Source organism: Salmo salar, chromosome ssa22 (genome assembly GCF_905237065.1).
Source record: "Salmo salar chromosome ssa22, Ssal_v3.1, whole genome shotgun sequence".
In the NCBI taxonomy this organism is placed as follows: Eukaryota; Metazoa; Chordata; class Actinopteri; order Salmoniformes; family Salmonidae; genus Salmo; species Salmo salar.
In genome coordinates this window covers 48,906,755-48,969,083 of record NC_059463.1, presented here as the reverse complement: position 1 = coordinate 48,969,083, position 62,329 = coordinate 48,906,755, and the positions used below count along the sequence as shown (strand labels likewise).

The following is a 62,329-nucleotide window of genomic DNA, read 5'->3' as shown; positions in this document are numbered from 1 at the left end:
TCCTGGTGTAATCACATGGCCTAAATACTTAACAGTTTGTTGGACACATTGAAATTCGTTTTTTTTTTTTCAGGTCTTGTGGCCATTATCAGCTAGGAATTTTAGCAGTGCAACAGTATCAATTTCACATGATGATTCTTTGTCAGGAGAGCAAAGAAGGAGGTCGTCAATGTACTGAACAAGAGTGCTCCCTTTAGGGGGCACAAATGACAGCAAGTTGGCCCTCATTGTGGGGGGGCTTGCAACGTAACCTTGATAGCGCTGTCTTTGAAAAGAAAACGCAAACTAGTACTGAGAATCTGGGTGCACAGGAATGCTAAAAAATGTATTAGCCAAATCAACAACTTTAAACCAATTTGAATCTGGCGGGACAGAGGAAAGGATAGTGGCTGGGTTTGACACAACTGGGGCCCTGGCATACACTGCATCGTTAACAGCTCTAAGATCTTGTACCATTCTCCATTCACCAGATGCTTTTCTAACAGGTCAAATTGGTGTGTTGCAAGGTGATGACGTACAGGTGACAACAGCCCTCCTGCTCAGAAGAGAGGTCAGGATTTTGCCAATGCCTGCCTCTGCCTACTTATGCACGGGGTACTACGCTTTGTGGGGTTGATATGTGCCTTTAGGAGAGACGGTCACAGGCATTGCTCCTCTCATCTTCCCTATGTCATATTAATCCTTTGCCCATAAACAGTCCGGAACCTGAGACAACAGTGCGCTGTCAGGGGCGGGCTGATTAGGTGCAAGGGGAACAGTCCCATCTGTCCCATCTGTGCACTGCGTGCGTGCCCCAACCACAGAGGACAATTCTCTCCCGTCTGGCGAGCCTCCCAATCCATTGCCAACCTCACGCCCCTCACCCATGTACCAAATTCTTCCCATTTGGTATCCTTTATCTTGGAGATAGAGATACGGGAAACTGATTGGAGCACAGAGAAACATTGTTGCTGTTCAATGGTTACATCAGCTACCACACCCAAAGTTCCTTCATACAAATAACATATTTTCAACTCTTCCTGCTCTTTCTCATAATGCCACAGTGATTCAAACAAATGGCCCTTCGACCATGACTAAATTTGGCAGTGCAGTGTAAGTGGTCGGACTTAGTTTGGCCTGGTTGAGCAAATGCATTCAGTGTGTCAAAGGGGTCAGAAAAGTCCCATGAATAATACCAATCATGGCCTGGTACTTCCAGCGTGGTATAGACACTGATGCTTGGAGCAGTTACTACCAGGTCCTCCTCACTGCAAGAAATGTTAACTCCTAATTTACACAATTGGTCTCTACCCATTAAATTTACAGGGGAGGTAGGACAATAAACAAAAGTTTTATAACCAAGTTTGACCAAGAGAGGTTTAGTAAGGTTCTCTACCATTGGATTACCAGATGCCCCAATGGTCTTTATTAAATATTTTGACAACAGAACTTTTACATTTTTACATTTAGATAAAATAGTAATGGTTGGCCCTGAATCGACCAGGAAGGAAATATTCACACCGCCCACACACACATTCATATTAGGTGAATCTGCACTGTTAGAAGATAAAATGGGATACTCCCCAAAGTGGCATTGTTGGCTGTCTTTTCCTTCTACTTCCTCCTCATCCTACCTCGAGTTTCCCCCTCTACCCTGTGGGTTAGATGCTGTCACATGTGGTGGTGATGGATAGCAGGTATCATTGACCTCAGCTTCATCATAACCACCCATAGCACCCCTGTTCTGGGGGCAATTTCTTGAAATGTGGCTAGGCTGTTGACAGTTATGACACCTCCATGGTTCCCCTCTTCCTCCTTCACCTCTTCCTCCTCCGCGGCCCCTTTCTTTTTTTGCTCTTCCAGCCCCCCTTCCTCTTCCTTCGTCTCCAAGTTCCCTATGTTCCCTTCCTCATAAAACATCAGCTGGGCACTTGCCAGTTTCTTCTATTGTTCCTCCCTTCCTGCAGCTTGTGTACAGCATGTGGCCAGACTGTAGTCTGGGGATGAGATTCTGGTGGAAAACTGGTTCCACCATTGTGCCCCTCTATGAGGGGGAGGGGGAAGATCCTTCATGATGTCCATCCTTTCTCCCATTTCCCAATTCCGCTGGACTAGGATGGTTGGAGCGGCGTTCGCGTCATGACCCTCCACTGGATGTGGTATTGAGGGGAAACAGTGCGGCAGAGGGTGGTGTGAAAACAGGAGAGGGAGGGGTTGTAAATCTGGATAAAGTTCACAAGTCATTTCGGTGACTAGTCGCTGGGGAGGCTTAGGGTCTTGGCGGGAGCGGTCCTGAGGTGTCGGAATTCTACTCTGGAACTCAGTGTGTATGGTGGTTAGAGGCATGTCTTTTTCTTCTTCGTCTTCCTCAGATTCTCCGCCGTCTGCCCCCACAGCCCCCACTCCTGCTGCTGGGGGTCCTTGTTGTGGAGGTGGTAGGTGTTGTTGAGGTGGGGGAGCGTAGGGTGGTGGACGATGTTGATACAGTTCTTCTTTACGTATGTTCCTACTTGCTTTGCCTTTCTTCAGCTTTCATCATTACCTCTGCACCCTTCTATGCACGTTTCCTCTCTCTCTCTCTGTCCTTGTCTCTGCTTCAACTTCCCACTTTCTAAAATTATCCAATCCTATATTATTTTTCTTGCCTTTCCCTAGTTTCTCCAACTGTTCTCTGACTAATTTCAACTTAACGACACTGAGGGTGCCTTCTTCTGGAAAGTCTCCATTTGTTAAGCAGGGCCATTGCGACACATCCTCGGCAACACTCGAACCCCACTCGAACCCCGTTGAACCACTGGAGAGCTAGTCCAAATTGGTATCGTACCTACATAAAAAGTAAACACCGTTTTTCTATGATACTTAGTTTCAACTGTCCCTAATCTGATATTCTATTCTAACATTTTCAGTGTATTAAACTAAGCATATACAATATAGCCGTATAGATTTGATGATGTTTAAATGTTTAAGTTAAAATGGGTCTGGAATAGAGGAGGCAGTGCTCCTGATGTCTTTGTGCTGACTCTGTGGTTCTAAATCAGTAGTTTAGTAAACTGTCAAACATTAACTTGCTAGACCATGATGCAGGTCTGTTACATGCAATATTTGCTTTGTGGACTTCACCAGACAAATGTTCTTCTCCGGTTTTGTGATGAAACAAACATATGTGCAGTTGAATTTATTCCACCACTGTGTGACTGTTGTCTTTTTGTTTCACAGCCTTATTGTCTATCACGTGGGCGTGTGAACGAATGGGTTATTGAGCAAACAACGCAAATACCACAATATGGCTTTTTTACTGGCTTGCCTTCCCCAATGATTTTACCCAGGCATCACTACTACATACATGACCGAAGACATCAGAAGGGTCTTAATACGGTACGCAAGATGAGATATTCATTTGACAGACATAAATTATGAATATTCCTATGGGAATTGAAATAGGTTGTGCCTTCAATTCAATACAACTGTGTCAAACCAGTCATGGCAATTATGGTGATATTGTCAGAGCATACAATCTTATACTGTACACAATGACATTAATATATTCAACTCAAACCTCTCATACAACTCAAGCTGTGTCTACACTTGACACTCACATGCGACTTCTGCTATCAGAATACAAAGACCGCATTGAAATGACAGGTCTAGACGCACAAAGTTGCATTGTGGCTGGATTGTGTTCAGATTTGGCTGACCACTTCAGAAGGTGATCAGGAATGCATTGTGTGCAGATTCATCGTCAATCTGGAAGCAATCAGGCTACCGAAAGCTCATACAGTGGGAAACCTGGTCTCAGAGCATTTTGTATTATTCTTTATGTAAATCTGGAGACACTCCATTTAGTATGATACACTCTTAGAAAAAAAGGTGCTATCTAGAACCTAAATGTTTGTGCGCTGCTGTCGTCGTACCTGGAGGAGAGCCCGGTCGGCACTCATCAAGACCACCTCCAGGTATCGACGACAAACGGATCGCCATTGGACGCTGGCTCCTCGGTGTCGTCTCGAGTAGAAGGAATGGCTATCCACCCGGGATCTACCCCTCCGGGTGGAATCTTGCAAGCTCTCCCCCCGGTTTATCGGCCCGTTCCCCATCTCCAAGATCATTAGCCCCTCTGCTGTTCATCTTCTGTTGCCCCGTATCCTTCATATACATCCCACCTTTCATGTGTCCAGAGTCAAACCCATATCTCACAGCCCTTTGTCTCCCATTTCCAGCTCCTGCTTTTTCCAGTCTCTCTTTCCTCGCCCTCCTGGTTGTGACCCTTGCCCTTCCTGACTCCGAGCCCGTCTGCCTGACCACTCTGCCTGCCCCTGAGCCTGCTGACCTGTACCTTTGCCCCCCTCTGGATTACCGACCTCTACCTTACCCTGACCCTACCTGCCGCCCGGTACCCCACCACTGGTTACGGACCCCTGCTATTGTTTATTCGACGTGATCTGCATCTGGGTCTTACCTTCATACCTGATAAATACAACTTATTATGTGACTTGTTAAGCACATTTTTACACCTGAACTTAGTTAGGTTCGCTATAACAAAGTGGTTGAATTCTTATTGACTCAAGACATTTCATATTTACATTTTTTATTGATTTGTAAAATTCTCGAAAAACATAATTCCACTTTGGCCTCCCGAGTGGCGCTGCTGTCTAAGGCACTGCATCACTAGAGACCCGGGTTCGACCCCAAGCCGTGACCGGGAGACCCATGAGGTGGCGCACAATGGGCCAGTGTTGTCTGGGTTAGGGGAGGGTTTGGCTGGCCAGGATTTCCTTGTCCCATCGCACTCTAGCAACTCCTTGTGCCGGGCCGGGCACCTGCAAGCTGACTTTGGTCACCAGCTGGACGGTGTTTACTCCGACACATTGGTGCGGCTGGCTTCCGGGTTAAGCGAGCAGTGTGTCAAGAAGCAGTGCGGCTTGGTGGGGTCATGTTTCGGAGGACGCAAGGCTCTAGACCTTCCCCTCTCCCGAGTCTGTAGGGGAGTTGCAGCGATGAGACAAGACTAACTATCAATTGGATACCATGAAATTCTGGAGAAAAAAAAAATAAAAAAAATCCACTTTGGCATTATGGGGGTATTGTGTTTAGGCTAGTGACAAAAAACCTTTTTTTAATCAAAATGCGTTTTTTGGAGAGATGAGTTGGGATTGGTCTGCCATATAGCACGCTTCTGTCTATTTGGGCTGGTAATCCTGTCTAACACAGCTTTTTGATATATATTGATAAGTGTTGCTTTCCACTTTCTGAAGGACCGAGTTTTGAAATCAGTGAAATTAGAGTATGATAGCTAAGGAGATTGTCTTGACTTCCGCCGAAGTTGGTCCCTCTCCTTGTTCGGGCGGAGTTCGGCGGTCGACGTCACCGGCCTTCTAGCCATCTCCGATCCACTTTTCATTTTCCATTTGTTTTGTCTTTGTCTTACACACCTGGTTTCAATCCCCCAATTACTTGTTCATTATTAAACCCTCTGTTCCCCCATGTTTGTTTGTGAGTAATTGTGTGTATGTAAGATGGTCCGTTATGTGGGCTCGCTTTATTGTATTATATTTGTCTGTTTTGAGTAAATTACATTTATTTATTCATATCTGCTGTCCTGCGCCTGACTCCTCTACACAAACTACACACAGACCACATTACAGAGATGGAGAAAAAAAACACCTGTCTCCAGATTATATCTTCAAACTAAGGGCAACCATGGAATCCATGACAGGGAGAAGCATCCATCCATGATGTAAGATAGTCCAGCTCGCTACATTTTCAGATATTACACGTTTCTAATTTTGACAGAATGTAATTTTCATTTAAAGTTAAAGTGTACTGTTAGCTAGCTAACGTTAGCTGGCTGGCTCGCTAGCTAACGTAACGTGTATGATCAAAAACAGTCAAGGCCGTTTTCTAAAAAGTGAGTTTAACAAGTTTATCAGCTTCCAAAGCAGAATTACTTCCCCATTATTCCTCAAATGCAGTGTATTATATACCATTTTGTAGCTCTGTGTCACTGCTTTTATCCAATGTAAAAAACACAATTTCAAACATTGCTACATAAGACCGAATCAAGGCGGTCGGTCACCAAATGTGGAAAAGGTCAAGGGGTGTGAATACTTTCTGAAGGCACCTGATACCACAATGTTATCATGCTGACTTTATGGTTTAATAACTGTGCCTATTTTGCATGTCAGCAAAGTATGACCTCACAATGCGTCACTGTTAGACCTTGGTGTGTGCATTCCTTCCTGATAAATGAAACCTGATTTCCCTGCAAAGCCATCCTCCAGCTGTGGTGGTCAGTTATCTCAACAGTTCATCAGTGTCCTATGGTTCTACACCCACCTCATAGTGAAACCTACAGTATGTTTTAGGTTTCATTTCAGCATAAAACGAAACTGTAATGTTGTTGCTGTTACTAGGGAGGGACCTAGTGGTTGTTGACATAAATACTGCAGCACTTCCTGAAGTGTTTCTAATCCAATACAAGACAATATTATATTCAGCCAAGAAGTGTGTCGGAACTGTAGCGTAACATGAGCTTATGAATAACTTCACAGACTTTATTTCAAGAGGACAACACATCATAGCCATGGTACATTTCACATTTTCCTAAAGAGGCAAGTATATTTTTATATTCCTGTTGTTGTTCATTATGTTGATAGTGGAAAGGTAAGTGGTTCATACGCATGAAGTAATATAGACAGATGGCCTTAATGATGTCTCTAACATGTTTTTTAATACTTCATTGAGATTGCGCTGCATTCTTGTGTCATACCACATCCAGCTGTAGATGCTGTCAGACAGTATACAAATGAATCAATTGGCAGTTAATGTTACTATTTTCTTGCTCTCTTAGTGCGACTTACAGTATACCTACAGAGATTTGAATTGGATACCTCAGGAGTCACAGAATGTTTTTTAATGAGATAGGGGGATACCTAGTCAGTTGTACAACTGAATGCATTCAACTGAAATGTGTCTTCTGCATTTAACCCAACCCCTCTGAATCAGAGAGGTGCAGATGGCTGCCTTAATCAACATCCACAGTGCCAGAACAACAGATTTTACCTTGTCAGCTCGGGGATTCGATCCAGCAACCGCCCAATGCACTAACCACACACCTGCAGTTCATAGCTATATTTGTATTGCTTAATGTTAATGTTGTCTGTACCATGCAATTGGTTAATTGAGACCAGTTAGTCTGTTGAATTGAGAATTGCTTTATAGGTATATTAATTAATAAAAAATGTATATATATATATACATATATATATATTTCTTAATGCTATATTTCTTAATGCTATATTTTGCTATTTAGAGGATATTGTTTTGAAGAAACTTTTATTGAGATCATTTGATCATTTTGGTGACAGGTGCAAAGCAAGGTCCAAGTTAAGCAGAGTAAACTTACATATATTGCTGGTTACAGCCAGTCTTATTTTACAGATACTATAACAATTAAAGGTGCAATATGCAGAAATCGCACCGCCATTTCTGGTTGCTAAAATTCTAATAGTTAGCCTAATTTCAGTTTATGTGACAAAACAGGCAATGTATAGTGTAGAGAATCATTCTACCATCTTAACCGCTGTGAAAAGTATTTTCAATAACCAAAAATATTGTATTTTCAGCTGTTTGAAGCTGGTGTACAAAACCGAAAGTAAAAGACACAAAACTAAAGAAAGGGATGCATAGAAATAGTGCACAATAGAACAGATCTGCCACTTTTTAGACTTGCTTTCAATGAGAATTACTTATCTATAAATAGCGCACATAGAACAGATCTACCACTTCTTAGACTTGCACTTTGGCAAAGGTTCAAGGCTACAAAACATAGTTTTCTGTTTCCAAAACAAAAATTGGTTATGAACAGTGTGTACTAAGGTCAAAAGTTTAATCTATGAGAAAATTAGCAGAATGTCGGCCGAGTTTCAGCTTGCTCCATTTTATCCTACTTCCGGCCACTGGTGGTGAGTGGAAGCCCCCACCGTATGCTTCAGATCTTTACCCCTTGTGACACATTTGAGTTTCCCCTTTTATCTGTTGGGAAACAGCTATGGAAACTCCTCCAACTTTATTTGCTATAATGTGCCTCTATGAAGGTAATATAAAGCTAAAGGCACTATTACCTTCTGTTTGCATGATAATTAAATGTACAGCTGGTGTTAGCCAAGTTAACTGGACCAGTATAAGGAATGTTGCTGGTTCACACTTCAAAGCAATTTTCTTAGAATTTTCACTATTTTTTGTATCACAATACTCAAATTGCTGTGATTAATTATTAATGTACTTATTACAAGAAAGGTTAAGACATAACTAAACTATCTCTTTAGTAAAAGATTAGATATGCATGATATCAAGGACGGAAGTGTCACACAACCATTTGCCTCTATCAATAATTCATTAATGGACTAAATTAATATTGATCTATGTGCAAAAACCTGTCATGCTTTGTCTTTTAATTTCAGACAAAACCTGGGATCACGCTATGACGACTAAAGAGAGAATTCAGCGCCAGTTCCCTGGCAAGTTCATGGAGCTCTGCAAAACTTGCTTCCATCACAGTCCACGGCGGATCTCCAATAAGGGCAACGACTCGAAGTGCAATTCCACACACAGGCACGTTTGGAAGGCAACTCTAGTTCTTCGTGACAACAAAAATACACTGTTGTATGAGGAAGTCAGGCCGCTGCCCCACTTGAACAGCCGCTCATGGCTGTACTGTAAATATGTTATGAATGGTGACCAATGCTCTCATGGCGCCCATCGATGCTGGTTTGCACACAGTAAGGTAGAGATGACCGTGTGGAATGCTGAGAGCCAGGAGGGGTTTGTTCGGGCTGAGCTGCTTCCGGCTGTACAGCCGGTGGTGGCAGCAGCTTCTCTGTCTCAGACCCAGCACTATTGCAAAGCCTGCAATCTATGGTTGTCATCATGGGGAGGTTTCCAGAACCACCTCAACACGTTCAATCACATCAAAAGGACCAACGAGTATAACAATGAGACAACGACTGAGTGGAAGTATCGAGACCCACCTCAAACCAACCAAACCTACAAATTGTGTGAAAGGTACAGTACATTACATCCAGTCAGTATCACACAACACATACACTGAGTATACCAAACATTAGGAACACCTCCCCACCTGCCCCCTTTTGCCCTCAGAACAGCCTCAATTCGTCGGGGAATGGACTCTACAAGGTGTCAAAAGCGTTCCACAGGGATGCTGGCCCATGTTGACTCCAGTGCTTCCCACAGTTTTGTAACCCTTATTTCTTGCTGTAGGTATTTAACCCTATCTCCACCGGAGGACTTGTGGGTTCAGCAGAACTTTTTTTAACATGGGTTATAACGGAAAAATATTGCTTGTGGTTTAATTTCTCCTGGACCAAGAGATACAGGCAAGCAGTCTCCTTCCCCCTCTCTCGACACTCGCAGGTGCTCCTATGAATACTATTGCTTTCAAAATAAAAATCTCCAGGGTACAAAATAACAGTGCCTCAATACATTTAGGCAAAATAAAAGTCATAACAAAAGTAAGGCTGGAGTTACATCAACATGGCTGGATGTCCTTTGGATGGTGGACCATTCTTGATACAGACAGGAAACTGTTAAGCGTGAAAAACCCAGCAGGGTTGCAGTTCTTGACACAAACCGGTGCACCTGGCACCTACTACCATACCCCGTTCAAAGGCGCTTAAATATTTATCTTGCCCATTCACCGTCTGAATGGCACACATACACAATCCATCTCTCAATTGTTTCAAGGCTTAAACATTCTTCTTTAACCCCTTCATCTACACTGTTTGAAGCTGATTTAACAATAAGGGATCATAACTTTGACCTGGATTCACCTGGTCAGTCTAAGTCATGGAAAGAGCAGGTATTCCTAATGTTTTGTATACTCAGTGCATATTCCACAGTAGGCCTATATAGCAAACAAATTAGTAAATAGATAGCACACTGAAAATCAGACAATGCTGTTTTTCAACACAATATAGAGTATGTCTCCTCTGACTAGATCACAGCCCAGCATAACTGTGCCAGTGATAAAATAAGTCTGATCCTATTCTTCAGACACTTATAGTTGGATATCTAATGTGATTCATATTTCTAAAACATTAAATGTAATGTAATTTATCCATAGGAGGGCCTCTACATGTGAGCTTGGGAGCAACTGTGTTGATGCTCACTCAGCGGAAGAACTACAGGAGTGGCGCACAAGAGACAAGACTGATCGGAAGACAGTTATTGCTGCTGAAGAGCAGGGTTTACTTTCATACCAGGACAATCTACTGAGAGAGAACAGGGATAGATTTAACAAAGCTATTATTGTAAGGCCATTTCTATTAAATATATATATTTACACTACCGTTTAAAAGTTTGGGTCACTTAGAAATGTCCTTGTTTTTCAAAGAAAATCAAAATAAATTGTCCATTAAAATAACATCAAATTGATGAGAAATACAGTGTACACATTCTTAATGTTGTAAAAGACTATTGTAGCTGGACTATTGTAGCTGATTTTTAATGGAATATCTACATAGGCGTACAGAGGCCCATTATCAGCAACCATCACTCCTGTGTTCCGATGGCACGTTGTGTTAGCTAATCCAAGTTTATAATTTTAAAAGGCTAATTGATCATTAGAAAACCCTTTTGCAATTATGTTAGCACAGCTGAAAACCTGTGTGCTGATTAAAGAGGCAATAAAACTGGCCTTCTTTAGACTAGTTGAGTATCTGGAGCATCAGCATTTGTGAGTTCGATTACAGGCTCAAAATGGCCAGAAACAAATAACTTTCTTCTGAAACTCATTAGTCTATTCTCGTTCTGAGAAATGAAGACTATTCCATGCGATAAATTGCCAAGAAATTGAAGATCTCATACAACGCTATGTACTACACCCTTCACAGAACAGCGCAAACTGCCTCTAACCAGAATAGAAAGAGGAGTGGGAGGCCCCGGTGCACAACTGAGCAAGCGGACAAGTACATTAGAGTGTCTAGTTTGAGAAACAGATGCCTCACAAGTCCTCAACTGGCAGCTTCATTAAATTTTACCCGCAAAACACCAATCTCAACGTCAACAGTGAAGAGGCGACTCATGACATGCCATTGGAACACAGGAGTGATGGTTGCTGATAATGGACCTCTGTACGCCTATGTAGAAATTCCATTCAAAATCAGCCGTTTCCAGCTACAATAGTCATTTATAACATTAACAATGTCTACACTGTATTACTGATCAATTTTACGTTATTTTAATGGACAAAAAAGGTGCTTTTCTTTTAAAAACAAGGACATTTCAAATTGACTCCAAACCTTTAAACGGGTAGTGTACATTGTTCCGATTATGATTTATGTGTATTTTATTTCTTTTTTTTAATCGTTTTTTGTTCATCCGACACTGTGATTGGTTGATACAATGGGGTGACAACACATTCAAGTGGGGAAGGACACAGCTTTGGATTGAAGTCATGATTTTTTCCTTGCACAACTGAACAGCTGTGACACAAATCATAGGAAAGTTATTAGAATCTTATCAACCTACCACATTCAATAAATGATCTAGCTAATGTTGTCAATAGCTAACACAAAGATAGGCCTACTATTGGTTAGCCAGTTTTTTATATTAGTAAAATAATCATTAGCTATCTCAACAAGTTAGCCTACAAGTTGTCAAATCAGATCTAGCCTACTCACCAGCCAGCTAGCTAGATTCAGTTGTTGAGAGATGTGCATTTGCAAGCACTAATTAGCGTTAGCCACATTAGGTACTTTTTTTTGTGAAACATAGCTACTATGAACTAACTTTCTAGACTAGGTATAAAAATGGGCCAACCAAGGGTACACATAGTCTCTGTCGGAAGAAAACCTTGTATCTCCAAACTTGAAATTGTTTTTGAAATTGGATAAAAATGAGCATACAAATTCGAAACTTCAGACACTTTTTTGAATACATTTTCTTTGTCCTAGAATCATGAAATGTGCAGGGTACATTGAGGGGAGGTACTGCTTTGTATCAACCAATCACAGTGTAGAACAGTCAAATAAAATACTGGGGGAGAGAAGGGTGTGTTTCATAGTTCTCATCCAATGTCTGTTCACTTGGGCATGGCCATTGAGTGAGCATAAGTTTACTTATTAAAATAATTCTCTCATTTAGAAGCTGAAATCACATTTCGTCTTCTCACAAATAGTTTCATATTTAAACATTTAAATTGCACAACAATTCCATGTGAATCTGATAACTAGAATGTGGAGACTTTCCAAGATACAATTTATGTCATCCTATCATCAGATATAATGTCCCAGACAACTGATCTGACATCATGTTCTTTAAGTACCAACGGACACTTTCTGGTTGAGAAAGTTGAGAAAGGGAAATATTGAGAGAGAAAGGGAAAGGTAAATATTGGTTGAGAACGGGAAATATTGTTCCATTCCCCAACCTTTTGATGTTACCATATTTTCTCCATGTTAACAAAGGGCTTTCCAAGAGTCCATTCTGTAGAATGGAGAGAAAAGGGGGAAAGGTATATATGGGGGGTCATAAACCTCATCCAACAGGGCAAAGTCATGACATACCATACCATGTTTTTTTTAAACTCATACAAAGGAAACAAGCACTCTTTACGCCCTGAACACACTTAAGAAGATAGAGGATAGAGATAGTTTTGTCGATGCTGAGAATGGAATGTATATATTTTTAAATAACATTCTTAGAACGTTCTTTGAACATTGCTAATGATTTCTTGTGGTTTTTATGGAAAGTTTTCTTAATGTTCTGAGAACATGACTAAATAGAACAATGAGGAAACCTGTAGAAAATATTGTGCTGAAGTATTGAAATTCCCACAGAAGAGCGTTGTTTCTTAACATTCTCTGAATAATTTGAGAACATGACTTTTAATACAACCATGAGGAAACGTTTTACGCAACAACAACAACAAAATGTTCTACATATACTCACAATCAACTTTACAATTGACATGCTATAAGACATGCATCTTGTGTGCCTGTAAAATACAAATTGATGTCCTATCAGAATTTTTTTGTTAAAGTGGAACAACCGAGCCTCTAATGGCTGTGGATATGTAACCCAATACCCCGGAGTCATTCCAGGTCAACTGATTTGAAGCATGGAAGGGATTTGGCCTAACAGAAGTTGATTTTTAAGCAAATTATCTTGATACAATAATTACATCAACACTGTATAAAATATTACAAGCTTTTTAACACAAAACTGAAACATTCTGTGCCATTGTGATTATACCTTCCATTTTCAGATGTCCGAGGCAGTGTCTGGTGTGAATATCAGCTGTGACAAGGACATGATGATTTCAGGTCAAAGAGAAAATGTGCCGCTGACATGGAAGTTCAGAATACAGTCGGAGGTAAGGCTAACATATCATTATTAACTTGTTGCACGTCAAAGAGTACTCCAAGCAAAGTGGCCACTTAGTGCTACAGTACAACAACAGTACACTGCAGTTATTCTGCAATTAGTGCGTCCAAAATACCACACTCGACTGCAGTTACTGCACTTTTACTGCATCTGGGTTTCTCAGTGTTGTCGTCCTCGTAGTTGCATTGCAACGCAAGAGATAGAAATCCATCCTATTTCACAGAAATGACTGTATGCAATGTCCAGTCAGCAGAAAAAGGTTTACATGATTCGTCATATCGTTCTGTTCGGAACTCTGACCCAGTTGTCATGTCAACACAACTGTCAGTGCTGTTGTAAACCATGACAAAAGATACATGGCTAAAGAATTATAGACACCATGGCTAGTCATGGTTCATGTACATAGTCAGTCAATAGATTTAATTTGAAAAGTGAACCCAGACCTTTCTCTGTCCAGTTTTAACTGACATTGTCCAACATCAACTGCACTAGCTAGCGAGCTTAGCTTGTCGCTAGCTTGATTAGCTAGCTAGCTTGATAAAACATGATTGGCAAACAGGCAACATTTTGGCTATCTAACTCAATTGTACAGCCAGCATTTTGTCTATATTGGTGCTGTTACAATTATCAAATGTTTGGATAAACAAATCATTTATGATACCATGATGTGATGTATGACAAGATTGGATGTTGCATGTAATTTCCATTGCGTTTGAATTGCTTCGTGTAGCAGCAAAGTTGCTTGAGCTGATGTCACTTGCAACTTCCATCTGCAACAGAAATTGTGTCCACATTGCTTAACCTGTTGGGTCTAGGGGGCAGCATTTGCACGTCTGGATAAAAAAAATGTACCCGATTTAATCTGGTTACTAATCCTACCCAGTAACTAGAATATGCATATACTTATTATATATGGATAGAAAACACTCTAAAGTTTCCAAAACTGTTTGAATGGTGTCTGTGAGTATAACAGAACTCATTTGGCAGGCAAAACCCTGAGACATTTTCTGACAGGAAGTGGATACCTGATGTGTTGTATTGACTTTAAACCTATCCCATTGAAAAACACAGGGGTTTAGGAATATTTTGGCACTTCCTATTGCTTCCACTAGATGTCACCAGCCTTTACAAAGTGTTTTGAGTCTTCTGGAGGGAGATCTGACCGAACAAGAGCCATGGAACGTTGATGTCCCATTAGACACCTGGCGCGCTAGTTCATGTTGGGTACCCTCGTTCCAATACGTTATAAAAGAGTATGCATTCGTCCACCTTGAATATTATTCATGTTCTGGTTAAAAAGGCCCTAATGATTTATGCTATACAACGTTTGACATGTTTGAACGAACGGAAATATATTTTTTCCCCTCGTTCATGACGAGAAGTCCGGCTGGCTTACATCATGTGCTAACGAGACGGAGATTTTTGGACATAAATGATGAGCTTTTTTGAACAAAACTACATTCGTTATGGACCTGTGATACCTGGAAGTGACATCTGATGAAGAGAATCAAAGGTAATGGATTATTTACATAGTATTTTCGATTTTAGATCTCCCCAACATGACGTCTAGTCTGTATCGCAACGCGTATTTTTCTGGGCGCAGTGCTCAGATTATTGCAAAGTGTGATTTCCCAGTAAGGTTATTTTTAAATCTGGCAAGTTGATTGCGTTCAAAAGATGTAAATCTATAATTCTTTAAATGACAATATAATATTTTACCAATGTTTTCTAATTTTAATTATTTAATTTGTGACGCTGACTTGACTGCCGGTTATTGGAGGGAAACGATTTCCTCAACATCAATGCCATAGTAAAACGCTGTTTTTGGATATAAATATGAACTTGATAGAACTAAAAATGCATGCATTGTCTAACATAATGTCCTAGGAGTGTCATCTGATGGAGATTGTAAAAGGTTAGTGCATCATTTTAGCTGGTTTTATGGTTTTGGTGACCCTGTCTTTGACTTGACAAAACATTACACACAACTCTTGTAAATGTACTGTCCTAACATACTCTAAATTTATGCTTTCGCCGTAAAACCTTTTTGAAATCGTAAAACGTGGTTAGATTAAGGAGATGTTTATCTTTCAAATGGTGTAACATAGTTGTATTTTTGAAAAATTTGAATTTTGACATTTATTTGGATTCAAATTTGCCGCTCTTGAAATGCACCTGCTGTTGATGGAGTGCACCACGGGTGGCACGCTAGCGTCCCACCTAGCCCCAAGAGGTTAACTCACAATATTGTAGTAGTGGCACCTAATGAATTGTGTCCAATGCTTTTTTACAGAGAACCCTTGCACATGTAGCATTACTGAAACAGGAACCTGGAGCCTCTTTCTCCCTGGATGAAAACAGTTCTGAGCCCCGCACTTACTCCACGGGTGAACCGTTCTGTAACTCAGACATGACCTATGACATCACCGTGTCCTTCAAGTCCAACAACCCGGGTCTTTACGAACAGTGGTTGGTGTTCGACTTTGACACAAGGCCAGTGCTCTTGCAGAAACTGAAGGTTAATGTTGGAAAAGAGCCTTCCATTCAGCTAGTGGCGCCACCAGAGGACGACATCCATCCATCTTTAAATCAAGAACGCTGGCATCAGGGGAACAGGGACATCATCCCATACATGGAGAAGACAGAGGCACAGGAAAAGCTGCTTAAGGAATACGAGCCTCAGATTTGTATGCCATATAAACCACTTGATGACCGCAATATGCCCATAAATCACCAGAACTACAAAGAGAGAATGCACAGCTTCCTGTACACAGAGGAGCAGGCAGAAGATCAGGTGGTTTCAAGGTAATGAGAGCAATTTTAGTATTTATTGAGTACTATATAGTGAAACAGCTACAATGGTAAATATACATGAGTTAAAATGGCAATCAACCTACCTACAGTAAATCTCTCCACATTCTATTACATTTTTAGACTCAACGTTCAAACAACCATCACTTTGTCGGTCACCCTAGAGGCCACTGTAGACGACCCTCTGTTTGGGATGAAGATAGCTCCTCTAGGGGAACTATTCTGTGCTGTCTCAGTTCCTTATAATCTCACCCCAGACATCCCAGAGGGTTTGATGCTGAGACGAAGCATCCAATCAGCTCTCATAGCACCAGTATCTTCAGATAATCAAAGTCACAAGGTCTACGAAGCCATCATCCTCAAAGACGCCACAAGTAAGAATAAAATGCACTTGAAGCTGTCTGAAAGATGCTGCTCTGACCTGAAGCTCCAAAAAACTGAAACATGTGAAATGGAAGTCCAGTTCCAGCTGAATCGTCTGAAGTTTTGTGAGATGCACCAAGCCATAGATCTCCTTCCAGACACAGAGAGAGTGCTACCAGACTTCAGTAACTGCATTGTCCCTGTGAGCAAAACACAGCAAAATTACAACCTCAATGCAAAGCAGCAAGCAGCTATGGAATTTATCATTGGAGACACTGATGGAGGAGGAAGTGTCTCACCACTCCTCATTTATGGACCGTTTGGAACTGGGAAAACCCTTACTCTCGCTACGGCAGCTAAAGAGCTGGTACGGCAGCCTCACACCAGAGTACTGATCTGCACACTTACAAACAGGTAGGAGACAGATGATTTTATGTAAATCGCTCTGGATAAGACCGAGTGCTAAATTACTCAAATATAAATGTAATGTAATTATAATATTGGTTATTCAATGGGTTGAATATGCACTATGTGGCCTCCGAATGTTCAATATATTTATAATCATAACAAGTATATGTAACTAGAGCCTGTAATAGTACAGTAGAAGTTATGAAAAGTAATAGAATTTTGTATAGTTGGAACATGCTATCCTTATTAAAACCTGGTGAATTATTATTGTTGGTACAAAAGTGTATTGTAAGTGAAGCCATAGAAGAGATTACACTCATTATTTTCTTCAGTTCTGCAGATTTGTATGTGAAGGGTCATTTCCATGAGTCTGTCAACTCTGGAGATCTTGAAATCAAACCTCTTAGAATAAAGGCAGAGGAATCATCGGTACAATCTACTGATGAGATCACCTTACAGTACTGTCATCGTTCCAAAAACGGACAATTCTTCTCCCTACCTGACAAAGATACAGTCGACTCCTGTAGGGTGGTCATAACAACTACTGCAATGGCAAGGCACTTACATGACCTGAAGCTTCCTGATGGCTACTTCACCCACATCCTGATTGACGAAGCGTCCCAGATGCTTGAATGTGAAGCTCTGATGGCCCTTGGTCTGGCTGGGCCAGTAACTCGAGTGGTTCTAGCTGGAGATCACATGCAGATGGGACCAAAGCTCTTTTCAGTGGACGATGACCAACGCTCCAATCATACCTTGCTGAACCGTCTGTTCCACTACTATCAAGCCCAGGAGAGTAGTGCAGCTTTGAAAAGCAGAATCATTTTCAAAGAGAACTATCGCTCCACCAAAGAGATAGTAGAATTTGTGTCCACTAACTTCTACGTTGGCAAGTCTGATGCCATCAAGGCTGTAGGTAATGTTCCAGCTCACCCGAACTGCCACCCCCTGAGGTTCCACCATGTCAGAGGAGAATCTCACTTGGACACCACATCCATGTCGTGGTTTAATCGTGAAGAGGTTGCATCCGTGGTTGAAGTAGTGCAAAATCTGCTCAGAGATTGGCCACCCACATGGGGAAATCAGGATCAAAGCTCAATTTGTGTCCTGTCTGAAGGATGCCAGGTAAATTGTCCTTTGAACATACCACCATTTTTATAATGTATTTCTTGAGCAAATGAACAATATTGTATTTTAAGCTTTACATGTCATAATTTTATTGGTTGATAGGTTTCACTGATTAGGAAAGAGCTTCGGAAAAAAAGACATGGCCAAGTAACTGTGGAAAATATAGCCAATGTTCAAGGTATATTTTTGACTGTAATTTTGACTTTCATATAACCTTTTCCTTGAACATAATAATGGGTTGTATACTTTAAAAACATTGACATATTTTCATTTCTTAACAGGAAAACAGTTCAGGGCAATTGTATTGACAGCCGTTCAAACCCGTGACAGCCTCCTTTCCTCTGACTCACTTTGTCATGAGTTTTTCAACGATGCTCGCGTACTGAACACGGTCATGACTAGGGCTCAATCCCAGGTTGTTGTAGTTGGAGATGCTGCTGCTCTCTGCTACTTTGGGAAAAGCTCAAGGATATGGAAAGCCTACATAGACCACTGCATCAGCAAAAACAGTGCAGATCCACAAACCCTTACTGAAGATTACTTGAAACAAGAAGTAAGAGAGATTTCAAAATTTGTCAAAGGGGATGAGGAGGACAACAGTGATAGTGACTCATCCATATCTGAGATACCCGACATAGATGACCCAATACTGAGGGAGCTTCTTGACGAGGGTAAAGATGTACGAGTCACTGTAACAGCTGACGGCCTGTTGGGTATCACCCAGGGGGAGCCAATTGTCAACCCAATAAATGGACTTGAGATGAACACAAGCCAAGACAGCTCCCCTTTGTACCTTCAGGCATTGATAAAGAGAGACCCGAGTATCTACAAACACTGTCACTTGAGTTTGGAGAGGTTTGACTCAGGCTATGCCATACCTCTTGAAGAGCCCTCCCTCCGCATTTCTATCAAAGGTAGAAAGAATATTGGTCGTTCTTTTCCTGGAGATCAGGTTGTTGTGGAGATCTTGGACAATGAGTGTCATCCCCCAAATGGGAAAGTGCTAGATGTGGTGAAGGTTGAAAATGCCTCCATGGTGTTTGTCTGTACCATTGATAACTTTGACAACCAGGTGATGACACCCATCAACAACTGCATCTCCAAAATATACACCCCATTTTGGAGGGACAAGCCAAACTACATTGCCGTGCGAAAACTGGAGGATCTGAGAGTTGAAGAGTTTGTGAAGATAAATGAGGAATCCAAAAGAAACAATCTCTTTGTTGTCAAAGTCTTGAAGTGGCGAGAGCAATTTCGATACCCTTTAGGAGTTGTCGTAAAAGTCCTTCCCAAAGTGGCATCTTTAGATAGTGGACTAGAAGTATTGGACATAGAGTATCAACTGACAAGGGCCACTTCTGTTGAGAAAGACCATGAAATTCTCAAGGAACTGAACACAGATACGCAAAATCGAAAGCATTATCAAGAATTCATAACATTTACAATTGACCCAGCACATTCCAAGGATCTTGATGATGCCATCAGTGTAAGAGATTTAGGTCAACACTACGAGATTGGAGTTCACATTGCTGATGTTGCAAGCCTTGTGACCAAGGACAGCCTATTGGACAAAAATGCACAACACAATGGAACTGCTTTTTATCCCCCTGGAAAGGAGCCTGTTTATATGTTCCCACTTTGTCTGAGCACCAAGTATTTCAGTCTACTCCCTGGATGTGAACGAAATGCCATATCATTGATGGTGAAAATTGACAAGAAAACAGACCGCATCAAGACAAGTAAGTTTAGCCTATCTAAAATAAAGTCTGATAGAAAGTTGTCATATGAGGAAGCTGAAAACATCATCCAAAACTCTGATGTTATTGACCAACGATATGACACTTTAGAGGGCTGCCTCGCCAAAGCATGTCACTTTTCTGAGGTTCACAGAAAGGACAGGAAACAGGAAGACTGGCACTATAAGTCCCCTGATGATGATGTAATCGTTGGTAGAAGACGGTCTCATAAGATGGTGGAAGAGCTCATGGTTATGTTTAACCACGCTGTCACTGAACTGTTGCTCAAAGATGCAAAGACAGTCAGCTGCACCCCAGTCAGATGCCAAGACAAGCCAAACCCAGAGAAGCTTTGTCAACTAAAAGATAAATACAGTTCTCTGATTCCCCTGTCCATTCATTTCTGTCACTGCATTGATCAGATTGGTAACGTTGATGATAACCAGAGGGATGCGGTTTCTAAACCTTACCCAGGTGTGTCCAATCAGATGCTTGCAACGAGAACAGAGAATAAAGACCATCATGGTCAAGTTGTCCAGCCATCTGAGACATTCTCTCTATTAACATCCATTGTGAGGAGTCTTGAGTCAGCATTTCAAGACAAGGATATCCCTAGAATTGTGGACCTGATAGCAACTGATGACATTCATCCCCAGCTACTGCCTTTGATCATTGAACTCAGGAAGACGATCCATAGAGCATATGTTCTACGCTCTAACTCAACATACCTATCTAGAGTTGGCCACTATGACCTTCAGCTTGAAAGCTACACTTGGGCTTCCTCGCCCATTCGTCGGTACGTGGACATTATTGTTCAGAGGCTCCTGCACTCAGTTCTTGAAAACAAAGCAGTCAGGTACACGTCTTTGGAAATTGACCAGTCCTGTCTGAGTTTTTCGAGAAAATCTGAAAAGCAAAAAATGTATGAGAGGAAAGCTCATTGCTTGAGTTTTGCATCGCAGCTGAACAATCAAAGTGCACAGAAGATAGCCTTTGTCATTGATGCCTCCCCAGCTGGAAACAGTTTAACGGTGTATTTTCCGTTTAATCGATCCTCAATGCCAGAAAATATCCTTATCATGTATAGGGATCTGCAGTTGACAGACCAACCAGAGTTCAATGAACATAACAACCATGTGGTTCTGAAATGGAAGAGAAGAGTATACTCCTTCACAAATGAGAACATCCACGCTGAACTGCAACAACAGTCACCTCATCCATTTGTGACATCAGTGCCAACAGACTTGTGGAAAGGGATGCTGTCAGCTCTGAAGGAGGAGAACTTGGACATCGTGTTCCAATCCCTACAGACCATTAGCTCAAGTGTCAATGATAACCAACAGGTCTGCTCAGGTCTGCTCCAATATACACCAACGACGGCCAGAACCAATCCAAATCCAGGTCATTACATTGAATTGCCATTGAGGGTAAAGTCTGGTGAAACGCTGAAGGTGCAACTGGGCACTGACACACAGCGGGGATTATTAGTACCTGTGGTTCAGATGCTGGTTGTATGTAACAAGTTTGAGATTTGCTTGGAGCACTCAAAAGACCCAACTCTGTGTTTCTCCAAGTATGCACTCCATTCATCGAAGAAAACATACACCACTTACCAGGAGTATCAGAAGATATGGAAACCATTGTGTGAGATGGAGTCAGCCTCCAACGCTGTAACAGAAAATGACAGCATTGTCCTTGAAGATGTGTCTTTGACATGGAAACAGATACAGAAGGAGAGTCAACTCGGTGGATTCTTCCAGTTGTCACTTGAGAAGATGAAACAGTGGGCCATTGAGTATGGTCTCAAACACAGCTTTCTGTGTATCCGCATGAGGTACCAAAATCGAGTGGATTTGTCAAACAATGGCGCTGATGATGATCAGCATGTGGACCTCAGCAATATCCCATCTCTCATTTGGGTTGCTCATGGAATAACCACTGGGGTCACTGATGAGGATGAAGCTAAAAACCTCTCCTATGTCCAGATAGACTTCCGGATTAATCACATGTCCATTGCCAAGATTCCAGAGAGGGTCTTCGGGAAAGATACAAGATTCACAGTAGAATTAATTCCAAAGCTGTTACCTGATGTGTAAGTATTTGGACTATTTAATATTCAAATACAAATGTGTTTTGTAGTGTCGAAAGAAGATAAAATGTGAAATTAAATGAATGATTCTGTGTTATGTTCAGGCGTAAAGAGGCTGCCATTGACAACCTCACTCAGGCTAACGAACTTGTGAAGAACATTTCTCTTGGCAAGAGGACAAACTCTGGTAGATACACCTACAGTGCCTTGCAAAAGTATTCATCCCCCTTGGCGTTTTTCCAATTTTGTTGTATTACAACCTGTAATTGAAATAGATTTTTATTTGGATTTCATGCAATGGACATATACAAAATAGTCCAAATTGGTGAAGTGAAATGAAAAATATAAATCGTTAAAAAAAATAAACAACAGAAAAGTTGTGTGTGCATATGTAGTCACCCCCTTTGCTATGAAGCCCCTAAATAAGATCTGGTGCAACCAATTACCTTCCGAAGTCACATAATTTGTTCAATAAAGTCCACCTGTGTGCAATCTAAGTGTCACATGATCTGTCACATGATCTCAGTATATATACATATGTTCTGAAAGGCCCCAGAGTCTGCAACACCACTAAGCAAGGGGCACCACCAAGCAATCGACACCATGAAGACCAAGGAGCTCTCCAAACAGGTCAGGGAGAAAGTTGTGGAGAAGTACAGATCAGGGTTGGGTTATAAAAAAATATCAGAAACTTTGAACATCCCGCGGAGTACCATTAAATACATTATTAAAAAAGGGAAAGAATATGACACCGCAATAAACCTGCCAAGAGAGGGCCGCCCACCAAAACTCACGGACCAGGCAAGGAGGGCATTAATCAGAGAGGCAACAAAGAGACCAAAGATAACCCTGAAGGAGCTGCAAAGCTCCACAGTGGAGATTGGAGTATCTGTCCATAAGACCACTTTAAGCCAGGCATGTGGGGACTCCCCAAACATATGGAAGAAGGTACTCTAGTCAGATGAGACTAAAATGTAGCTTTTTGGCCATCAAGGAAAACGCTATGTCTGGTGCAAACCCAACACCTCTCATCACCCCGAGAATATCATCCCCACAGTGAAGCATGGTGGTGGCAGCATCATGCTGTGGGGATTTTTCATCGGCAGGGACTGGGAAACTGGTCAGAATTGAAGGAATGATGGATGGTGCTAAATACAGGGAAATTCGTGAGGGAAACCTGTTTCAGTCTTCCAGAGATTTGAGACTGGGACGGAGGTTCACCTTCCAGCAGAACAATGACCCTAAGCATACTGCTAAAGCAACACTCGAGTGGTTTAAGGGGAAATATTTAAATGTCTTGGAATGGCCTAGTCAAGGCACAGACCTCAATCCAGTTGAGAATCTGTGGTATGACTTAAAGATTGCTGTACACCAGCGGAACCCATCCAACTTGAAAGAGCTGGAGCAGTTTTGCCTTGAAGAATGGGCAAAAATCCCAGTGGCTAGATGTGCCAAGCTTATAGAGACACCCCAAGAGACTTGCAGCTGTAATTGCTGCAAAAGTTGGCTCTATAAAGTGGGGGGGTGAATAGTTATGTACGCTCAAGTTTTCTGTTTTTTTGTCTTATTTTTTGTTTGTTTCTCAAGAAAAAATATTTTGCATCTTCAAAGTAGTATATGTTGTGTAAATCAAATGATACAATCCCCCAAAAAATCTATTTTTAATTCCAGGTTGTAAGGCAACAAAATAGGAAAAATGCCAAGGGGGTGAATTCTTTCGCAAGCCACTGTAACACATTTTATTTCAGAACACAACACTAGACAAGCCACCATCTACAGTATACCAGTAAATTAGTTTTAAGCGCAAATTCACTCTCTGTTGAATTTTTACACATTTTAGTTTTAACTTTGACAAATAAATTCATGGTAAATTCATGTCTCATGTCTGTTGGTAATAAGTGAGGTTGTGAGGACGTTATGTGGTAATGTTTTACACAGCACCTGTAACTAAAGAGCTGAGACCTGCCAGGTTTGATATCAAAGTTCATTCCTCCAAGTTTCCTGATCTGAATATCAGTCAAACCAGAGCTATTAAAGAGGCCCTCGACAACCGATTCACTCTCATTCAGGGGCCACCAGGTAAGCACTTTGATGTTTTACAAAGCCTATATTACCTTTCTCCTCATGCAGTTCAGTTAGAATCTTAATACATTCTAATCCTTTTCTTAGGCACTGGGAAGACGGTGGTTGGAGTCCACCTTGTTTATTGGTTCTTTCTGCAAAACCAAAAAGACCCAAACCACCTAAGGCCTAAAGCTGTTGGTGGGTCTTCAAAGAGGAAGTGCATTCTATATTGCGGACCCTCTAATAAATCGGTGGACGTTGTAGCTGGTAAGAATCCCCCACCCTTCTTCTTATCCTTAAATGATGTTATGTATGCCTGCCTGCTATTTCAATGTGGGCCTGTGTCGCTGTCTCTTTTTGTGAGGTCTCATTGAGTCAGATACATCTGCAGTCAGATTACCATACCACTGTCACAGCACCAGTACTTAACTTTGGCAGGTGCTTACTGGAACTGACTACCGGCACCTCAAAATGTTTTGAGTTCCTGCACCTCCTATAGAATATTAGCTCAGAAGTATTGAGGAGTTCCTGCACCTAAATATAAACAGTACCGACACCCAAAATGAGTAGCGGCATCTATTTCAGTATAAGTCAAGCACTGCATAGCACTAAAACTTGTCTCATCATATTTGTCAAAGGTCAACTTCTGAAACTCCGGAAGGTGTTGAAGCCACTTCGTGTTTACAGTGAGCAGATGGAGATGTTGGAGTTTCCCTACCCTGGCAGCAACCTGAAGCTGTCACGCAGGTCAATCAGGGAAGAGAGACCCAAGAGAGAGCTCAGGTCAGCTAACTTTTATCTAAGTGCAGAGAAAGAACTGTCAGTGTTTATTTTGGTTGTGCCAAGGAAATCGGGACTAGAATGACATTTGAGGCTTTATATTTGCATTGCACAACTATTTGTTTTAACACTGATCATTACTTGGAATAAACGATTATGACTTGATGTCTGCATATGCATGTGTAAAGTATGGTTTGCTTTTTTATTGTTTTCAGTTCCATCACATTGCATCATCTTATTCGGATGCCTGAGAACCCATTCTCCAATGAAATTATTTATTTTGATGCAAGAATTCAAAGGGGAGAGGATCTCACAGACAAGGAGATTGAGAGGTAACTTACTTTCATGTAAATAAATAACCACATAGTATTCTATTTGAAGAGAAAACGTTTACCTAATTCATGTATAATTATGAAATACTTTTAATGATTTTTCAATCAATTTGGTGTCTTATTTTCCCATATACCTTTTAACTTTAAGCTACAAAGTCCTCCTAAGTCAAGCTCGGAATCATGAGTTGATGAGGCATGATGTCATTCTCTGCACTTGTACTGCGGCGTCAAATCCCAACTTCTACAAGCTGGATTTGAAACAGATTATCATTGATGAGTGTGCCATGGCAACTGAGCCTGAAGCCTTCATCCCCCTTGTGACCCATAAACCTGAACAGGTAATTGATAATCAATTGCTAATTCGTTTCTCAATTTGCAAGCAGGGAAAGGTTATATATAACCTATTTTATGATTATGTATTCTCCTTTCAGATTGTTTTACTCGGCGATCACAAGCAATTGCAGCCCATCACGCACAGTGATCTTTCAGCAAGGTTGGGTATGAGGAAATCTCTGTTTGAGCGTTACATGGAAAAGGCGTTGATGCTGGATACGCAGTACAGAATGGTATGAAGCATGGATTGGTTTGGGAAATATTTCCATGTTCTATTGTAGAAGTTGTGTGGTTTGATTCTTCTCTAACATTCCACATCTGATTAGAAACTTGCACAAACATTCTCTATTGTCTTTGTTATCATTTGCATTTTGTTCATATAGAACTAGGGAAGCACTCACTGCAATTCTGTCTTTTCAGCATGAGCGCATTTGTGAGTTTCCTTCAAAGGAGTTCTACAACGGTATTCTCAAGACTGGAGCAACTCCGAAAGACAGTGTCCTGCTCGCTCAGTCTCATCATCTGACGCCCATCCTTTTTGGACACGTTTCCGGAAAAGAGATCAGTCTTGTGGTCTCCACCGAACGGGGGAATGAGAACTCAAAGGCCAACTCGGCAGAGGCTGAGGAATCGGTGAGCAGCCACCACCAAGCAATGTTTGGAAACACTGTCAATGCATAATTCTGTTGTAACAGGGACACATAAACATTTTGTTTTTTGTCAGGTTCGCATCGCCTCTCTGTTGATCAAACATGCTGGGGTGGCGGCTAGCGACATAGCTATTCTGACGCCATACAATGCCCAGGTAGCCAAGGTAAACGAAACCCTGTTAATGAAGCATATCCAGAACGTCAACGTGAATACCATCACAAAGAGTCAAGGTACAGTTATTTTGTCCATGAGGCACAAAGTTACAGTATATAAAAAATACAATATATAGAAAGGGAAGGAAAACTGAACTCCAGCTGAGTGTTTATACTTTTTTTCTACAGGAAGTGAATGGCGTTATGTCATCTTGTCTACTGTGCGCTCTTGTCCCAAGTCGGAAATTGACACAGAGCCTACCAAAGCATGGCTCACCAAGAAGCTTGGTTTTGTCATGGACCCAAACCAAGTCAATGTGGGCATCACTCGGGCTCAGGAGGGACTGTGCATTATTGGTAAGAAACTGTTCCAGGTGGTATTATATGGCCAATGTCTCTCTGCTCACCTTGTTGACTCATATCAGGCACCTCTGTAGCACACAAAGAGACAATATCCCAGACAGATTTAGCTTAGTCGTGCACTAAAAATAATTTTAATGAATAAACTCTTTTGAACATGCTATTCGGTCCATGACTAGCTTTGATCTGTTGCCAGGAAACCGGCCCTTAGAGTCTAAATTAAGGAAATAGTGTGCACTGAAAATGTTAAATGTGCAACCAAAGCATGTTAAATGTGCAACCAGAGCATGTTAAATGTGCAACCAGAGCATGTTAAATGTGCAACCAGAGAGAAAAAACTTTACTCCACACACAGAGACTCGTGCAAAGCTCTCCCTCGCACTCCATTTGGCAAATCTGACCATAATTCGATGCTCCCGAGTCCTGCTTACAAGGAAAAATTTAAGCAGGAAGCACCAGTGACTCGGTCTATAAAAAAGTGGCCAGATGAAGCAGATGCTAAACTACAGGACTGCTTTGCTATCACAGACTGGAACATGTTCTGGGATTCTTCCGACGGCATTGAGGAGTATACCACATCAGGCACTGGCTTCATCAATAAGTGCATCGATGACGTTGTCCCTACAGTGACTGTATGTACATACCCCAACCAGAAGCCATGGATTACAGGCAACATTCGCACTGAGCTAAAGGGTAGAGCTTCCGCTTTCAAGGAGTGGGACTCTAACCCGGAAGCTTATAAGAAGTCCTGCTATGCCCTCCGACAAACCATCAAACAGGCAAAGCGTCAATACAGGACTAAAACGCCGGAGCAGAAGGCAGACGTTTTAGGTGCCCCCAACCGATTGTGTTTTTTTGTTTGTTTATGTGCGTTGTTTGTAACTTATTTTTTTACTCATTTTGTACATAATGTTGCTCCTACCGTCTCTTATGACCTAAAATAACTTCTAGACATCAGGACTGCGATTACTAACCACGGACTAGCAGAATCCTTTTTCTTCTTTCACAACTGTGACGAGTCAAAGGCAGAGGATATACAGCTCCGAGCCCCGTCATCTGCATGAAGAGGAGGTGGAGAAAGATAGACCAGAGAGCGGGCTGCCTGCTGAGAATTCGAAGGCGGTCGTATAAACCCCCACTTCCCTCAATTCTGCTAGCAAATGTGAAATCTATGGACAATAAAATCGCAGAGTTACACGGAAGATTAAACTACCTACAGGACATTAAAAACTGGAACATCTTATGCTTCACGGAGTCGTGGCTGAAAGACTAAAGCCATGGATTACTGGCAGCATCCGCACTGAGCTAAAGGCTAGAACTGCAGCTTTCAAGGAGCGGGACTCTAACCCAGAAGCTTATAAGAAATCCTGATATGCCCTCTGATGAACCATCAAACAGGGAAAGCATCAATACAGGACTAAGATCGAGTCGTACTACACCGGCTCTGATGCTTGTCGGATGTGGTAGGGCTTGCAAACCATTACAGACTACAAATGGAAGCACAGCCGAGAGCTGCCCAGTGACATGAGCCTACCAGACAAGTTAAACTACTTCTATGCTCGCTTCGTGGCAAATAACACTGAAACATGCATGAGAGCACCAGCTGTACTGGAAGACTGTGTGATCACGCTCTCCGAAGCCGATGTGAGTAAGACCTATAGACAGGTCAACATTCACAAGGCCGCAGGGCTAGACAGATTACCAGGACGTGTACTGCGAGCATGCACTGACCAACTAGCAAGTGTCTTCACTGACATTTTCAACCTCTCCCTGTTTGAGTCTGTAATATCAACATGTTTTAAGTAGACCACCATAGTGCCTGTGCCCAAGAACACTAAGGTAACCTGCCTAAATGTCAACCGACCTGTAGCACTCACGTCTGTAGCCATGAAGTGCTTTGAAAGGCTGGTCATTGCTCACATCAACATCATCATCCCAGAAACCCTAGACCCACTCCAATTTGCATACCACCCCAACAGATCCACAGATGATGCAGTCTCTATTGCACTCCACACTGCCCTTTTCCACCTGGACAAAAGGAACACCTATGTAAGAATGCTATTCATTGACTACAGCTCAGCGTTCAACACCATAGTGCCCTCAAAACTCATTAATACGCTAAGGTCCCTGGGACTAAACACCTCCCTCTGCAACTGGATCCTGGACTTCCTGACGGAACGCCCCCCAATTGGTAAGGGTAGGTAACAACACATCCAACATGCTGATCCTCAACACAGGGGCCCTTCAGGGGTGCGTGCTCAGTCCCCTCCTATACTCCCTTTTCACTCATGACTGCACGACTCCAACACCATCATTACATTTGCCGATGACACAACAGTGGTAGGCCTGATCACCGACAACAATGAGACAGCCTATAGGGAGGAGGTCAGAGACCTGGCCGTGTGGTGACAGGACCACAACCTCTCCCTCAACGTGATCAAGACAAAGGAGATGATTGTGGCCTACAGGAAAAAGGAGGACCAAGCACACCCCCATTCTCATCGACGGGGCTGTAGTGAAGCAGGTTGAGAGCTTCAAGTTCCTTGGTGTCCACATCACCAACAAACTACATGGTCCAAGCACACCAAGACAGTCGGGAAGTGGGCACGACAAAACCTATTCCCCCTCAGGACACTGAAAAGATTTGTCATGGGTCCTCAGATCCTTAAAAGTTTCTACAGCTGCACCATCGAGAGCATCCTGACTGGTTGCATCACTGCCTGGTATGGCAACTGCTCGACCGCAAGGCAATACAGAGGGTAGTGCGAACGGCCCAGTACATCACCGGGGCCAAGCTCTCTGCCATCCAGGACCTCTATACCAGGCGGCGTCAGAGGAAGGCCCTAAAAATGGTCAAAGACTCCAGCCACCCAAGTCATAGACTGTTCTGTCTGCTACCGCACGGCAAGCGGTACCGGAGCGCCAAGTCTAGGTCCAAGAGGCTTCTAAACAGCTTCTACCCCCAAGCCATAAGACTCCTGAACATCTAGTCAAATGGTTACCCAGACTATTTGCATTGCCCCCCCATTCTGTTATTATCTTTGCATTGTCACTTTAATAACTCTACCTACATGTACATATTACCTCAATTACCTCGACACCGGTGCCCCCGCACATTGACTCTGTACCGGTACCGCCTGTATATAGCCTCGCTATTGTTATTTTATTGATGCTCTTTAATTATTTGTTACTTTTATCTCTTTTTGGGGGGGGTATTTTCTTAAAACTGCATTGTTGGTTAAGGGCTTGTAAGTAAGCATTTCACTGTAAGGTTGTTGTATTCGGCGCATGTGACAAATAAAATAGGATTTTAAGTGAATTAACAATCCTCCATGTCTATTGTTAGATTCTAATTCTGTTACATTGTTTTGTACACTTGAATTAAGAAGACTGTAGAACGGGTCTGGCGTTAACATGCAAATTGGCGGTTTAAATTTGCTCTTTGTTTCCTTTCAGGAAACCAAGAGTTGCTGAGGTGCAGTTCACTGTGGAAGAGGCTGTTGGTTCATTACCAGCAATGTGGCTGTGTGGTGGATCCTGCTAAAGACATTCAAGTTCAAAACCCACACGTCAAAACCAAATCAAAGTACAAAAGAGCCTCAAAGTTTCAAAACAGAAAATGAAAATGCTAGAGATTCTGCAGTACCCAAAATTGACTGCTGGGGATAATTTAGAAAATTGAGATATGCATTGCTATGGCACCGCTTGAAATCTTGATCTTTAACGCTTCTGAGAAAGTGAAGACTTTTGCACTACTGACGAGAGCCAATTCATTTTTTACAAATGAACATAATATGGACTGTTCTACAATGTTATTGTAATGATATTTCAGAACTATGTATAAAAGAAAAGCAACAGTCATTGCACTGGTAATACAAGATATTTAATATATATTTCTACATGTTTGTTGCTAACCTTGACATTTTACACATGCTTTTTAAGTGTCAGACGTGCTTTATACTCAGTCAGATGTTTTATATGTTTTATAATGATTGTGAAATGTTTTAATCATTGTATATTAAACTAGCCATACTATGTATTTACTGTATATGTCACTTCATTATTTACTACTAGAGGGAGCTAAGACCTCAATTTGTGTTTTGACCATCAGCACACTATATTTTCACCATATCACCCTGACCCATTATTCATAAGTATACTGCATGTGTGGATGGGAATAAATGGGAGTTAAACTGTAACCTCACTGACGCTCAATTTGATAGAGGCCATGATTCAACTACAGTGATGTAGATCTTGTAGGGATAGTTGGAGATTTATACTATATATATAATACATTCTTCTATCACATATTTGATTTGTAGTAGTTAAAGTCAAGCCATGATTAATTTAATAATACACAGAAAGTAATACCTTTTATTGCAATACTAATTACCAACACCATATACTGTCTGGGTCAACCAACAAGAGCCAAGGCAAGTAGAAAATCATGTCCCATTTATTATCTGTTAACTATCCCTTTAAGACTGTAGGCTACTTGTATGTGAAGGTATAAGTGTTCTGTTAAGAGGTCTGAAGATTTTTGGCACAGGTGGTAGTGCACTCCCCTTGGCTGTTTCCAGCCCCACTCTGGCTGTTCCCAGCCCCACTCTGGCTGTTTCCAGCCCCACTCTGGCTGTTCCCAGCCCCACTCTGGCTGTTTCCAGCCCCAGTCTGGCTGTTCCCCCCTCTACACTCTTAGAAAAAAAGGTGCTATCGAGAACCTTAAAGAGTTCTCCGGCTGTCCCCATTAGGAGAACCCTTTGAAGAAGCCTTTTTGGTTGCAGGTAGAACCCTTTCTACAGAGGGTTCTACATGGAGTCCAAAAGGGTTCTACCTGGAACCAAAAAGGGTTATTCTATGGGTATAGCCGAATAACCCTTTTTGAACCTTTTTTTCTAAGAGTGTATCGCTGCTACTACACTAGCTTTTCTAAGAACATAGGACAGTATGTAGCATTTAGTTGAGGAGAATAATACAGGCATTTTTACAAGATACAGACACAATTCACAGAAAGAATAATGTTACTGAATAAGATTCAACAAATTATACAAAAGAATAGTCATGACCACTGTTGACATTTTTTGTAATGCATATTTAAAACAGAAACAATGGAGCTCAGAGTAACCGATGTCTAGATATAATTTTGGCTCAACACTGTTTATGGTGTTCCCCTCACATAGGGAAGAACAGGAAACCACTGAATAAACAGCCGTTATCGCTATCACCATAGAGACTGAAGCTTGAGGGGAGGCGCATATAGACCAAGTCTCCCTCTATCTCTAGAATCACTCCATTGGATACACTCACAACATTTCTGTGACTGTTCCACCAGCTGTTATTGACAAATAGACACACACCCCCACCCCTCGTCTTACCAGACGTAGCTGTTCTGTCCTGCCGATGCACGGGAAACCCAGCCAACTGTATATTATCTGTGTCGTTGTCCACATCTTGAACAAGCATACTCTCAGGTATTGCGATTAGTGCTTGTCCATGGCACTGACCCTGAAGTGGTAGACTCCTCTCACTGGTGCTGTGAAGACACCTGCATCAGAGAAAAGGCAGGGTGAGATCAACACTGTTCATCTCTCATAGACGCTGGAGCAGCCTCTTATAGTGATGGTGGACTCTATAGTTGGCCCCTGTGGACACTTGTGTTATATTATATTGATTGGTGTGTGATCAGTACCTGTAATTGGACTGTAGGCTTGGCTTATGTTGGTGAGGACTTTGGGGTCAAACAGAGCGGTGTCAGTATTGAAGGGCCCAACATTAATACCTAAACCAGCAGAGAATGCCACCTTTGGCCTCTCTGTGAACATATTTTTGTTATCGAACACACTGTACTGTATGCATGCCATCCCCTCGGGCTAAACATTTCAGAACTACACTATATATACAAAAGTATGTGGACACCCCTTCAAATTAGTGGAATCGGCTATTTCAGCCACACCCGTTGCTGACAGGTGTATAAAATCGAGCACACAGTCATGCAATCTCCATAGACAAACATTGGCAGTAGAATGGCCTTACTGAAGAGCTCAGTGACTTTCAACATGGCACTGTCATAGGATGCCACCTTTCCAACAAGTCAGTTCATCAAATTTCTGCCCTGCTAGAGCTGCCCCGGTCAACTGTAAGTGCTGTTATTATGAAGTGGAAACGTCTAGGAGCAAGTGGTAGGCCACACAAGCTCACAGAACAGGACCGAGTGCAGAAGCGCGTAAAAATTGTCTGTCCTAAGTTGCAACACTCACTTCCGAGTTCCAAACTGCCTCTGGAAGCAACGTCAGCACAAGAACTGTTCGCAGGGAGCTTCGTGAAATGGGTTTCCATTGCCGAGCAGCCAGACACAAGCCTAAGATCACCATGCGCAATGCCAAGCGTCGGCTGGAGTGGTGTAAAGCTCGCCGCCATTGGACTGGAGCAGTGGAAACACATTTTCTGGAGTGATGAATCACTCTTCACCATCTGCCAGTCCGACGGATGAATCTGGGTTTGGTGGAAGCCAGGAAAACAGTACTTGCCCCAATGCATAGTGCCAACTGTAAAGTTTGGTGGAGGAGGAATAATGATCTGGGGCTGTTTTTCATGGTTCAGGCTAGGCCCCTTAGTTCCAGTGAAGGGAAATCTTAACACTACAGAATACAATGACATTCTAGACAATTCTGTGCTTCCAACTTTGTGGCAACAGTTTGGGGAAGGCCCTTTCTTCTTTCAGCATTCATTTATTTATATTTTATTGGTAGTTACAGTCTTGTCTCATTGCTGCAACTCCTGTACGGACTCAGGAGAGGCGAAGGTCGAGAGCTGTGCGTCCTCCGAAACACAACCCAACCAAGCCGCACTGCTTCTTGACACAATGCCCACTTAACCCGGAAGCCAACCGCAACAATGTGTCGGAGGAAACACCGTACACCTGGCAACCGTGTCAGTGTGCACGGCGCCCGGCCCACCACAGGAGTCACTAGTGCACGATGGGACAAGGACATCCCTGCCGGCCAAACCCTCCCCTAACCCGGACGACGCTGGGCCAATTGTGCACCGCCCCATGTGTCTCCCGGTTTTGGCCGGCTGCAACAGAGCCTGGACTTGAACCCAGAATCTCTAGTGGCTCTAGTGCCTTAGACCACTGCACCACTCGGGAGGCCCTGGAATGAGATGTTTGACGAGCAGGTGTCCACATACTTTTGGTAATGTAGTGTATATTGATCATTGTCTAATATGCTACATTGGAGGAAATAAAATCATAAAATTATTCAATTTCTCTATGTACAAATATTTGACAACACGTTACATAGTAACAAACTCGACTATTATAATAACAATATATTATGTAATTAATGTATAGTTAAGACATTAAAAAAAATAGTAAATGGATTAAAAGGCTTAGAATGTCTTACCTGTATTCTCTCTCATCAGCTCCTCCACCTCCCTTTACTGGCTGTCACTCTGACCCCCATGGCTGACAGTTCTGCTAATTCAGCTGGAAAAATACATATAAGAACAAATGTCTAGAGCACTCAGCCTGACCAAATGATCAATAAAACCCTCATTTTATACTTTCATATCCATACCATACCTGCATTCTCTCTCTTCAGCTCTTCCGCCTGGCTCTCACTGGCTGTCATGACGTGTCCAAATGACAATCCTCTGCTGTGCTCCCTGTTCACCCATGACTGTGTGGCTTTGCACCACACCAACTCCATCATCAAGTTCGCTGAACAAAACCACGGTTGTAGGCCTGATAACCAACAACAACGAGTCAGCCTATAGGGAGGAGCTGAGTGAACTGGCATTGTGGTGACATGACAACAACCTCTCACTCAACGTCAGCAAAACAAAGGAGATGATTGTTGACTTCAGGAAGAAGAGGAGGGAACATGCCTGATCCACATCAATGGGACTGCAGTAGAGAGAGTCATGAGTTTTATGTTCCTCAGCGTCCACATCACAGAGACTTGTCATGGACCAACACCACCTCCACTTTTGTCAACAGAGCGCAACAGAGTCTCTATCTCCTAAGGCGGCTGAAGAAATTTGGCATGCTGCCCCGGGTCCTCTCCAAATATTACCGCTGTACCAGCAAGAGCATCCTGACTGGTTGCATCACAGCCTGGTATCGGAATTGCTCCATCCATGACTGCAAGGCCCTCCAGCAGGCAGTGAAGACGGCCCAGTATTTCACTGGGACCATGCTCCCACCCATCCAGGACAACTACTCTAAACGGTGCCTGAGGAAGGCACGGAGCTTCATGAAGAACCCTAAACACCCCAGCCATGGGCTGTTCTCTCCCTTAATGTCAGGCAGATGGTATCGGAGCATGAGGTCTGACACCAACAGTTTCTATCTACAAACCATCAGACTGTTGAACACTGTTGAACTGGACTGATCACCTGCTCTGATTCTCCACACCTTAGCATACATGCACTCACTCATGCACTCATCCACACAGACACACAGACACACACACACATATACATTCATGCTACACACACACATCACAACTGCTGCTACCAGACTCTTATTATACGGCTTATTACACTTACCCCCCATCCCCAATACACATGTAAATATTGGACTATAAATTGTGCCTTCCTGTATTATGCTTATGCTAAAATGTTTAATCTATTCTACTAAAGCATTTACTTTATGTTCGTATTCTTGTCTTTTATTATTTCTCATTGTTGTTGCATTGTCGAGAAGGAACCTGCAAGAAGGCATTTCGTTGGGCAATGTATCCCATACATACCACTAATAAGACTTAATGAAAACCAGTAATAAAACTGTCCCTCTGGCCTCAATGGCTGACAGTCCGGATGCTTGGACTGAGAAAACATGTATGTCACCTGCTTTTGTAGGTCTCTTCTCATTTTTGACCTCTTATCTTAATTTGAGAATGTCATAAAAAGATAGCTGCTGCTATTTATTTTTTGTTCAGCAAGACCAGCTACAGTAGTATTAGGCCTTTCAATTTACAATGAACTGACTGGGGTGACTGGCGTGACTGGGGTGACTGGGGTGACTGGCGTGACTGGGGTGACTGGGGTGACTGGGGTGACTGGGGTGACTGGCGACTGGGGTTACTCTGGATGCAGTGGATGCAGTTCTTTTGAAGTACACAGGGGGGCATCAAGACCCAATAAGTAGACTACCATCTCAGTTGGTGAGTGGAACAACAAAGCAAAATCTTATTGTTTCAATACCAAGTCGAAGAGGAGATCTGTATGATGTACAATAAATGAATGAGTCATGTTTAATGAGCATATATTTGAAGACTAATGATATTTTATCATTTGTATATCTGTCCAATTGCGAGCAAGAACACAAATTAGTATAGTGGACAAGAATGAACTCCAGGGCCTGTCTACAATCAAAATAATTTGCTATGTTTAGTGCAATCAAATGTAGGTTACGTTGCTTTGTTTCACAATGTCAACATGATTTAGCATATTTCCTAATAACTACTAATAACTAGTGATTGCAGGAACAATGTTATGAGAATTGAAATTTAACCAAAAATTGGGCCAGTTCAAATAAATGCCTCCTTATACTGGGAACAATGGGTAGTTTGTTCCTATTTTATGTGTTTCGGGTTTGATTCTTGACCCCCCCCCGAGACATTCTCTCACCAGAGACTCATCAGGGTGGAGGGTTGTGGTCATCTGTGGCCATCTTATATTTGTTTTATAGAGGCTGATGTCAGCAGTGAATAAGGCAAGGCTGTTTTCTAATGAATTACTTCAGCAACCCACATAGAGTTATTGCAGACATGAAGAGGCACATGGGAAATGGGATGGGTTGACTAACCACAGTTCTGCCTTCAACCTACAGGTTGGCTGTATTATTATGAATGAATAGTTCTAATCCAAAACATTATTGAAATGTCAGCTAACCATTTTTAACCATTTCCCTAAAATGTACTGTTGCCTTATTTTAAAAGTCAGTGCAGGTTTGATTTTAGCAGGATAGTACCTAATGGCTTCATTGGTCCATATGGAGGAAGCGTTCCCAGTTAAAAGTTTCCCCAACATGCTGTCATATAGCTGTGATATAACTCAACCTTGGTTTCTGGAAGTTGAATGTGTATCTGACAGTGCAACTGTACTTTGGCCAGTTTGTCACTATACACAGGTACACTCTTAGAAAAAGGGTTCCAAAAGGGTTCTTCGGCTGTCCCCATAAGAGAACCCTTTTTGGTTCCAGAAAGAATCCTTTTTGGTTTCAGGTAGAACCCTTTTGGGTTCCACGTAGAACCCTCTGTGGAAAGGGTTCTACATGGATACAAAAATAGTTATACCTGGAACCAAAAAGGGTTATTCAAAGAGTTATCCTATGAGGCCAGCCAAAGAACCCTTTTGGGTTCTAGATAGCACCTTTTTTCTAAGAGTGTAGGCCTAACTGTAGGCTTCAGAGAGCCCGAATTTGCAGCAACAGGCGGGTCACAAATAAGACTGAATGACTTGATTTGAGCGCAAGCATACTAATAGATGTTGTTCTATCAACATGTTAAATGTGCAACCAGAGGGGTAAAAAATTCTAGATCACCTGTACTCCACACACGGAGATGAGTACAAGGCTCTCCCTCGCCCTTCATTTGGTAAATCCGACCACAACTCCATGCTACTGATTCCTGCTTACACGCAAAAATTAAAGCAGGAAGCACCAGTGACTCGGTCTATAAAAAAGTGGTCAGATGAAGCAGATTCTAAACTACAGGACTGTTTTGCTAGCACAGACTGGAACATGTTCCGGGATTCTTCCGATGGCATTGAGGAGTACACCACATCAGTCACTGGCTTCATATATAAGTGCATCGATGATGTCATCCCCACAGTGACTGTACGTACATACCCCAACCAGAAGCCATGGATTACAGGCAACATCCGCACTGAGCTAAAGGGTAGAGCTGCAGCTTTCAAGGTGCGGGACTCTAACCCGGAAGCTTACAAGAAATCCTGTTATGCCCTGCGACGAACCATCAAACAGGCCAAGCGTCAATACAGGGCTAAGATTGAATCATACTACACCGGCTCCGACGCTCGTCTTATGTGGCAAGGCTTGCAAACTATTACAGACTACAAAGGGAAGCACAGCCGCAAGCTGCCCAGTGACACGAGCCTACCAGATGACCTATATCACTTCTATGCTCACTTCGAAGCAAGCAACACTGAGGCATGCATGAGAGCATCAGCTGTTCTGGACGACTGTGTGATCACGCTCTCCGTAGCCGACTTGAGTAAGACCTGTAAACAGGTCAACATACACAAGGCTGTGGGGCCAGACAGATTACCAGGACGTGTGCTCCGGGCATGTGCTGACCAAATGGCAGGTGCCTTCACTGACATTTTCAACATGTCGCTGATTGAGTCTGTAATACCAACATGTTTCAAGCAGACCACCATAGTCCCTGTGCCCAAGAACATAAAGGCAACCTGCCTAAATGACTACAGACCCGTAGCACTCACGTCCGTAGCCATGAAGTGCTTTGAAAGGCTGGTCATGGCTCACATCAACACAATTATCCCAGAAACCCTAGACCCACCCCAATTTGCATACCGCCCAAACAGATCCACAGATGATGCAATCTCTATTGCACTCCACACTGCCCTTTCCCACCTGGACAAAATGAACACTTATGTGAGAATGCTGTTTATTGACTACAGCTCAGCGTTCAACACCATAGTACCCTCAAAGCTCATCACTAAGCTAAGGATCCTGGGACTAAACACCTCCCTCTGCAACTGGATCCTGGACTTCCTGATGGGCCGCCCCCAGGTAGTGAGGGTAGGTAGCAACACATCTGACACGCTGATCCTCAACACGAGCTCCCCAGGGGTGCATGCTCAGCCTACTCCTGTACTCCCTGTTCACCCATGACTGCATGGCCAGGCATGACTCCAACACCATCATTAAGTTTGCAGACGACACAAGAGTAGTAGGCCTGATCACCGACAATGACGAGACAGCCTATATGGAGGAGGTCAGAGACCTGGACGGGTGGTGCCAGAATAACAACCTATCCCTCAACGTAACCAAGACTAAGGAGATGATTGTGGACTACAGGAAAAGGAGGACCGAGCACGCCCCCATTCTCATCAACGGGGCTGTAGTGGAGCAGGTTGAGAGCTTCAAGTTCTTTGGTGTCCACATCAACAACAAACCAGAATGGTCCAAACACACCAAGACAGTCGTGAAGAGGGCACGACAAAGCCTATTCCCCCTCAGGAAACTAAAAAGATTTGGCATGGGTCCTGAGATCCTCAAAAGGTTCTACAACTGCAACATTGAGAGCATCCTGACTGGTTGCATCACTGCCTGGTACGGCAATTGCTCGGCCTCTAACCGCAAGGCACTACAGAGGGTAGTGCGTACGGCCCAGTACATCGCTGGGGCTAAGCTGCCTGCCATTCTGGACCTCTACACCAGGCGGTGTCAGAGGAAGGTCCTAAAAAGTGTCAAAGACCCCAGCCACCCCAGTCATAGACTGTTCTCTCTACTACCGCATGGCAAGCGGTACCGGAATGCCAAGTCTAGGACAAGAAGGCTTCTCAACAGTTTTTACCCCCAAGCCATGAGACTCCTGAACAGGTAATCAAATGGCTACCCGGACTATTTGCATTGTGTCCCACCCCCCCAACCCCTCTTTTTACGCTGCTGCTACTCTCTGTTTATCATATATGCAAAGTCACTTTAACTATACATTCATGTACATACTACCTCAATTGGGCCGTCCAATCAGTGCTCCCGCACATTGGCTAACCCCGCTATCTGCATTGTGTCCCGCCACCCACCACCCATCAACCCCTCTTTTACGCTACTGCTACTCTCTGTTCATCATATATGCATAGTCACTTTAACCATATCTACATGTACATACTACCTCAATCAGCCTGACTAACCGGTGTCTGTATGTAGCCTCACTACTTTTATAGCCTCGCTACTGTATATAGCCTGTCTTTTTACTGTTGTTTTATTTCTTTACTTACCTATTGTTCACCTAATACCTTTTTGCACTATTGGTTAGAGCCTGTAAGTAAGCATTTCACTGTAAGGTCTACACCTGTTGTATTTGGCGCACGTGACAAATAAACTTTGATTGGATTTGTACTGTATTTTACTGCACATTACAACAACAAAAAGTTGTCATGGTTTTCAAAACAGTGTTTCCAAAATAGCCTATTATTTCTGTGTCATAACACAGACACAAACACACTTCCACATACGTTGCTACAGTCTATTATCTATCCTGTTGCCTAGTCACTTTACTCCTACCTACAGTCTACTGCTGTTACTGTCTATTATCTATCCTGTTACCTAGTCACTTTACTCCTACCTACAGTCTATTATCTATCCTGTTGCCTAGTCACTTTACTCCTACCTACAGTATACTGCCGTTACTGTCTATTATCTATCCTGTTACCTAGTCACTTTACTCCTACCTACAGTCTATTATCTATCCTGTTGCCTAGTCACTTTACTCCTACCTACAGTATACTGCTGTTACTGTCTATTATCTATCCTGTTACCTAGTCACTTTACTCCTACCTACAGTCTATTATCTATCCTGTTGCCTAGTCACTTTACTCCTACCTACAGTATACTGCTGTTACTGTCTATTATCTATACAGTTACCTAGTCACTTTACTCCTACCTACAGTATACTGCTGCTACAGTCTATTATCTATCCTGTTACCTAGTCACTTTACTCCTACCTACAGTATACTGCTGCTACAGTCTATTATCTATCCTGTTGCCTAGTCACTTTACTCCTACCTACAGTATACTGCTGTTACAGTCTATTATCTATCCTGTTACCTAGTCACTTTACTCCTACCTACAGTATACTGCTGTTACAGTCTATTATCTATCCTGTTGCCTAGTCACTTTACTCCTACCTACAGTCTATTATCTATCCTGTTACCTAGTCACTTTACTCCTACCTACAGTATACTGCTGCTACAGTCTATTATCTATCCTGTTGCCTAGTCACTTTACTCCTACCTACAGTCTATTATCTATCCTGTTACCTAGTCACTTTACTCCTACCTACAGTATACTGCTGCTACAGTCTATTATCTATCCTGTTGCCTAGTCACTTTACTCCTACCTACAGTATACTGCTGCTACAGTCTATTATCTATCCTGTTACCTAGTCACTTTACTCCTACCTACAGTATACTGCTGTTACTGTCTATTATCTATCCTGTTGCCTAGTCACTTTACTCCTACCTACAGTATACTGCTGTTACTGTCTATTATCTATCCTGTTGCCTAGTCACTTTACTCCTACCTACAGTATACTGCTGCTACAGTCTATTATCTATCCTGTTACCTAGTCACTTTACTCCTACCTACAGTATACTGCTGTTACAGTCTATTATCTATCCTGTTGCCTAGTCACTTTACTCCTACCTACAGTATACTGCTGTTACAGTCTATTATCTATCCTGTTACCTAGTCACTTTACTCCTACCCTACAGTCTATTATCTATCCTGTTACCTAGTCACTTTACTCCTACCTACAGTATACTGCTGTTACAGTCTATTATCTATCCTGTTACCTAGTCACTTTACTCCTACCTACAGTATACTGCTGCTACAGTCTATTATCTATCCTGTTACCTAGTCACTTTACTCCTACCTACAGTATACTGCTGTTACAGTCTATTATCTATCCTGTTGCCTAGTCACTTTACTCCTACCTACAGTATACTGCTGTTACAGTCTATTATCTATCCTGTTGCCTAGTCACTTTACTCCTACCTACAGTATACTGCTGCTACAGTCTATTATCTATCCTGTTGCCTAGTCACTTTACTCCTACCTACAGTATACTGCTGTTACAGTCTATTATCTATCCTGTTACCTAGTCACTTTACTCCTACCTACAGTATACTGCTGTTACAGTCTATTATCTATCCTGTTGCCTAGTCACTTTACTCCTACCTACAGTATACTGCTGTTACAGTCTATTATCTGTCCTGTTGCCTAGTCACTTTACTCCTACCTACAGTATACTGCTGCTACAGTCTATTATCTATCCTGTTACCTAGTCACTTTACTCCTACCTACAGTATACTGCTGTTACTGTCTATTATCTATCCTGTTGTCTAGTCACTTTACTCCTACCTACAGTATACTGCTGTTACTGTCTATTATCTATCCTGTTGCCTAGTCACTTTACTCCTACCTACAGTATACTGCTGCTACAGTCTATTATCTATCCTGTTGCCTAGTCACTTTACTCCTACCTACAGTATACTGCTGCTACAGTCTATTATCTATCCTGTTACCTAGTCACTTTACTCCTACCTACAGTATACTGCTGTTACTGTCTATTATCTATCCTGTTACCTAGTCACTTTACTCCTACCTACAGTCTATTATCTATCCTGTTGCCTAGTCACTTTACTCCTACCTACAGTATACTGCTGTTACAGTCTATTATCTGTCCTGTTACCTAGTCACTTTACTCCTACCTACAGTATACTGCTGCTACAGTCTATTATCTATCCTGTTGCCTAGTCACTTTACTCCTACCTACAGTATACTGCTGTTACAGTCTATTATCTATCCTGTTGCCTAGTCACTTTACTCCTACCTACAGTATACTGCTGTTACAGTCTATTATCTATCCTGTTACCTAGTCACTTTACTCCTACCTACAGTATACTGCTGTTACAGTCTATTATCTATCCTGTTGCCTAGTCACTTTACTCCTACCTACAGTATACTGCTGTTACAGTCTATTATCTATCCTGTTGCCTAGTCACTTTACTCCTACCTACAGTCTATTATCTATCCTGTTACCTAGTCACTTTACTCCTACCTAAAGTATACTGCTGCTACAGTCTATTATCTATCCTGTTGCCTAGTCACTTTACTCCTACCTACAGTATACTGCTGCTACAGTCTATTATCTATCCTGTTACCTAGTCACTTTACTCCTACCTACAGTATACTGCTGTTACTGTCTATTATCTATCCTGTTGCCTAGTCACTTTACTCCTACCTACAGTATACTGCTGTTACTGTCTATTATCTATCCTGTTGCCTAGTCACTTTACTCCTACCTACAGTATACTGCTGCTACAGTCTATTATCTATCCTGTTACCTAGTCACTTTACTCCTACCTACAGTATACTGCTGTTACTGTCTATTATCTATCCTGTTGCCTAGTCACTTTACTCCTACCTACAGTATACTGCTGTTACAGTCTATTATCTATCCTGTTACCTAGTCACTTTACTCCTACCTACAGTCTATTATCTATCCTGTTACCTAGTCACTTTACTCCTACCTACAGTATACTGCTGTTACAGTCTATTATCTATCCTGTTGCCTAGTACTTTACTCCTACCTACAGTATACTGCTGCTACAGTCTATTATCTATCCTGTTGCCTAGTCACTTTACTCCTACCTACAGTATACTGCTGTTACAGTCTATTATCTATCCTGTTACCTAGTCACTTTACTCCTACCTACAGTATACTGCTGTTACAGTCTATTATCTATCCTGTTGCCTAGTCACTTTACTCCTACCTACAGTCTATTATCTATCCTGTTGCCTAGTCACTTTACTCCTACCTACAGTATACTGCTGCTACAGTCTATTATCTATCCTGTTGCCTAGTCACTTTACTCCTACCTACAGTCTATTATCTATCCTGTTACCTAGTCACTTTACTCCTACCTACAGTATACTGCTGTTACAGTCTATTATCTATCCTGTTGCCTAGTCACTTTACTCCTACCTACAGTATACTGCTGCTACAGTCTATTATCTATCCTGTTGCCTAGTCACTTTACTCCTACCTACAGTATACTGCTGTTACAGTCTATTATCTATCCTGTTGCCTAGTCACTTTACTCCTACCTACAGTATACTGCTGTTACAGTCTATTATCTATCCTGTTACCTAGTCACTTTACTCCTACCTACAGTATACTGCTGTTACAGTCTATTATCTATCCTGTTACCTAGTCACTTTACTCCTACCTACAGTCTATTATCTATCCTGTTGCCTAGTCACTTTACTCCTACCTACAGTATACTGCTGTTACAGTCTATTATCTATCCTGTTGCCTAGTCACTTTACTCCTACCTACAGTATACTGCTGTTACAGTCTATTATCTATCCTGTTGCCTAGTCACTTTACTCCTACCTACAGTATACTGCTGTTACAGTCTATTATCTATCCTGTTACCTAGTCACTTTACTCCTACCTACAGTATACTGCTGTTACAGTCTATTATCTATCCTGTTACCTAGTCACTTTACTCCTACCTACAGTATACTGCTGTTACAGTCTATTATCTATCCTGTTACCTAGTCACTTTACTCCTACCTACAGTATACTGCTGTTACAGTCTATTATCTATCCTGTTGCCTAGTCACTTTACTCCTACCTACAGTATACTGCTGTTACAGTCTATTATCTATCCTGTTGCCTAGTCACTTTACTCCTACCTACAGTATACTGCTGTTACAGTCTATTATCTATCCTGTTACCTAGTCACTTTACTCCTACCTACAGTCTATTATCTATCCTGTTGCCTAGTCACTTTACTCCTACCTACAGTATACTGCTGTTACTGTCTATTATCTATCCTGTTACCTAGTCACTTTACTCCTAAGATACGCTACAGTCTATTATCTATCCTGTTACCTAGTCACTTTACTCCTACCTACAGTATACTGCTGTTACAGTCTATTATCTATCCTGTTACCTAGTCACTTTACTCCTACCTACAGTATACTGCTGTTACAGTCTATTGTCTATCCTGTTGCCTAGTCACTTTACTCCTACCTACAGTATACTGCTGTTACAGTCTATTATCTGTCCTGTTGCCTAGTCACTTTACTCCTACCTACAGTATACTGCTGCTACAGTCTATTATCTATCCTGTTACCTAGTCACTTTACTCCTACCTACAGTATACTGCTGTTACAGTCTATTATCTATCCTGTTGCCTAGTCACTTTACTCCTACCTAGTATATTGCTACAGTCTATTATCTATCCTGTTACCTAGTCACTTTACTCCTACCTACAGTATACTGCTGCTACAGTCTATTATCTATCCTGTTACCTAGTCACTTTACTCCTACCTACAGTATACTGCTGTTACAGTCTATTATCTATCCTGTTACCTAGTCACTTTACTCCTACCTACAGTATACTGCTGTTACAGTCTATTATCTATCCTGTTACCTAGTCACTTTACTCCTACCTACAGTATACTGCTGTTACAGTCTATTATCTATCCTGTTGCCTAGTCACTTTACTCCTACCTACAGTCTATTATCTATCCTGTTACCTAGTCACTTTACTCCTACCTACAGTATACTGCTGCTACAGTCTATTATCTATCCTGTTGCCTAGTCACTTTACTCCTACCTACAGTATACTGCTGCTACAGTCTATTATCTATCCTGTTACCTAGTCACTTTACTCCTACCTACAGTATACTGCTGTTACTGTCTATTATCTATCCTGTTGTCTAGTCACTTTACTCCTACCTACAGTATACTGCTGTTACTGTCTATTATCTATCCTGTTGCCTAGTCACTTTACTCCTACCTACAGTATACTGCTGCTACAGTCTATTATCTATCCTGTTACCTAGTCACTTTACTCCTACCTACAGTATACTGCTGTTACTGTCTATTATCTATCCTGTTGCCTAGTCACTTTACTCCTACCTACAGTATACTGCTGTTACAGTCTATTATCTATCCTGTTACCTAGTCACTTTACTCCTACCTACAGTCTATTATCTATCCTGTTACCTAGTCACTTTACTCCTACCTACAGTATACTGCTGCTACAGTCTATTATCTATCCTGTTACTCCTACCTACAGTATACTGCTGCTACAGTCTATTATCTATCCTGTTGCCTAGTCACTTTACTCCTACCTACAGTATACTGCTGTTACAGTCTATTATCTATCCTGTTACCTAGTCACTTTACTCCTACCTACAGTATACTGCTGTTACAGTCTATTATCTATCCTGTTGCCTAGTCACTTTACTCCTACCTACAGTCTATTATCTATCCTGTTACCTAGTCACTTTACTCCTACCTACAGTATACTGCTGCTACAGTCTATTATCTATCCTGTTGCCTAGTCACTTTACTCCTACCTACAGTATACTGCTGCTACAGTCTATTATCTATCCTGTTACCTAGTCACTTTACTCCTACCTACAGTATACTGCTGTTACAGTCTATTATCTATCCTGTTGCCTAGTCACTTTACTCCTACCTACAGTATACTGCTGTTACAGTCTATTATCTATCCTGTTGCCTAGTCACTTTACTCCTACCTACAGTATACTGCTGCTACAGTCTATTATCTATCCTGTTACCTAGTCACTTTACTCCTACCTACAGTATACTGCTGTTACTGTCTATTATCTATCCTGTTGCCTAGTCACTTTACTCCTACCTACAGTATACTGCTGTTACAGTCTATTATCTATCCTGTTACCTAGTCACTTTACTCCTACCTACAGTCTATTATCTATCCTGTTACCTAGTCACTTTACTCCTACCTACAGTATACTGCTGCTACAGTCTATTATCTATCCTGTTGCCTAGTCACTTTACTCCTACCTACAGTATACTGCTGTTACAGTCTATTATCTATCCTGTTACCTAGTCACTTTACTCCTACCTACAGTATACTGCTGTTACAGTCTATTATCTATCCTGTTACCTAGTCACTTTACTCCTACCTACAGTATACTGCTGTTACAGTCTATTATCTATCCTGTTGCCTAGTCACTTTACTCCTACCTACAGTATACTGCTGTTACAGTCTATTATCTATCCTGTTGCCTAGTCACTTTACTCCTACCTACAGTATACTGCTGTTACAGTCTATTATCTATCCTGTTGCCTAGTCACTTTACTCCTACCTACAGTCTATTATCTATCCTGTTACCTAGTCACTTTACTCCTACCTACAGTATACTGCTGTTACAGTCTATTATCTATCCTGTTGCCTAGTCACTTTACTCCTACCTACAGTATACTGCTGCTACAGTCTATTATCTATCCTGTTACCTAGTCACTTTACTCCTACCTACAGTATACTGCTGTTACAGTCTATTATCTATCCTGTTACCTAGTCACTTTACTCCTACCTACAGTATACTGCTGTTACAGTCTATTATCTATCCTGTTGCCTAGTCACTTTACTCCTACCTACAGTCTATTATCTATCCTGTTACCTAGTCACTTTACTCCTACCTACAGTATACTGCTGTTACAGTCTATTATCTATCCTGTTGCCTAGTCACTTTACTCCTACCTACAGTATACTGCTGTTACAGTCTATTATCTATCCTGTTACCTAGTCACTTTACTCCTACCTACAGTATACTGCTGTTACAGTCTATTATCTATCCTGTTGCCTAGTCACTTTACTCCTACCTACAGTATACTGCTGTTACAGTCTATTATCTATCCTGTTGCCTAGTCACTTTACTCCTACCTACAGTATACTGCTGTTACAGTCTATTATCTATCCTGTTACCTAGTCACTTTACTCCTACCTACAGTATACTGCTGTTACTGTCTATTATCTATCCTGTTGCCTAGTCACTTTACTCCTACCTACAGTATACTGCTGTTACAGTCTATTATCTATCCTGTTGCCTAGTCACTTTACTCCTACCTACAGTCTATTATCTATCCTGTTACCTAGTCACTTTACTCCTACCTACAGTATACTGCTGCTACAGTCTATTATCTATCCTGTTACTCCTACCTACAGTATACTGCTGCTACAGTCTATTATCTATCCTGTTGCCTAGTCACTTTACTCCTACCTACAGTATACTGCTGTTACAGTCTATTATCTATCCTGTTACCTAGTCACTTTACTCCTACCTACAGTATACTGCTGTTACAGTCTATTATCTATCCTGTTGCCTAGTCACTTTACTCCTACCTACAGTCTATTATCTATCCTGTTACCTAGTCACTTTACTCCTACCTACAGTATACTGCTGCTACAGTCTATTATCTATCCTGTTGCCTAGTCACTTTACTCCTACCTACAGTATACTGCTGCTACAGTCTATTATCTATCCTGTTACCTAGTCACTTTACTCCTACCTACAGTATACTGCTGTTACTGTCTATTATCTATCCTGTTGTCTAGTCACTTTACTCCTACCTACAGTATACTGCTGTTACTGTCTATTATCTATCCTGTTGCCTAGTCACTTTACTCCTACCTACAGTATACTGCTGCTACAGTCTATTATCTATCCTGTTACCTAGTCACTTTACTCCTACCTACAGTATACTGCTGTTACTGTCTATTATCTATCCTGTTGCCTAGTCACTTTACTCCTACCTACAGTATACTGCTGTTACAGTCTATTATCTATCCTGTTACCTAGTCACTTTACTCCTACCTACAGTCTATTATCTATCCTGTTACCTAGTCACTTTACTCCTACCTACAGTATACTGCTGCTACAGTCTATTATCTATCCTGTTGCCTAGTCACTTTACTCCTACCTACAGTATACTGCTGTTACAGTCTATTATCTATCCTGTTACCTAGTCACTTTACTCCTACCTACAGTATACTGCTGTTACAGTCTATTATCTATCCTGTTGCCTAGTCACTTTACTCCTACCTACAGTCTATTATCTATCCTGTTACCTAGTCACTTTACTCCTACCTACAGTATACTGCTGCTACAGTCTATTATCTATCCTGTTGCCTAGTCACTTTACTCCTACCTACAGTCTATTATCTATCCTGTTACCTAGTCACTTTACTCCTACCTACAGTATACTGTTGCTACAGTCTATTATCTATCCTGTTGCCTAGTCACTTTACTCCTACCTACAGTATACTGCTGCTACAGTCTATTATCTATCCTGTTGCCTAGTCACTTTACTCCTACCTACAGTATACTGCTGCTACAGTCTATTATCTATCCTGTTACCTAGTCACTTTACTCCTACCTACAGTATACTGCTGTTACTGTCTATTATCTATCCTGTTGCCTAGTCACTTTACTCCTACCTACAGTATACTGCTGTTACAGTCTATTATCTATCCTGTTACCTAGTCACTTTACTCCTACCTACAGTATACTGCTGTTACTGTCTATTATCTATCCTGTTGCCTAGTCACTTTACCCCTACCTACAGTATACTGCTGTTACAGTCTATTATCTATCCTGTTACCTAGTCACTTTACTCCTACCTACAGTCTATTATTATACTGTTGCCTAGTACTTTACTCCTACCTACAGTCTATTATCTATCCTGTTGCCTAGTCACTTTACTCCTACCTACAGTATACTGCTGTTACAGTCTATTATCTATCCTGTTACCTAGTCACTTTACTCCTACCTACAGTATACTGCTGTTACAGTCTATTATCTATCCTGTTACCTAGTCACTTTACTCCTACCTACAGTATACTGCTGTTACAGTCTATTATCTATCCTGTTGCCTAGTCACTTTACTCCTACCTACAGTATACTGCTGTTACAGTCTATTATCTATCCTGTTGCCTAGTCACTTTACTCCTACCTACAGTATACTGCTGTTACAGTCTATTATCTATCCTGTTGCCTAGTCACTTTACTCCTACCTACAGTATACTGCTGTTACAGTCTATTATCTATCCTGTTACCTAGTCACTTTACTCCTACCTACAGTCTATTATCTATCCTGTTACCTAGTCACTTTACTCCTACCTACAGTATACTGCTGTTACAGTCTATTATCTATCCTGTTACCTAGTCACTTTACTCCTACCTACAGTCTATTATCTATCCTGTTGCCTAGTCACTTTACTTGTACCTACACTCTATTATCTATCCTGTTACCTAGTCACTTTACTCCTACCTACAGTATACTGCTGTTACAGTCTATTATCTATCCTGTTACCTAGTCACTTTACTCCTACCTACAGTATACTGCTGCTACAGTCTATTATCTATCCTGTTGCCTAGTCACTTTACTCCTACCTACAGTATACTGCTGTTACAGTCTATTATCTATCCTGTTACCTAGTCACTTTACTCCTACCTACAGTATACTGCTGTTACAGTCTATTATCTATCCTGTTGCCTAGTCACTTTACTCCTACCTACAGTATACTGCTGTTACAGTCTATTATCTATCCTGTTGCCTAGTCACTTTACTCCTACCTACAGTATACTGCTGTTACAGTCTATTATCTATCCTGTTACCTAGTCACTTTACTCCTACCTACAGTATACTGCTGTTACAGTCTATTATCTATCCTGTTGCCTAGTCACTTTACTCCTACCTACAGTCTATTATCTATCCTGTTGCCTAGTCACTTTACTCCTACCTACAGTATACTGCTGTTACAGTCTATTATCTATCCTGTTACCTAGTCACTTTACTCCTACCTACAGTATACTGCTGTTACAGTCTATTATCTATCCTGTTACCTAGTCACTTTACTCCTACCTACAGTATACTGCTGTTACAGTCTATTATCTATCCTGTTGCCTAGTCACTTTACTCCTACCTACAGTATACTGCTGTTACAGTCTATTATCTATCCTGTTGCCTAGTCACTTTACTCCTACCTACAGTATACTGCTGCTACAGTCTATTATCTATCCTGTTACCTAGTCACTTTACTCCTACCTACAGTATACTGCTGCTACAGTCTATTATCTATCCTGTTACCTAGTCACTTTACTCCTACCTACAGTATACTGCTGTTACAGTCTATTATCTATCCTGTTGCCTAGTCACTTTACTCCTACCTACAGTATACTGCTGTTACAGTCTATTATCTATCCTGTTGCCTAGTCACTTTACTCCTACCTACAGATATACTGTTGCTACAGTCTATTATCTATCCTGTTACCTAGTCACTTTACTCCTACCTACAGTATACTGCTGTTACAGTCTATTATCTATCCTGTTGCCTAGTCACTTTACTCCTACCTACAGTATACTGCTGTTACAGTCTATTATCTATCCTGTTGCCTAGTCACTTTACTCCTACCTACAGTATACTGCTGTTACAGTCTATTATCTATCCTGTTGCCTAGTCACTTTACTCCTACCTACAGTATACTGCTGTTACAGTCTATTATCTATCCTGTTGCCTAGTCACTTTACTCCTACCTACAGTATACTGCTGTTACAGTCTATTATCTATCCTGTTGCCTAGTCACTTTACTCCTACCTACAGTATACTGCTGTTACAGTCTATTATCTATCCTGTTACCTAGTCACTTTACTCCTACCTACAGTATACTGCTGTTACAGTCTATTATCTATCCTGTTGCCTAGTCACTTTACTCCTACCTACAGTCTATTATCTATCCTGTTGCCTAGTCACTTTACTCCTACCTACAGTATACTGCTGCTACAGTCTATTATCTATCCTGTTGCCTAGTCACTTTACTCCTACCTACAGTCTATTATCTATCCTGTTGCCTAGTCACTTTACTCCTACCTACAGTCTATTATCTATCCTGTTACCTAGTCACTTTACTCCTACCTACAGTATACTGCTGTTACAGTCTATTATCTATCCTGTTGCCTAGTCACTTTACTCCTACCTACAGTATACTGCTGTTACAGTCTATTATCTATCCTGTTACCTAGTCACTTTACTCCTACCTACAGTATACTGCTGTTACAGTCTATTATCTATCCTGTTACCTAGTCACTTTACTCCTACCTACAGTATACTGCTGTTACAGTCTATTATCTATCCTGTTACCTAGTCACTTTACTCCTACCTACAGTATACTGCTGTTACAGTCTATTATCTATCCTGTTACCTAGTCACTTTACTCCTACCTACAGTATACTGCTGTTACAGTCTATTATCTATCCTGTTACCTAGTCACTTTACTCCTACCTACAGTATACTGCTGTTACAGTCTATTATCTATCCTGTTACCTAGTCACTTTACTCCTACCTACAGTATACTGCTGTTACAGTCTATTATCTATCCTGTTGCCTAGTCACTTTACTCCTACCTACAGTATACTGCTGTTACAGTCTATTATCTATCCTGTTACCTAGTCACTTTACTCCTACCTACAGTATACTGCTGTTACAGTCTATTATCTATCCTGTTGCCTAGTCACTTTACTCCTACCTACAGTCTATTATCTATCCTGTTACCTAGTCACTTTACTCCTACCTACAGTATACTGCTGCTACAGTCTATTATCTATCCTGTTGCCTAGTCACTTTACTCCTACCTACAGTATACTGCTGCTACAGTCTATTATCTATCCTGTTACCTAGTCACTTTACTCCTACCTACAGTATACTGCTGTTACAGTCTATTATCTATCCTGTTACCTAGTCACTTTACTCCTACCTACAGTATACTGCTGTTACAGTCTATTATCTATCCTGTTGCCTAGTCACTTTACTCCTACCTACAGTATACTGCTGCTACAGTCTATTATCTATCCTGTTACCTAGTCACTTTACTCCTACCTACAGTATACTGCTGTTACAGTCTATTATCTATCCTGTTACCTAGTCACTTTACTCCTACCTACAGTATACTGCTGTTACAGTCTATTATCTATCCTGTTACCTAGTCACTTTACTCCTACCTACAGTATACTGCTGTTACAGTCTATTATCTATCCTGTTGCCTAGTCACTTTACTCCTACCTACAGTATACTGCTGCTACAGTCTATTATCTATCCTGTTGCCTAGTCACTTTACTCCTACCTACAGTATACTGCTGTTACAGTCTATTATCTATCCTGTTGCCTAGTCACTTTACTCCTACCTACAGTATACTGCTGTTACAGTCTATTATCTATCCTGTTGCCTAGTCACTTTACTCCTACCTACAGTATACTGCTGTTACAGTCTATTATCTATCCTGTTGCCTAGTCACTTTACTCCTACCTACAGTATACTGCTGTTACAGTCTATTATCTATCCTGTTACCTAGTCACTTTACTCCTACCTACAGTATACTGCTGCTACAGTCTATTATCTATCCTGTTGCCTAGTCACTTTACTCCTACCTACAGTATACTGCTGTTACAGTCTATTATCTATCCTGTTACCTAGTCACTTTACTCCTACCTACAGTATACTGCTGTTACAGTCTATTATCTATCCTGTTACCTAGTCACTTTACTCCTACCTACAGTATACTGCTGTTACAGTCTATTATCTATCCTGTTACCTAGTCACTTTACTCCTACCTACAGTATACTGCTGTTACAGTCTATTATCTATCCTGTTGCCTAGTCACTTTACTCCTACCTACAGTCTATTATCTATCCTGTTACCTAGTCACTTTACTCCTACCTACAGTATACTGCTGTTACAGTCTATTATCTATCCTGTTGCCTAGTCACTTTACTCCTACCTACAGTATACTGCTGTTACAGTCTATTATCTATCCTGTTGACCTAGTCACTTTACTCCTACCTACAGTATACTGCTGTTACAGTCTATTATCTATCCTGTTACCTAGTCACTTTACTCCTACCTACAGTATACTGCTGTTACAGTCTATTATCTATCCTGTTACCTAGTCACTTTACTCCTACCTACAGTATACTGCTGTTACAGTCTATTATCTATCCTGTTGCCTAGTCACTTTACTTGTACCTACAGTCTATTATCTATCCTGTTACCTAGTCACTTTACTCCTACCTACAGTATACTGCTGTTACAGTCTATTATCTGTCCTGTTACCTAGTCACTTTACTCCTACCTACAGTATACTGCTGTTACAGTCTATTATCTATCCTGTTACCTAGTCACTTTACTCCTACCTACAGTATACTGCTGTTACAGTCTATTATCTATCCTGTTGCCTAGTCACTTTACTCCTACCTACAGTATACTGCTGTTACAGTCTATTATCTATCCTGTTACCTAGTCACTTTACTCCTACCTACAGTATACTGCTGCTACAGTCTATTATCTATCCTGTTACCTAGTCACTTTACTCCTACCTACAGTATACTGCTGCTACAGTCTATTATCTATCCTGTTGCCTAGTCACTTTACTCCTACCTACAGTATACTGCTGTTACAGTCTATTATCTATCCTGTTACCTAGTCACTTTACTCCTACCTACAGTATACTGCTGCTACAGTCTATTATCTATCCTGTTGCCTAGTCACTTTACTCCTACCTACAGTATACTGCTGTTACAGTCTATTATCTATCCTGTTACCTAGTCACTTTACTTGTACCTACAGTCTATTATCTATCCTGTTGCCTAGTCACTTTACTCCTACCTACAGTATACTAAGTGTTACCTAGTCACTTTACTCCTACCTACAGTATACTGCTGTTACAGTCTATTATCTATCCTGTTGCCTAGTCACTTTACTCCTACCTACAGTATACTGCTGCTACAGTCTATTATCTATCCTGTTGCCTAGTCACTTTACTCCTACCTACATATACTGCTTACAGTCTATTATCTATCCTGTTGCCTAGTCACTTTACTCCTACCTACAGTATACTGCTGTTACAGTCTATTATCTATCCTGTTGCCTAGTCACTTTACTCCTACCTACAGTCTATTATCTATCCTGTTGCCTAGTCACTTTACTCCTACCTACAGTATACTGCTGTTACAGTCTATTATCTATCCTGTTACCTAGTCACTTTACTCCTACCTACAGTATACTGCTGCTACAGTCTATTATCTATCCTGTTGCCTAGTCACTTTACTCCTACCTACAGTATACTGCTGTTACAGTCTATTATCTATCCTGTTGCCTAGTCACTTTACTCCTCCTACAGTATACTGCTGCTACAGTCTATTATCTATCCTGTTGCCTAGTCACTTTACTCCTACCTACAGTATACTGCTGTTACAGTCTATTATCTATCCTGTTGCCTAGTCACTTTACTCCTACCTACAGTATATTTTAATCTGTATTATCTATCCTGTTGCCTAGTCACTTTACTCCTACCTACAGTATACTGCTGCTACAGTCTATTATCTATCCTGTTGCCTAGTCACTTTACTCCTACCTACAGTATACTGCTGTTACAGTCTATTATCTATCCTGTTGCCTAGTCACTTTACTCCTACCTACAGTATACTGCTGTTACAGTCTATTATCTATCCTGTTACCTAGTCACTTTACTCCTACCTACAGTATACTGCTGTTACAGTCTATTATCTATCCTGTTACCTAGTCACTTTACTCCTACCTACAGTATACTGCTGTTACAGTCTATTATCTATCCTGTTACCTAGTCACTTTACTCCTACCTACAGTCTATTATCTATCCTGTTGCCTAGTCACTTTACTCCTACCTACAGTCTATTATCTATCCTGTTACCTAGTCACTTTACTCCTACCTACAGTATACTGCTGTTACAGTCTATTATCTATCCTGTTGCCTAGTCACTTTACTCCTACCTACAGTATACTGCTGTTACAGTCTATTATCTGTCCTGTTACCTAGTCACTTTCCTCCTACCTACAGTATACTGCTGTTACAGTCTATTATCTATCCTGTTGCCTAGTCACTTTACTCCTACCTACAGTCTATTATCTATCCTGTTGCCTAGTCACTTTACTCCTACCTACAGTATACTGCTGTTACAGTCTATTATCTATCCTGTTACCTAGTCACTTTACTCCTACCTACAGTATACTGCTGTTACAGTCTATTATCTATCCTGTTGCCTAGTCACTTTACTCCTACCTACAGTATACTGCTGTTACAGTCTATTATCTATCCTGTTGCCTAGTCACTTTACTCCTACCTACAGTATACTGCTGTTACAGTCTATTATCTATCCTGTTGCCTAGTCACTTTACTCCTACCTACAGTATACTGCTGCTACAGTCTATTATCTATCCTGTTGCCTAGTCACTTTACTCCTACCTACAGTATACTGCTGTTACAGTCTATTATCTATCCTGTTGCCTAGTCACTTTACTCCTACCTACAGTCTATTATCTATCCTGTTGCCTAGTCACTTTACTCCTACCTACAGTATACTGCTGCTACAGTCTATTATCTATCCTGTTGCCTAGTCACTTTACTCCTACCTACAGTATACTGCTGTTACAGTCTATTATCTATCCTGTTGCCTAGTCACTTTACTCCTACCTACAGTCTATTATCTATCCTGTTGCCTAGTCACTTTACTCCTACCTACAGTATACTGCTGCTACAGTCTATTATCTATCCTGTTGCCTAGTCACTTTACTCCTACCTACAGTATACTGCTGTTACAGTCTATTATCTATCCTGTTACCTAGTCACTTTACTCCTACCTACAGTATACTGCTGTTACAGTCTATTATCTATCCTGTTGCCTAGTCACTTTACTCCTACCTACAGTATACTGCTGCTACAGTCTATTATCTATCCTGTTGCCTAGTCACTTTACTCCTACCTACAGTATACTGCTGTTACAGTCTATTATCTGTCCTGTTGCCTAGTCACTTTACTCCTACCTACAGTATACTGCTGTTACAGTCTATTATCTATCCTGTTGCCTAGTCACTTTACTCCTACCTACAGTCTATTATCTATCCTGTTACCTAGTCACTTTACTCCTACCTACAGTATACTGCTGCTACAGTCTATTATCTATCCTGTTGCCTAGTCACTTTACTCCTACCTACAGTATACTGCTGTTACAGTCTATTATCTATCCTGTTGCCTAGTCACTTTACTCCTACCTACAGTATACTGCTGCTACAGTCTATTATCTATCCTGTTGCCTAGTCACTTTACTCCTACCTACAGTATACTGCTGTTACAGTCTATTATCTATCCTGTTGCCTAGTCACTTTACTCCTACCTACAGTATACTGCTGCTACAGTCTATTATCTATCCTGTTACCTAGTCACTTTACTCCTACCTACAGTATACTGCTGTTACAGTCTATTATCTATCCTGTTGCCTAGTCACTTTACTCCTACCTACAGTCTATTATCTATCCTGTTGCCTAGTCACTTTACTCCTACCTACAGTATACTGCTGCTACAGTCTATTATCTATCCTGTTGCCTAGTCACTTTACTCCTACCTACAGTATACTGCTGTTACAGTCTATTATCTATCCTGTTGCCTAGTCACTTTACTCCTACCTACAGTATACTGCTGCTACAGTCTATTATCTATCCTGTTGCCTAGTCACTTTACTCCTACCTAGTACTGCTACAGTCTATTATCTATCCTGTTGCCTAGTCACTTTACTCCTACCTACAGTATACTGCTGTTACAGTCTATTATCTATCCTGTTACCTAGTCACTTTACTCCTACCTACAGTATACTGCTGCTACAGTCTATTATCTATCCTGTTACCTAGTCACTTTACTCCTACCTACAGTATACTGCTGTTACAGTCTATTATCTATCCTGTTGCCTAGTCACTTTACTCCTACCTACAGTATACTGCTGTTACAGTCTATTATCTATCCTGTTGCCTAGTCACTTTACTCCTACCTACAGTATACTGCTGTTACAGTCTATTATCTATCCTGTTGCCTAGTCACTTTACTCCTACCTACAGTTACTGCTACAGTCTATTATCTATCCTGTTACCTAGTCACTTTACTCCTACCTACAGTATACTGCTGTTACAGTCTATTATCTATCCTGTTGCCTAGTCACTTTACTCCTACCTACAGTATACTGCTGTTACAGTCTATTATCTATCCTGTTGCCTAGTCACTTTACTCCTACCTACAGTCTATTATCTATCCTGTTACCTAGTCACTTTACTCCTACCTACAGTATACTGCTGTTACAGTCTATTATCTATCCTGTTGCCTAGTCACTTTACTCCTACCTACAGTATACTGCTGTTACAGTCTATTATCTATCCTGTTGCCTAGTCACTTTACTCCTACCTACAGTATACTGCTGTTACAGTCTATTATCTATCCTGTTGCCTAGTCACTTTACTCCGTACCTACAGTCTATTATCTATCCTGTTGCCTAGTCACTTTACTCCTACCTACAGTATACTGCTGCTACAGTCTATTATCTATCCTGTTGCCTAGTCACTTTACTCCTACCTACAGTATACTGCTGCTACAGTCTATTATCTATCCTGTTACCTAGTCACTTTACTCCTACCTACAGTATACTGCTGTTACTGTCTATTATCTATCCTGTTGCCTAGTCACTTTACTACCGTACCTACAGTCTATTATCTATCCTGTTGCCTAGTCACTTTACTCTGTACCTACAGTCTATTATCTATCCTGTTGCCTAGTCACTTTACTCCTACCTACAGTATACTGCTGTTACTGTCTATTATCTATCCTGTTGCCTAGTCACTTTACTCCTACCTACAGTATACTGCTGTTACAGTCTATTATCTATCCTGTTGCCTAGTCACTTTACTCCTACCTACAGTCTATTATCTATCCTGTTGCCTAGTCACTTTACTCCTACCTACAGTATACTGCTGCTACAGTCTATTATCTATCCTGTTACCTAGTCACTTTACTCCTACCTACAGTATACGCTGCTACAGTCTATTATCTATCCTGTTACCTAGTCACTTTACTCCTACCTACAGTATACTGCTGTTACAGTCTATTATCTATCCTGTTACCTAGTCACTTTACTCCTACCTACAGTATACTGCTGTTACAGTCTATTATCTATCCTGTTGCCTAGTCACTTTACTCCTACCTACAGTATACTGCTGTTACAGTCTATTATCTATCCTGTTGCCTAGTCACTTTACTCCTACCTACAGTATACTGCTGCTACAGTCTATTATCTATCCTGTTGCCTAGTCACTTTACTTGTACCTACAGTCTATTATCTATCCTGTTGCCTAGTCACTTTACTCCTACCTACAGTATACTGCTGCTACAGTCTATTATCTATCCTGTTGCCTAGTCACTTTACTCCTACCTACAGCTGCTACAGTCTATTATCTATCCTGTTGCCTAGTCACTTTACTCCTACCTACAGTATACTGCTGTTACAGTCTATTATCTATCCTGTTGCCTAGTCACTTTACTCCTACCTACAGTATACTGCTGTTACAGTCTATTATCTATCCTGTTGCCTAGTCACTTTACTCCTACCTACAGTATACTGCTGCTACAGTCTATTATCTATCCTGTTACCTAGTCACTTTACTCCTACCTACAGTATACTGCTGTTACTGTCTATTATCTATCCTGTTGCCTAGTCACTTTACTCCTACCTACAGTATACTGCTGCTACAGTCTATTATCTATCCTGTTGCCTAGTCACTTTACTCTCGTACCTACAGTCTATTATCTATCCTGTTGCCTAGTCACTTTACTCCTACCTACAGTATACTGCTGCTACAGTCTATTATCTATCCTGTTGCCTAGTCACTTTACTCCTACCTACAGTATACTGCTGCTACAGTCTATTATCTATCCTGTTGCCTAGTCACTTTACTCCTACCTACAGTATACTGCTGTTACAGTCTATTATCTATCCTGTTGCCTAGTCACTTTACTCCTACCTACAGTCTATTATCTATCCTGTTGCCTAGTCACTTTACTCCTACCTACAGTATACTGCTGTTACAGTCTATTATCTATCCTGTTGCCTAGTCACTTTACTCCTACCTACAGTATACTGCTGTTACAGTCTATTATCTGTCCTGTTGCCTAGTCACTTTACTCCTACCTACAGTATACTGCTGTTACAGTCTATTATCTATCCTGTTGCCTAGTCACTTTACTCTGTACCTACAGTCTATTATCTATCCTGTTGCCTAGTCACTTTACTCCTACCTACAGTATACTGCTGTTACAGTCTATTATCTATCCTGTTGCCTAGTCACTTTACTCCTACCTACAGTACTCTATTATCTATCCTGTTGCCTAGTCACTTTACTCCTACCTACAGTATACTGCTGTTACAGTCTATTATCTATCCTGTTGCCCTAGTCACTTTACTCCCTACCTACAGTATACTGCTGTTACAGTCTATTATCTATCCTGTTGCCTAGTCACTTTACTCCTACCTACAGTATACTGCTGCTACAGTCTATTATCTATCCTGTTGCCTAGTCACTTTACTCCTACCTACAGTCTATTATCTATCCTGTTGCCTAGTCACTTTACTCCTACCTACAGTATACTGCTGTTACAGTCTATTATCTATCCTGTTACCTAGTCACTTTACTCCTACCTACAGTATACTGCTGCTACAGTCTATTATCTATCCTGTTGCCTAGTCACTTTACTCCTACCTACAGTATACTGCTGTTACAGTCTATTATCTATCCTGTTGCCTAGTCACTTTACTCCTACCTACAGTATACTGCTGTTACAGTCTATTATCTATCCTGTTGCCTAGTCACTTTACTCCTACCTACAGTCTATTATCTATCCTGTTGCCTAGTCACTTTACTCCTACCTACAGTATACTGCTGTTACAGTCTATTATCTATCCTGTTGCCTAGTCACTTTACTCCTACCTACAGTATACTGCTGCTACAGTCTATTATCTATCCTGTTGCCTAGTCACTTTACTCCTACCTACAGTATACTGCTGTTACAGTCTATTATCTATCCTGTTGCCTAGTCACTTTACTCCTACCTACAGTCTATTATCTATCCTGTTGCCTAGTCACTTTACTCCTACCTACAGTATACTGCTGTTACAGTCTATTATCTATCCTGTTGCCTAGTCACTTTACTCCTACCTACAGTATACTGCTGGTACAGTCTATTATCTATCCTGTTGCCTAGTCACTTTACTCTGTACCTACAGTCTATTATCTATCCTGTTGCCTAGTCACTTTACTCCTACCTACAGTATACTGCTGCTACAGTCTATTATCTATCCTGTTGCCTAGTCACTTTACTCCTACCTACAGTATACTGCTGCTACAGTCTATTATCTATCCTGTTGCCTAGTCACTTTACTCCTACCTACAGTATACTGCTGCTACAGTCTATTATCTATCCTGTTGCCTAGTCACTTTACTCCTACCTACAGTCTATTATCTATCCTGTTGCCTAGTCACTTTACTCCTACCTACAGTATACTGCTGTTACAGTCTATTATCTGTCCTGTTACCTAGTCACTTTACTCCTACCTACAGTATACTGCTGTTACAGTCTATTATCTATCCTGTTGCCTAGTCACTTTACTCCTACCTACAGTATACTGCTGTTACAGTCTATTATCTGTCCTGTTGCCTAGTCACTTTACTCACCTACAGTACTGCGTACAGTCTATTATCTATCCTGTTGCCTAGTCACTTTACTCCTACCTACAGTATACTGCTGTTACAGTCTATTATCTATCCTGTTGCCTAGTCACTTTACTCCTACCTACAGTATACTGCTGCTACAGTCTATTATCTATCCTGTTACCTAGTCACTTTACTCCTACCTACAGTCTATTATCTATCCTGTTGCCTAGTCACTTTACTCCTACCTACAGTATACTGCTGTTACAGTCTATTATCTATCCTGTTACCTAGTCACTTTACTCCTACCTACAGTCTATTATCTATCCTGTTGCCTAGTCACTTTACTCCAGTATACTGCTGCTACAGTCTATTATCTATCCTGTTGCCTAGTCACTTTACTCCTACCTACAGTCTATTATCTATCCTGTTGCCTAGTCACTTTACTCCTACCTACAGTATACTGCTGCTACAGTCTATTATCTATCCTGTTGCCTAGTCACTTTACTCCCTACCTACAGTATACTGCTGTTACAGTCTATTATCTATCCTGTTACCTAGTCACTTTACTCCTACCTACAGTATACTGCTGTTACAGTCTATTATCTATCCTGTTACCTAGTCACTTTACTCCTACCTACAGTATACTGCTGTTACAGTCTATTATCTATCCTGTTGCCTAGTCACTTTACTCCTACCTACAGTATACTGCTGTTACAGTCTATTATCTATCCTGTTACCTAGTCACTTTACTCCTACCTACAGTATACTGCTGTTACAGTCTATTATCTATCCTGTTACCTAGTCACTTTACTCCTACCTACAGTATACTGCTGCTACAGTCTATTATCTATCCTGTTACCTAGTCACTTTACTCCTACCTACAGTATACTGCTGCTACAGTCTATTATCTATCCTGTTGCCTAGTCACTTTACTCCTACCTACAGTATACTGCTGCTACAGTCTATTATCTATCCTGTTGCCTAGTCACTTTACTCCTACCTACAGTATACTGCTGCTACAGTCTATTATCTATCCTGTTGCCTAGTCACTTTACTCGTACCTACAGTCTATTATCTATCCTGTTGCCTAGTCACTTTACTCCTACCTACAGTATACTGCTGTTACAGTCTATTATCTATCCTGTTGCCTAGTCACTTTACTCCTACCTACAGTATACTGCTGTTACAGTCTATTATCTATCCTGTTGCCTAGTCACTTTACTCCTACCTACAGTCTATTATCTATCCTGTTGCCTAGTCACTTTACTCCTACCTACAGTATACTGCTGTTACAGTCTATTATCTATCCTGTTACCTAGTCACTTTACTCTGTACCTACAGTCTATTATCTATCCTGTTGCCTAGTCACTTTACTTGTACCTACAGTCTATTATCTATCCTGTTGCCTAGTCACTTTACTCCTACCTACAGTATACTGCTGTTACAGTCTATTATCTATCCTGTTGCCCTAGTCACTTTACTCCTACCTACAGTATACTGCTGCTACAGTCTATTATCTATCCTGTTGCCTAGTCACTTTACTCCTACCTACAGTATACTGCTGT

General features: G+C 41.3%; 1 protein-coding gene across 1 annotated transcript; it reads left to right on the top strand.

The window, feature by feature from the left end:
* Positions 1–6,346: 6,346 nt before the first annotated feature.
* Positions 6,347–30,626, top strand: helz2a (helicase with zinc finger 2a). Its single transcript, XM_014168091.2, has 20 exons — positions 6,347–6,587; positions 8,439–9,039; positions 10,118–10,304; positions 13,262–13,369; positions 15,674–16,185; positions 16,315–16,968; positions 17,295–18,087; positions 18,193–18,268; positions 18,372–21,918; positions 22,020–22,102; positions 23,854–23,994; positions 24,085–24,246; positions 24,618–24,762; positions 24,975–25,091; positions 25,240–25,429; positions 25,523–25,657; positions 25,845–26,057; positions 26,149–26,305; positions 26,417–26,584; positions 30,044–30,626. Exons 2-20 carry the CDS (start codon positions 8,459–8,461, stop codon positions 30,208–30,210), a joined length of 8,136 nt encoding a protein of 2,711 aa, XP_014023566.2. The 5' UTR covers positions 6,347–6,587; positions 8,439–8,458; the 3' UTR covers positions 30,211–30,626.
* Positions 30,627–62,329: the final 31,703 nt, after the last annotated feature.

Excerpts from the sequence above, each read along its gene's own strand:
- helz2a (XM_014168091.2), top strand. The coding sequence starts at position 8,459 with ATGACGACTAAAGAGAGAATTCAGCGCCAGTTCCCTGGCAAGTTCATG. Across the intron at positions 18,269-18,371 it reads AAATATAGCCAATGTTCAAG|GAAAACAGTTCAGGGCAATT; the intron begins GTATATTTTTGA and ends ATTTCTTAACAG. Across the intron at positions 21,919-22,019 it reads CCAAAGCTGTTACCTGATGT|GCGTAAAGAGGCTGCCATTG; the intron begins GTAAGTATTTGG and ends TGTTATGTTCAG.